Source organism: Elephas maximus, chromosome 14 (genome assembly GCF_024166365.1).
Source record: "Elephas maximus indicus isolate mEleMax1 chromosome 14, mEleMax1 primary haplotype, whole genome shotgun sequence".
Classification (NCBI taxonomy): domain Eukaryota; kingdom Metazoa; phylum Chordata; class Mammalia; order Proboscidea; family Elephantidae; genus Elephas; species Elephas maximus.
Window position 1 is genome coordinate 2548635 of NC_064832.1, and position 72089 is coordinate 2620723.

The following is a 72089-nucleotide window of genomic DNA, read 5'->3' on the forward strand; positions in this document are numbered from 1 at the left end:
TTTTTAAAGAAATATTTGGGGGAGTAGGCATGATTTCCAATTGCCTGTTAAAATGCATGTTAGCTGTTCTTTTATTTGTAGGTAAGGCAGTCTCCTGGAGAGAGATGCATTTCCCATGCAAGTCATCCTGGTTCCCATGCCATGTCAATGGGAGGCATAACTAATACATTATAGTCCTCCTTTCCTCAGAGCTTGGATGTGCTTCAGAATCCTCCTCAACATTTCACTCTAGGTAGCCACAACTAACAAGTCAAAGCTGGCACCCACTTTAAAAACTATTTGTCATCCCTACCACATGTGAATGGTTCCCTTCCCCCATACTGAAAGCCTGACTGTTTTAAAGAGTTTAACCTCAGTTCTGACTGATGCCTCAAGAAATTTCTAATTTTGTATTTTTAAAAACAACAGAAGCACTTAAACTAATTTTGATTATGGACTCACCAAAAATTCGATGACTATACTAATAACTAATATCATCAACTGGTTTGAGACAAAAATCTTTCTCATAATTTCAGATTCTATATGATCACTGTGTTAGCTTCCACCTTTTCCTCTGAAATATGCAAAACCAAAGCTTTGTAACTGAGTTCGTCCTCTTGGGTCCTTCATGGAATCCAAGTGTTCAACAAATAGAATTTGTTGTATTTTTGTTCTGCTACATTGCAACTGTTGGGGCCAATTTGCTAGTTGTGGTGACCATTGTCAGCAGCCCCACACTCCTGAGATCACCCATGTACTTCTTTCTGGCCTTCCTGTCCTTCCTGGATGCCTGCTATTCCTCTGCATTTGCACCAGAGATGATTGTGGACTCCCTCTATGAGAAGAAAACCATCTTCTTCAAGGGCTGTATGACCTAGCTCTTTGCTGAGCACTTCTTTGCTGGAGTGGAGGTGATTATCCTCACCGCCATGGCCTATGACTGCTATGTGGCCATTTGCAAGCCATTGCACTACCCCTCTGTCATGAACTGGAGGTTCTGTGGTATCCTGATGGGGGTAGCCTGGACAGGGGGCTTTCTGCATTCTGTGATACAAAGTCTCTTTACTTTCCAGCTGCCCTTCTGTGGCTCCAATGTTATCGATCACTTTCTATGTGATTTGTACCCATTATTGAAGCTTGCCTGCACTGACACTCACATCCTTGGCCTTTTTGTGGTTGCCAGTAGTGGACTTATCTGCACCATAATCTTCTTCTTGTTGTTCATCTCCTATTGTGTCATCTTGTTCTCGCTAAGAACCCATAACTCTGAAGGGCGGTGGAAAGCTCTCTCCACCTGTGGATCTCACATTGCTGTTGTGGTTTTATTCTTTGTCCCATGCATAATTGTGTATGCCCGACCTCCATCTGCTTTCTCCTTTGACAAGATGGTGGCCATAGTTTACACCTTCGTAACTCCCTTGCTCAATTCTTTGATTTATACTTTCAGGAATAAGGAAGTGAAAAATGCCATGAGGAAATTATGGACCAGATTGCTGGGTTTCTGGTGAAAAATAAAACTTAAAAATTTAAATTTGAAGTGGGAAGAAATAAAATGCACTTAACTAAGTACTTTATAGGGGCTGGAACTTGTAAGGCAGAACGTAATGTACTGCCATAGAAAAATACTAACGAGTAGATCAGGAACTGCTATTACCACCCTCAGATCACTCATATCTTGGAGTTGGCAGCTCAGTATCCTTATAGGTAATCTAAGGAGAATTGAATTTTATGTTTGTCTAGAATATAGCAATGAAAAGAAATCACTACAAAAGAGGATTCAGATTATCTATGAAACTTTTTGCCATTGACACCATACTTTGAAACACCTTTATGGAAAGAAGAAAAAAAATCTTAAATATCATTAATAGGAACTTCCTGAAACTATTTTAACTTAAAAAAAAGTTTACTTTTAAGGTCCTGATCCCAGTCAAGCAGCCCTGGTGGCATAGCAGGTAAGCCCTCAGCTGCTGACATAAAGAGTGGTGGTTTGAAAGCACCACCTGCTCTACAGAAGAAAGATGTGGCAGTCTCCTTTCCTTATAAAGATCAAAAATCTGGAGGCCTTTTGAGTCCAAATTCAGGAGATGGCAATTGTCTTTTTGTTTGTTTGTTTTTTGTTGCTGCTGTTGTTTTTTTTAAGAAATATTGCTTCCTAGCTAAAAGACATTTCCCAGCATCCAATGTAGTTAGGTGTGACCATGAGAACAAATTATGGCCCAAAAAATGTAAATGAAAGTGGTATATTAAATGGTAATTCTGTGAATGTGGAATTGTGGTGGGAATTCAGGCAGCCGTCTTGGACATTGAGGATGCGTGTTAAGGTTAGTGGAAAAGCAAGACTGAAGGATCCTAAAACCCTAATGTTGTGGAGTTGAAATAGCAGCCCCATAATACCTGGCTCAGACTTCCTATATGTAAGAGGTAAATAAATTTCCAACTTGTTTAAGTCACTGCTAAAAAAATAAAGTAATATCAGAATCTACGTCATCTATTACATTTATGAGCTGTTCTGTTCATTAATGTTGTAATATTCCCTGTTAATTTGTTCTCACAAATTTCTTACAGTTCTATAGGATCCCCAAAGTAGTTCACATTAAATAGCCTTTACCCATTAAACATGTTTTTTAACAGCTCAATGTCTGCCTTTTTTTTTTTTTTTTTGTCACCTTGCCATCTGAAACAAACCTTGTTCATACTGTTTTGTTATGGAGACTTGTTGTTACTAATACTATCTGGTAAATTATATGATTACCTCTGTATTAGAATTTGAAAAATTCTCACCTGTTCATGACTCTGAGGTTTAGCAAAGTAGGAATTGAAGGATACTTCAATTTGAGGAAAGGTATCTGCGCAAAAAATTACTATAAGCATCAAACTTAATGGGAAGCATTGATGTACTTTCTCCCTATTTCAGTGAAATAATTTAAACCATCAAAAGAGAATTTCCAGACTCCCACAACTATATCTATCAATCTGCCAGCATCCATTCAGTTATATTCCGCCTTCTAACTGCTACTGTAAATGAAGCGTCTGTGACCCTTACCAAAGACATCCAGTCTCTCTTTACTTTTACATGGTACCTCATCTCCTCACTGCTTACACAAGGACGCTTGTCTAAGAATCTCTTCTGACTCTTATTTCATCCATGTTTCCCTCTCTACTGGATGAGTTACATCATCAAGGAAGCAATCTGTTACCTCTCTCATCGAAAAAAATATTTTTTTGACTCTACTTCCTTTATATCTAATACCCCATTTCATTCTCCCTCCTTTGCAGCAAAACTAAGGGATCTCTATAATGCCCATCTCCCATCTCTCTTTAAACTCCTTTCAGTCACATGTCAATAATTAAAATTATTTGAAAATCCTCTCTTCAAGGTCACCACAGACCTCTGCACTGGTAAATTTAACAGCAGTTTTTCATTTCTCATCTTATTAAATCCATTAACATCATTTAAGCCAGTTGATCTGTTCCCTCTCTTTCCATAATCTCTTTACATGACCAAGGTTCCCAAATTAATATTGCCAGCCCAGACCTCTTCCTTGAGGTTGAGATCTATGCGTCCAACTGCTTCCATGGTATTTCCATCTAAATGACAAGTTGGTTTCCTAAACTGAGTAAATCCAAAGCTGTGTTTCTGGTTGTTCTCACCCAATCCCCAAGCAGTCTCCACTCACAGCATCCTCTATTTCTACCTATGGCTCATTTGGTTCATTTGTTTTTCTCCTTGCCCACATCCACTCTATCAGGAAATCCTCTCAGCTTTAACCTATATCTCAAATTCAAAAACCTCTTATCATTTTAAGAGCTGTCACTTAATCCAAGCCACCATCCTCTTTCACCTCGATTATTGCAAGTCCCTCTTACTTAGTCTCCCTGCTTTAGCTTGTATGCAATACTCCAATTCTATCCTTAGCAAGAAAGTTAGAGTTATTCTTTAAACACATAAGTCAGATCATATTATGACTCTACTCAACTGCACTGGTGCTCAGGATAAAAGCTAAAACCCTACAATTGCTAAAGATCAGGCAGCAGTAATCTTGCTACCCTCCCACCTCTCTGAACTCCTCTCTCATGGCTGACCCCTCACTGATTCTTCAGTCCACGTGACCCTTTTCTGTTCTGCTTGCTGGTCAGGCATACTCTTACCATAGGGCCTTCACATCCATAGGCTATTCCTTCTGTCTGGAATACTTTTCCTTCCCCTGAATTTTCTAAATGACTTACAATCTCATTTTGTATTCACAAATTTGAAGAAGTGATATTTTACATAAAACTACCCTTGGACCTGGACAAGCAGAACCGTGCCCCTGCTTGCATGCTTTGAAGTGCCTGCTGCAAAATGTCCACCATTCTCCAGTGCCTGTGACTGGGAAGTCTGTAGTGCCTTCTGGGTACAACATCCCAACTTGGACATGACTCTATGGACCCCTGACCATTTCTACTTTTCATCTTGCTCTTCCATACTCTATCCCATCCATGGAGTCAACCAGAATCCTCCAGGAGCTCTTATTCAGCCCCAATCAAGTTATGACTGGTCCTGCGGCTGGGACCCCAGTTCAAGGTACATGGTCTGGCATCCAAATGGCTTCAGCAGGCTGGATCTTTATTTATTTATTTCTACAGGATTGCACTACTTTGGGTTACCAGAGTGGTGCTGACATGCTCAGTTCGGGGGACACAAGTTCAGTGCTCTGGGATAAAAATAGTGCCCTGCTGATCTTTGCCTTTGGGCCCTTTGTGTGGGGCCTCCTCAAGCTCTCATCTGTCTATGCTCTGACTGAAGGTGTTGAGAGTGAAGGAAGACATCCTTTACCCTGAGTGTCCATCTTGACAGTACCTAACAAGATCATCCAGTCTTTCCACAGATTCCAGGCCCTATATCAGGCAGCTGCCTGTGGCTTTCTGTCCTTGAATCACAAGGAATGTGGTCCATGTCAGCCAGTTCTTCTGGTCAGGGCAAACCTCTAAAATTTTAATAAAAAGAAAGCAACCCTTGTTCTTTGTTCCCATAGGTGCTTGATGTGAAGGTGCCTCTGGGCCTTAACTTTTCTGATGAATCACTTCAATTTTACATCTTTGTGAGGTATGAATTGCCATAGAAGTAGGTAGAGTAAAATGTTTAAATAGTGAATGGAGTAACAAAGTGTTTGGTTTGGCTCCTTTCTGAAGCGGCCTGTTGGGGCATCTCCAGGTTTTCCTTCAAACTTCAATCACAGTGCTACATCTCATCAGAGTAAGCTGATCTCTCATTCATTCTTTTCATATAACATGGGAAGAGAAGAAAATATTAAACAAACAAACAAAACCCATTACTGTCGAGTTGATTCTGACTCATGAGGACCCCATGTATGTCAGAGTAGAACTATGCCTCATAGGGCTTTCAAGTACTAATTTTTTGGAAGTAGATGGCCAGGACCATGTTCTGAGGTGCCTCGAGGTAGACTTTTACATCCATCTTTTTGGTTAACAGGTGTGTGCATTAACGATTTGTACCACCCAGGGAGGGAAATCAGGTTTTTAGCTTTAAAGTCATGGAATATCAAGATCAGGTATGCAGAGAAAAAAATAACATCTGGATTAATCTATATAGTTTTGCATATTTCTATATGAAATATGTTCCTTAATAAGCACTCATTGCTACCCCAGCCTAAGAACAGCACATGCTGTCCTCATGTGTAGATGCTGTGCCTTATTCCAGAACTCAACTCTTGCATTTAGTAAGAACATAGGCGTTTCCATTCCAGCATACACACTGTTATATTCCTGAACAGAAAGGGAAGTGAAAACATCCTCACACAGAATATCAGGAGTAGATATAAAAGAAGGAGATTAAAAAAAAAAATTCTCAATTGATTTGGGACGTCGCAATTCTGCCAATGCTTAAGTACTTCAAACCATGTAAAAGCGTCTTGGATAATTATGCTGACTGAAACTTTTCAACCCCCTGGGAGGCAACTGAGAGGCAGTTCTACAGGTTCATGTCCTCTCAGGGAAACCTCTTTAAATTCTAGTTGGCAATAAAGGAGGAAACCTTTGCTTCTCTGTGTTTTGTTCCATGACACTAAATTAGAAACAGCCCTTGAGAAGCAGTGGGGAACATTCTCTGCCTTGTGTGCCTGTGAGACTTACTCTCTCTCTTAGATGTAGAAATAAGACTTGGAAATGGCATTCACATTTTATCCAGCCACTGAATGGACTTTTCTCCATAAAGAATAGGAGATTGGCAACACTAGAATTTTCAAAAAAAAAAACATGATACATGGTGAGATTTATAGTTCACATTTTTGCATTTTCAGAATTATTTAATTATTAATATAAATTAAAAAAAGCATCAATTAATTTACAGACAACTTGGTTTTCTTTGTATAAAGAAGCTGCCTGAAGTAGAAGTGGAGTCATGTGTGTTTGACAGGTACTAAGGGATTACAAAGGTTATTTAAAAGTGCTATGCATTAAAAAAAAAAAAATTGGCATACCTATACTGTGACCAAATAAAATAATTTCCAGTTTTGAAGTAATAAAAGAAAAAGTCAAAGAGTTTATCATTGAAAACACTTGTCAGCCCTGTTCATGGTAAAGGGGGAATTAAGTATAAGTAAAAATGTTGACAATTCTTCTCTGTGTCAGTGGTCTGGGGTCTTGATCTCCTGTTGAATGTATTTATGTGTGTTGTGTTATCTGATTCTATCAATAGGCATTCTTATTAGCTCACTTTTCAGAAGTGGAAACCAAGGATTTGAAGTAACTTGTTCCATGAGACATAACTAAATAGAAGAGCTTGGATATGAACCTAAGCCTGTATGAGTCTGGAGTTGATGTTCTTACTTATTTCACTTCATTGTCTCCTTTACTTTTGTCCTAGGCTAAAATGACCACTGTTGAATCCTATGTCTGTTGTAAAGTGATAACTTTCACTAAAGCCTTCTGCAACAGAGTTTTTTATTGTGACATGTCAGAAAACAAAAAAGGATATTGTCTGCAAGCACTCAGGCTACAAACAAACCAAAATCCAAAGAAGGATAATCAATAAGTGCTTTTTATACAATTTTGACAGGTGCGGATTCATCATGAGTAATAGTGATTCTAGGGGTTCTTCACAGCCATTGGTATAATTGCCTACAAGAAAATTACTTAGAGACTATCTTTGGTTTAAGGAAATACAAAGAACTAAGATCGTGATTGGGTGACCTTTTCTTGTTCATCTTTTCTAACAGTTTGATCTATTGGCTCAGGGGCCCAGGGTCTGTCATATGATAACTGTTTCAGTGATGTGGGCTATGTGTGATATAGGGTAGATCTCTAACTTGCTTCCTGGGGTAAATCGTCACTTAGTTTTGGTAGGCACTTCCACAGTCCATTGAACAAGTTAGAGCACTCAGTCCTCCCCCTTTGATACAGTTTCTTAGTGTCTGAAGCCATGTGAATCCTGATAAACAAATTGGCCTGTTGTGGTTATGGCCTTCTGTGGTTAGGTTAATCCTTTATTCTACTGATAATCTTTATGTTTTAATATATGTTTGTTGACAGACCCAATGACCCGTTTGGGTTTGTTTTATGTTTTTTTGTTTGTTTCTGGGTAACAGCTTGCAGCTGGATACGGAGTTAACAGTGCTGGCACAATTTAGGATTGCCTAGGTCCCCGGGAACATAAGGAAAATGGTTGTTTAAAAGCAAACAAACAGATTGCATTAAACTGTAAAATTGTATATTCATTAGTTTTATTTGTCAATTCTAAGTGGCATTCAACAAAATCAGCCCCACAAGTATTTTATTCATCTCTTTTGCAAACATATAATTATGTAAATGATTTGAGTGATAAATTTCTATTATAGGTACAAACAAGGACATGCTCATTCTTCAATGCTGTGTCTACCCATGGAAAATGAAGTAAGAAGTTGAAATAATTATCTGGTTGAATCGTGGAAATGCTTTCTATGGGGAAAGCAGCTGGTTTATTGAGTGAGATAATAATAATCACTGTTTGCAACAGTTCTTTGGGATAACCAACGCTTTCACATTTTCAAAATTGGCCCTCATCATAGTCTTGTCAGATGCTTTGGTAAGCAATGTATTTACTGTTTTACAATGACATTATATAATTTTGAAATGAATATGCCTTGAGGAGTTGCACTTGATCATGTTAGGTCACGTTGTTTAAAGAATTGGTTAAGAATTAATAAAGTCTTCAGACTGGCTTATGTTGAATATGTTGTTTCTATTCTTCACTTCCATGGTTGTTGCCCTTTGTATATGTATTTGATATTTATTTATATTGTAGGGCCATTACCTTCTGATTATAAATCATGTGGAGTTTCTTTTCCCTGAGGTGTCTAATTTAAACATGAATAAATGAATCAGAAGGTTTTAACCTTGAGAGCTGTGCGGAGACTGTACAAAGGCCATCCTTGCTCTGAAGTTCTCCCAGAAAAGAAATGTTCTCACTGCTCGTTATTGATCCAGTGGAATGGACTTTGTCTTTGGAGCCAGAAAATCCCAGATATACCTTTTGTTAATTTTTTAACTTAACCTCCCACATTAGGGTTATTAGGGGTAATAAAATCTAATATGGACTGTATCCTAGAAACTAGGCACTGAGCAATTGCTTTCCTTGCGTTATTTCACTTAGTCAACAACACAACATTTTAAAGTAGGTATTATTATTATTATTTTAGTCAGTTTCAGTTTTCATTTTAAAATGAATTTAAAAAAACGACACTTAATATATACTCTCTTTAAGCATACAGTTAGGCACTTTTTCCCTTGGTCTTTATTTTTTATACGGAATGAAGTACTCCATCTTAAAGGCTCAGTTCAGCTCAAACTTTTAAAGAAACATTTGGGAGAGTGGGCATGGCTTCCAAATGTCTCTTAAAATACATGTTATCTGTTCTTTTATTTGTAGATAAGGCTTTTTTTTTTTTTTAAGGCAGTCTCCTGGGGAAGGATGCATTTCCCATGCAAGTCATCATGGTTCCCATGCCATGTTAATGGAAGGCATAACTAATACATTATAGTCCTCCTTTCCTCAGATCTTGGATGTGCTTCAGAATCCTCCTCAACATTTCCCTCTAGGTAGCCACTCCTAACAAGTCAAAGCTGGCACCCACTTTAAAAACTATTTGTCATCCCTACCACATATGAATGTTTCCATTCCCACATATTGAAACTCTGACTGTTTTAAAGGGTTTAACCTCAGCTCTGGCTCATAGCTCAAGAAATTTCTTTTTTTGTATTTTTAACAAGAACAAAGGACTTAAAATAATTTTGCTTATGGATTCATCGATACTTTGATGACTATGCCAATATCATAAACTCGTTTGAGACAAACATCTTTCTCATAATTTCAGATTCTACATGGTCACTGTGGTAGCTTCCACCTTTTCCTCCAAAATATGCAAAACGAAAGCTTTGAAACTGAATTCGTCCTCTTGGGTCTTTCATGGAACCCAAGTGTTCAAAAAATAGAATTTGTTGTATTTTTTGTTTTGCTGCATGGCAACTGTTGGGGGCAATTTGCTAGTTGTGGTGACCATTGTCAGCAGCCCAAAACTCCTGGGATCCCCCATGTACTTCTTTCTGGCCTTCCTGTCCTTCCTGGATGCCTGCTATTCCTCTGCATTTGCACCAGAGATGATTGCGGACTCCCTCTATGAGAAGAAAACCATCTCCTTCAAGGGCTGTATGACCCAGCTCTTTGCTGATCACTTCTTTGCTGGAGTGGAGGTGATTATCCTCACCGCCATGGCCTATGACTGCTATGTGGCCATTTGCAAGCCATCGCACTACTCCTCTATCATGAACTGGAGGCTCTGTGGTATCCTGATGGGGGTAGCCTGGACAGGGGGCTTTCTGCATTCTGTGATACAAATTCTCTTTACTTTCCAGCTGCCCTTCTGTGGCCCCAATGTTATCGATCACTTCCTATGTGATTTGTACCCATTATTGAAGCTTGCCTGCACTGACACTCACATCTTTGGCCTTTCTGTGGTTGCCAATGGTGGGTTTATCTGCACCATAATCTTCTCCTTGTTGCTCATCTCCTATGGTGTCATCTTGCTCTCTCTAAGAACTCATAGCTCTGAAGGACGGCTGAAAGCTCTCTCCACCTGTGGATCTCACATTGCTGTCGTGGTTTTATTCTTTGTCCCATGCATAATTGTGTATGCCCGACCTCCATCTGCTTTCTCCTTCGACAAGATGGTGGCCATAGTTTGCACACATTCATAACTCCCTTGCTCAATCCTTTGATTTATACTTTCAGGAATTAAAAAAAAAAAAAACTTTTTCAAGAATAAGGAAGTGAAAAATGCCATGAGGAAATTGTGGACCAGACTGGTGGTGCTTTCTGATGAAAAATAAAACATTAAGCTTAAAAAAATTAAATTTCAAGAGGAAGGAAATCAAAATGGGCTTGACCAAATACTTTATAGGGGCTGGAACCTGTATTGCTGAATGTAATGTAATGCAACAGAAAAATACTAATGGGTAGGTCAGGAAATGCTATTTCCACCCTCAGGTCACTCATATCTTGGAGTTGGCAGCTCAGTATCGTCTTAGGGAATCTGAGGAGAGTTGAATTTTATGTTTGTTTAGAATAAAATAATGAAAAGAATTCACTAAAAGACAGGAATCAGATTATTAAGCTTCTTGCCATTCAAACCATACTTTGAAAAACCTTCATGGAAAGAAGGAAAAAAATATCTTAGATATCAGGAATAGGAACTTCCTGAAGCTATTTTAACTGGAAAAAAAAATTACTTTTAGAGTACTGATCCTAGTTGAGCAGCCCTGGTGGCACTGTAAGTAAGCCCTCGGCTGCTGATGTAAGGAGTGTTTGTTCGAAAGCATCTCCTGCTCTGCAGCAGAAAGATGTGACAGTCTGCTTTCCTTATAAAGATCACAAATCTGGAAACTTTCCCAGTCAGAATTCAAGGGATGGCAATGTTTGTATGTTTGTTTTTTTAAGGCATATTTCTTCCTAGCTAAAAGACATGTCCCAGCATCCAATGTAGTTAGGTGTGGCCACGTGACGAATTATGGCCAATAAAATATAAATGAAGGTGGTGTATTAAATGATAATTCTGTGATTGTGGAATCGTTGTGGGAATCCAGGCAGCACTTTTGGACCATGAGGATGTGTGTTAAGATTAGTGGAAAAGGAAGACTGAAGGATTCCATATCCCTATCATAGAGTTGTAATACCAGCCCCATACAAATTTCATTTATGTAAGAGAGAACTAAATTTCCAACTTGTTTAAGTCACTGCTAAAAATAAAGTAATATCAGAATCTATATCATTTATTACATTTATGAACTGTTCTGTTCATTAATGCTGATATTCTTTGTTAATTAGTTCTCACAAATTTCGTATCATTTTGTGGGATCCCCAAATTAGTTCACGTTAAATAGACTTTACTCATTAAGCATGTTATTTAACAGCTCAGTGTCTGACTTTTTTTTTTTTTTTTGGCATCCTGACATCTGAAACAAATCTTGGTCTTACTCTTTTGTTTTCAGGGGACTTCTTGTTACTAATACCAGCTGATAAATTATATGATCACCTCTGTATTAGAATTGCAAAAATTCACAACTCTTCATGATACTAAGGTTTAGCAAAGAAAAGAATAGAAGGATACTTTAATTTGAAGAAAGGTATCTGCCCAAAAACTACCACAAGTGTCAAACTTAATGGGAAACATTGATGTACTTCCTTCGTATTTAATTGAGATAATTTAAACCATCAAAAGAGAACTTCCAGACTCCTACAACTATATCTATCATTCTACCAGCCTCCATTCACTTATATGCTGCCTTCTTAACTGCTATTTTAAACAAAGTGTCTGTGACCCTTACCAAAGGCAACCATTCTCTTTATTTTTGCATGGGATGTCATCTTCTCACTGTTTACACAAGGACACTTACTTGTCTAAGAATCTCTTCTGTCTTTTATTTCATCTATGTTTCACTCTCTCTTGGAATAGTTACATTAGCAAAGAAGCAATTCATTACCTCTCTCATCCTTAAAGAAACCTTTTTTTTTACTCCACTTCCTTTTTATGTAATACTTCATTTCATTCTCCCTCTTTTGCAGCAGAACTCAAGGGATCACGATGATGCCTGTCTCCCATTTCTCTTCTTCCATTCTCTTTAAATTCCTGTCAGTCATACTTTAATACCTAATACTATCTGTAAATCCTATTCTCAAGGACAACTCAGATCTCTGTAACATAAAATTTAACAGCAATTGCCAGTTTCTCATCTTATTAAATCTATTAGCACCATTTAACCTAGTTGATATAGTCCTCTGCCTTCACATACTCTTTACATGACCAAGGTTCCCAAATTAATATGTAAGTCCCAGAATCTTCCTTGAGCTTGAAATCTGGACATCTACCTGCTTTCATGGTATCTCCAACTAAATGACAAATAGATATCTCAAACTGAACAAACCCAAAGCTGTATTCCTGGTTCTGCTCCCATCCCCAGATTGATTCCACCTATGTCATCCTTCATCTTGACTGTTGGCACATTTGATCTATTTGTATTTTCTCATTCCCCACATCCACTCTATCCAGAAATCCTGTTGGCTTTAACTTTAACATGTATCCCAAATTCAAGAGCTTCTTATCATTTTGGGAGCTGTCACCTAATTCCAAGCCATCACTGTAATCACCTGGATTATTGCAATTACCTCCTACATAGTCTCCCTGCTTTTATCTTTGAACCCTCTGCCCCAATACTCTACCCTCAGCACAGAGAAATGATTTAAAACCATAAATAAGATCATATCATGACTGCAATTGCACTCCATGTCATTCAGGGTAAGTTAAAACATTACGGTTGCTGAAGATCAGGCTGCAGTAATCTTGCTGCTCTCGTACCTCTCTGAACTCCTCTCTCATAGACAACCCCTGACTGATCTTCCAGTCCATGTGGCCCCTTTCTGTTCCTCTTAGTGACGAGTCATGTTCTTTCCATAGGGACTGTGCATTCATAAGCTAGTCCCTCTGTCTGGAACAATTATCTTTCCCCTGACTCTATAAATTGCATCAATTGTCACTTTATGTTCATAGATTTAGAGAACTGGTATTTTAGAGAGCAGTATGGTATCAAAATGACAGCAATGTGTTACCCTTAGACCTGGGCCAGCAGAACACTATCCTTGCTTCCACACTTTGGAGTGTCTTCTGAAAATTTTCTAAGCTCTCCAATGCCCAGTATTGGGAAGCTGGAGGTGCTTTCCAGATGAGGCTCCCCAACCTGGACTTGACTGCATGGACCCCTTCCTATTTCTCCTTTTCAAGTTGCTCTTCCATACTCTAGCCCATCCATGGGGTCAACCAGCAGCCTCCATAAGCTCTTATTCAGCCCCAATGATGTTATGCCAAGTCCTGTGGCTGGGACCCCAGCTCCAATTGGGTCATCTGGCAAGCAAATGATTATTGCAGGTTGGACATTTATTTTTTTCACAGGATTGCACCACACTGAGTTACCAGAGTGGTGCTGACATGCTAAGTTTGGGCGACATAGCACATGTTCAGGGCTCTGGGATAAAAATGGTCCCCTGCTACTCCTTGGCCTTGTGCTGTGTGTGTGGGCCCTTATCAGCTCTCATCTGTCCATGCTCTGACTGAGGGTGTTGAGAGTGGGGAAGACATTCTTTACCTTGAGTGCCCCTCTTGCTGCTGCCTAGCCAGATCACCCAGACCTTCCATAGGCTCCATGCCGTGACTCAGGCAGTTCCCTGGGGATTTCTGTCTGTATCACTGCATGTGTGGTCCATATTGGCCAGTTCTTCTGGTTGAGGCAGACATCTAAAATTTTAATAAAAAGAAAACAACACACATTCTTTAATCCCATAGGCAACTGATGTGAAGGTGCTTCTAGGCCTTGACTTTTCTGATGAATCACTTCAATTTTGCATCTTTTGTGGGGTACTAATAGCCATATAAATAGGTAAAGTAAAATGTTTAAAGATTACATGGAGCAACAAACTGTTTTGACCCCTTTCTGAAGTGGCCTTATGGGTCAAAACCAGGCTTCCCCTCAAACTTCTATGGATCTGTCATTCATTCTTTTCCAATTAAAGGAAAAGAGAAAAAATTCTTAGAAAACAAAAACAAAAACAGTTGCTATCAAGTCTAATCTGCCTCACGGGGAACCCGTATGTGTCAGAGAAGAACTGTACATCATAGGGTTTTCAAGAACTGATTTTGTGGAAGTAGATGGCCAGACCTTTCTTCTGAGGTGCCTAGATGTGGATTGAACTTCAAAGTTTTGGGTTAGTAGCTAAGTGTGTTAACCATTTGTTCCACTCAGAGTCAGAAACCAGGCTCTTGGTTTCAAAGTCATGGAAAATAGGGATCAGTTATTGAGAAAAAAGATAATATTTGTATTAATCTATAACCCTGGTAGCAAGGTGGTTAAGTGCTATGGCTGCTAACCAAAGAGTTGGCAGTTCGAATCTGCCAGGTGCTTGTTGGAAACTCTATGGGGCAGTTCTACCCTGTCCTCTAGGGTCGCTATGAGTTAGAATCGACTCGATGGCACTGGGTTTGGTTTAGTTGGTTTTTATACATTTTTGCATATTTATACACGAAATGTATTAATCTTTAATAAGCATTCATTGGTCCCCAAACCTGAGAACTAGATATGCTATCCTCATGGATTGATGCTGTACCTTATCCCAGAACTCAGCTCTTGCTTTTAATAAGAACATAGGCATTTCCATCCCAGCATACACAGTGTTCTCTTCCTGAACATAAAGGGAAATGTAAGCACCTTCAAATAGAAACTCAAGAACAGCTAAAAAAAAAAAAAGCAGGAGAAAAAAAAAACCCTGATTACTCAGGGACATAAAAGTTTTGCAAACTCTTAAGCAAGTCAGACCACATAAAACCATGTCTTGCAGACTCATACTGTTGGGAAATTTTCAAACCCCAGGGGGCAACCGAGAGACAGTACTATAGGTTCATGTCCTCTCTGGGAAACTTCTTTAAATTCTAGCTGGAACTAAAGTAGAAAACTTTTGAATCTTTATTTTTTGTTCCCTGAGACCACGTTGAAGGCAGCACTTGAGAAGCTGTGGGGAATATTCTCCACCTTGTGTGCCTGTGAAGCTCTTTCTCTCTCTTTCAGGTGTAGAAAAAAGGCTTGGGAACAACCTGCACCTTTTATCCAGCCACTGAATGGACTTTTCTCGATGAGGAATATGAGATTGCCATCACCAGAGTTTTCAAGGAACTGATACATGGTGAGATTTATAATTCACAATTTTGCATTTTCTGAGGGAGTTTCAAAGTGTAATGTAACACTTAAAGTATGAGTGTAGCATTCAGGCTACCAAGTATAATACATGGGTTTATCAATGACGTGCACACTTGGGCTAGTTACATCATCCCTCTGGTTCTCAGGCACCTCATTTATAAAGGGGATAATGGTATTAGCAAAGTTTGTGGAAACATAAGAAGTAATGCACAACTAATGCTGCACAAATAACAGCTAAAGTAATAGAAACCTTTTTCTGGGTTGACAGTACCAATTACTTAAAACCTAATGAAACTAGATCTGTCTTCAGCTTGTCATCTTCAAGTTAAATCCAAATAACTTAAAAGTGCAAGAAGTTCATATTTTTTCCTAGCTCTCGATATGGCATTTTATTTATGCTTTCTGAATATATTCTCATTTATCATTTCTCCCCTAATACTCTTCCCATCCTGGAGTTTTAGGCTGAAAAGTGGGATTTGTCTGAGATTTTAAAGCATACTGTTATAGGATCCCGGTATCTTGAGTGCTGCTTTTTCATTTACGCAGCTTTAATGTTTCCAGAAATATTTCGGGGCAGGGCATTGACAGTAAGGAAATATGATTTATTCAAATCACAGAGCAGAGCCTTGACTTTGAAATTTTTCCTAAGTGTGTTTGATGTCATAGGTAGCACTAGGTTTCTGTCTCAGAATTGTTCAAAAATGTCTAAATGACTGAAGCTCTGAACTGCTGTGGTGATAGTTGGGGCACCTTGTGTCTCTCTCCTAAAATAAACTAAACTACTAAGAGAGAACAAATAAGGCTCAGGCATCCATCAGGAAGTATACAGGCGGAGAGAGGGGTTAGTATTTTTTTTTAAGTCCAGGAATAGAGTATAAGATGAGATGTTTAGAGAAACCAGTGGAGCAACACTGAAAGAGAGAAAAGCATCTGCAAAGTGAAGAGATTTCCCAGGTTATTAGGGAAGGGAATATGCTTAGGTAGACAGACAAAGTATAATTATTGCTGAAATAAGTGATAATAATAATCTGGATCAAAAACACAGTGGACTAAGAAACAACAGGGAGGATGATTAAGAATGGAATTTAAATCTATTCTTTTAATTTATAGTAACCATGTTTATTTACCTATGCATATACATATGCAGGTATGACTTATATACACATATATGTACATTTAAAGGATTCTAAAATATACGTTTATATCTCTATTGCATGAAAGACAATAACAAAAACACTGCTTATACTGACAACCTTAGTACTAAATCTGCACATAGTTTTGAATGTTATATATACTTCAAAGTTGAAACAGAAGTTTCTATTGTTTTTCAATGATTAGTATTAGAATTAATTTTGCTGTTTCATATTCAAACTAATAGGAGAGAAATAGTGGTCATGGGGGCAATTTGGGGCTGCGAGGAAAACGTCCAATATCACAGTCCCAAGAGATGCCCCAGAGCACACAGTTCACAGCTGGCCTTGGGGGGCCCTAAGCAATCTCTCATGCTGTGTATGGCTATCAAGAAAGAAGAGACCATGGAATCCTCTCAGAGAAGTGTGGACAGAATAAACTGCTTCCTTAGAAGGAGACATGAATTTAAAATTGATATCAGAGTGAGTGTAGGAGCTGGGTAAGGCTTACCTCATGGTATGGCTATTTATGGAAAATTTATAACAATTGTAACATTTTAACATAATAGTCTAACCTCTATTGTGTTAGCATGATAATTCTACTTACACAAACAAATTATATTAGATTATGAAGTAATCCCCAGATCCCACCTCCTTTTTATGAACTGTTTAGTTGATGGAAAATATGGTGTTGTGGGTTTAACCTTGATTATAACTATTTGAAATATCCTTATAAGTATATAAACCTACATAATGAAAAGGAAAAAATCTCTACCATTTTCATGTGTTCCCGTCTAGATTTTAAAATGATATTAATATGTCTATACAAATAGGGGTGAATGTTAAAATTTTCTTCTGCTTTTCTCATTTAACATACTGTAAAAATACTTCACCTTCCATGTCTGTCTATTACTCATTAGCATTTTATTCACAGTGTCATGCCTTATTAATTCGAAGTAGTCTGATTTACATAAACATCTTACTGTTATTGAACATTTTGGGCATTTCTTTAAAATTTTATTTTTATAAGTGACACTGCATCACCTTTTGTTATAAAACTTCCTCCACCTCATCTCACTTTTAGAATAATTGTTTAGAGTTCGGATAACTAGTATACATGATAACACAAAGGTGTTTATAAGTCAGAAATATTTACTAAATTGTTTTCCAAAAGGATTACACGAATGGAAACAGTTTCATTGCAATTTAGCAAGGAGTATAATTTTTTTAAAAAAGTGATTTTAACAATGCATAATTTATTCTTGAGGCAGAGTCAATTTTCTAGCTCACTCTGTGTGTGTAGTCACTGCTTGAAAATAATTCCGACATCACTCTTTCACGTGTTTAAAGCTTCATACTTTGCCAGTCACTGTCCTAGTAACCTTCTTATTGGACTCTCTTAAGTGAGGCAGCTTGAACAAGAGTTACTCTCCCTACTTTATAGGTGAGAACACTGAGGCTGAGTGTTTCGTTCAAGGGCGCATGGCTATTCCATGATGAAGCTGGGATGGCTACGTTTTTGACAGCAGAAACAAAGTCATTACCTTTTTCTTTTTTAAAAAAGGTTTTAATCCTGAGTAATTTTAAATTTAGAGAGAAGTTGCTCAGATTCTGTAGGGAGTTATTGTGTACTCCTCACCTAGCTCCACCTAATGTTAACATCTCATGTAACCCTGAGTTCATTTGGAAAATCTATGAAACAGACATTGGGATATTACTGTTAATTTAATTGCAGACTTTATTCATAATTCACTACTTCTTTCACTACTGTCCTTTTTTCCTGTTCTAGGACCCAATACAGGACAATTAACTTTTAAATGACTTAAAATCATGGATTTTGTGATCATAAGCCATGAGGACATTGTATTCTCCATTATAAACATTTTAATACTAATTTTGGAAATTCTTTTGATCTAAAAGCAGAGGGGGCTGATTTGTTTATATCTAAAGCGCTTTTTAGTTCTAAAACTGCATTACTCTTAGAACTCCCCATATAGGGGAAATGAAAAGATTAAGACTTATTTAATTATTAATATAGATTCAATTTAAAGTTCTTTGTCTAAAGGAACTACCTGAATAGAAGTGGATTCATGTGAGTTTGAGAGATACTAAAGGACTACAAAGTTTATTTAAAAATTCTATGCATTAAAAATTAGCATATCTACACTGTGACCAAATGAAATCATTTACATTGTTAAATAAAAGGTTGAGTCAAAGAGCTTATCATTAAAAGCACTTACTAGCCCTGTTCATGATAATGTGGGAATTATAAATAAAAATCTTGGTAATTCTTCTCTGTGTCAGTGGTCTGGGGGCTTGATCTCCTATTGATCATTTTTATGTGTATTCTGTTATCTGATTCTATCAATAGACATTCTTATAATCACCAGAAGCGTGTAAACCAAGGGTTTTAAGTAATTTGTTCCATGAGACATAACTGAATAGAAGAGCTTGGATTTGAACCCAAGCCTGTATGAGTCTAGAGTTGACGTTCTTACTTGTATCACTTCATTGCCTCTCTTGCTTTGGTCCTTGGCTAAACTGACCACTGTTGGCTCATATATTGATATTTTTTCATTTTTAATAAATGGTTGTTGACAGATCTAAGGACCTTTTTGGGTTTGTTTAATATTCTTGTTTTCTGGGTGACAGCTTGTAGCTGCATATGGAGTTAATAGTGCTGCCACAATTTTGAGTTGCCTAGGCTACCGGGAACATAAGGAAATGGCTGTTTTAAAGCAAGAGAACAGAAGACATTAACCTATACTATTGAATATTTGTTAATTTTATTCTTTAATCTAAGTGACATTCATCAAAATCAGTTCATTGATTATTCTCACAATAAGCCCCACTATTCTTTTATTCATCTTTGTTGTTGTTAGGTGTCACCAAGTCAGTTCCTACTCATAGTGAACATTTTGGACACTTCTAAAATTTTATTTTTAGAAATGTCACTGCATCACTTTTTGTTGTAAAACTTCCCCCACCTGATTTCACTTTTAGAATAAAAGTGTACATTCATCTATGTGCATCAAACATAATTATGTAAACTGTTTGACTGATAAACTTCTACTCTGTGTACAGGTGAGGAGGACACAGTCATCCTTCAAAGCTGTGTCTACCTATGGAAAATGAAGTCAGGAGTTGATGTAATTGTCTGGTTGACTCATAGTTGCTGTCAATTTATATATGTATATTATGTGTATGGTTAAGAGCTCAGTTGATAACCCAAAGGTCAGCATTTTGAATTCACCAGCCACTCTTTGGAAATCCAATGGGGGCAGCTCTACTCTGTCCTAGAGTGTTGCTTTAAGTCAGAATTGATTCCTCAGCAGCTTTTTTTTTTTGGTTTTATGATGAGTATTTTTTTTTTTTTTATGTATAGATCTCCAGCTCTTTGCACATGTCATTATAATACTTTATTTTGTCTTCTCGAGAGGCCCTTTGAAATTTTCTGTTCAGTTCTCTTACTTCATCAATTCTTCCTTTTGCTTTAGCTGCTTGACGCTCAAGAGCAAGTTTCAGGTTCTCCTCTGACATCCGCCTTGGTGTTTTCTTTCTTTCCTGTCTTTTCAGTAACCTCTTGCTTTCTTCATGGATGATGTCCTTGATGTCATTCCACAACTTGTCTGGTCTTCGGTCACTAGTGTTCAATGCATCAAATCTATTCTTCAGATGGTCTCTACATTCAGGTGGGATATACTCAAGGTCATATTTTGGCTCTCGTGGACTTGTTCTGATTTTCTGCGGTTTCAGCTTGAACTTGCATATGAGCAGTTGAGGTTCTGTTCCACAGTTGGCCCCTGGCCTTGTTCTGACTGATGATATTGAGCTTTTCCATCGTCTCTTTCCACAGATGTAGTCAATTTGATTTCTGGGTGTTCCATCTGGTGAGGTGCATGTGTATAGTCCCTGTTTATGTTGGTGAAAGAAGGCAATTGCAATGAAGAAGTCGTTGGTCTTGCAAAATTCTATCATTGGATCTCTGGCATTGTTTCTATCCCCAAGGCCATATTTTCCAACTACTGATCCTTCTTCTTTGTTTCCAACTTTTGCATTCCAATCACCAGCAATTATCATGTGCAATTAATATGTGCAAAGAGCTGGAGATGGAAAACCAAAAGAGAAGAACATGCTCAGCGTTTCTCAAGCTGAAAGAACTGAAGAAAATATTCAAGCCTCGAGTTGCAATAGTGAAGGATTCCATGGGGAAAATATTAAATGATGCAGGAAGCATCAAAAGAAGATGGGAGGAATACCCAGAGTCATTATACCAAAAAGAATTAGTCGATACTCAACCATTTCAAGAGGTGTCGTATGATCAAGAACTGATGGTACTGAAGGAAGAAGTCCAAGCTGCTCTGAAGGCATTGGCAAAAAACGAGGCTCTAGGAATTGATGGAATATCAACTGAGATGTTTCAACAAAGAGATGCAACACTGGAGGTGCTCACTCATCTATGCCAAGAAATATGGAAGACAGCTTCCTGGCCAACTGATTGGAAGAGATCCATATTTATGACTATTCCCAAGAAAGGTGATCCAACCAAATGAGGAAATTACAGAACAATATCGTTAATATCACATGCAAGCAAAATTCTGCTGAAGATCACTCAAAAACGGCTGCAGCAGTATATCGACAGGGAACTGACAGAAATTCAGGCCAGTTTCAGAAGAGGACGTGGAACCTGGGGTATCATTGCTGATGTCAGGTGGATCCTGGCTGAAAGCAGAGAATACCAGAAGGATGTTTACCTGTGTTTTATTGACTATGCAAAGACATTCCACTGTGTGGATCTTAACAAACTATGGATAACACTGAGAAGAATGGGAGTTCCAGAACACTTAATTGTGCTTATGAGGAACCTTTACAAGGATCAAGAGGCAGTTGTTCAGACAGAACAAAGGGATAGTGATTGGTTTAAAGTCAGGAAAGGTGTGTGTCAGGATTGTATTCTTTCACCATACCTATTTAATCTGTATGCTGAACAAATAGTGCAAGAAGCTGGACTATATGAAGAAGAACAGGGCATCAGGATTAGAGGAAGACTCATTAACAACCTGCGTTAGGCAGATGACACAACCTTGCTTGCTGGAAGTGAAGAGGACTTGAAGCACTTACTAATGAAGATCAAAGACCACAGCCTGAAGTATGGATTACACCTCAACATAAAGAAAACAAAAATCATCATAACTGGACCAATGAGCAACATCATGATAAACAGAGAAAAGATTGAAGTTGTCAAGGATTTCATTTTACTTGGATCCACAATCAACAGCCATGGAAGGAGCAGTCAAGAAATCAAAAGACGCATTGCATTGAGCAAATCTGCTGCAAAAGACCTCTTCAAAGTGTTGAAGAGCAAGGATGTCACCCTGAAGACTAAGGTGCATCTGACCCAAGCCATGGTATTTTCGATTGCATCATATGCACATGAAAGTTGGACAATGAATAAGGAAGACTGAAGAAGAGTTGACGCCTTTGAATTGTAGTGTTGGCTAAGAATATTGAATATACTATGGACTGCCAAAAAAACAAACAAATCTGTCTTGGAAGATATACAACCAGAATACTCCTCAGAAGCAAGGATGGTGAGGCTGCGTTTTACCTACTTTGGACATGTTGTCAGGACGGATGAGTCCCTGGAGAAGGACATCAGGCTTGGCAGAGTACAGGGTCAGCAGAAAAGAGGAAGATCCTCAACAAGTTGGATTGACACAGTGGCTGCAACAATGAGCTCAAGCATAACAACGATTGTAAGAATGGCACAGAACCGGGCAGTGTTTTGTTCTGTTGTGCATAGGGTTGCTATGAGTCCGAACCACTCGACGGCACCTAACAACAACAACAACAATGTATATGATAAGGCCATTACCCTCTGATTATAAATCATTTGCAGTTTATTTGCCTTTAGGTGACTCATTTATGCATGAACAAAGGAATCAGAAGATTTTAACCTTCAGAGGTGAATGGAGACTGTAAAAAGGCCATTCTTGCTCTGAAGTTCTCCCTAAAAATTCTCATCCCTCTCCATATTAAGGAAACCATGGTGGCGTAGTGGTTAAGTGCTACGGCTCCTAACGAAAGGGTCGGCAGTTCGAATCCACCAGGCGCTCCTTGGAAACTCTACGGGGCAGTTCTACTCTGTCCTATAGAGTCGCTGTGAGTCGGAATTGACTCGAAGGCACTGGGTTTGGTTTTGGTTTTTTGGTTTTCCATATTAATTCAGTGGAACCAACTTGGGCTTTGGAGCCAGAAAATCCAAATCTACCTCTGTTATTCTTTTGAATATAACCTTTCAAACGATGAGTTTGTTACCAGTAACACATAGATAATAAGACTTAACATGGACTGTATCCTAGACACTAGGCACTCAGAAATTGCTTTCCTTCCGTTGCCTTACTTAGTCATCAGCACAACATTTTGAAGTAGGTATTATTTTTTTTTATCAGTTTCTGTTTTCATTTTAAAATGATGAATTAAAAGATCAACCCAGCACTTAACTTATTACTTGCTAAGCATACAGCTAGGCACTTTTCCACAGGCGTTTATTTTTTATAAGGAATTAATTAATTCATCATAAATGTCCAGTTCAGCTCAGACTTATAAAGAAATATTTGAGAGAATAGGTATGATTTCCAAGTGCCTCTTAAACTGCAAGTTATCTCTTCTTCTATTTGTAGGTAAGGCAATCTTCAGGTGAGAGATGCATTTCCCTTGCAAGTCATGCTTGTTGCCTTGCCATGCCAATAACAGGGAAGAGTAAGACATTACTGTCCTCCTTTCTTCAGAGCTTCGATGTGTTTCAGACTCCTTCTCAACAAGTCACTTTTGGTAGCCAATATGGACTAATCAGAGTCAGCACCTAGATTAAAAAAAAATTTTTTTTCATCCCTACCACATATGAGTGTTTCCCTTCCCTCATACTGAAGCTCTATTTTAAAGTATTTAAGCTCAATCCTGCCTGATGTCTCACTACCACCTTCAAGAAATTTCTAATTTCATATTCTCAACAAAAATAGAAGCACTTAAAATAACTTTGCTTATGGATGCACCAACCTGTTGAGGACTAGTTAATACCATATACTATTCTGAGACAAATATCTCTTTCTCATAATTTCAGATTCTTCAAGGTCACTGTGGTAGCTTCCGCCTTTTCCTCTGACATCATGCAAAATCAAAGCTTTGTAACTGAGTTTGTCCTCTTGGGGCTTTCACAGAATCCAAATGTTCAAAAAATAGGATTTGTTATATTTTTGTTCTCCTACTTTGCAACTGTTGGGGGCAATTTGCTGATTGTGGTGACCATTATCAGCAGCCCAGCACTCCTGGGCTCCCCCATGTACGTCTTTCTGGCCTTCCTGGATGTGTGCTATTCCTCTGCATTAGCACCAAAGATGATTGTAGACTCACTCCACGGGAGGAAAACCATCTCCTTCGAGGGCTGCATGACCCAGCTCTTTGCTGAATATTTATTTGCTGGTGCTGAAATAATTATTCTCTCTGCCATGGCCTATGACAGCTATGTTACCATTTGCAAGCCATTGCTCTACCTCTCTCTCATGAACGGGAGGCTCTGTGGTATCCTGATGGGGGTAGCCTGGACAGGAGGCTTCTTGCATTCTGTGATACAAATTCTCTTTACTTTCCAGCTGCCCTTCTGTGGCCCCAATGTCATCAATCACTTCCTACGTGATTTGTACCCATTACTGGAGCTTGCCTGCACTGATACTCACATACTTGGCCTTTTGGTGGTTGCCAGTAGTGGGTTTATTTGCATCATAAATTTCTCATTGTTGCTTATCTCTTATTGTGTCATCTTGTTCTCGCGAAGAACACATAGCTCTGAAGGCCGGAGGAAAGCTCTTGCCACCTATGGATCTCACATTTCTGTTGTGGTTTTATTCTTTGTCCCATGCATATCTCTATATGCCCGACCTCCATCTGCTTTTTCCTTCGATAAGATGGTGGCCATATTTTACACCATTGTAACTCCCCTGCTCAATCCTGTGATTTACACTTTCAGGAATAAGGAAGTGAAAAACGCCATAAGGAAGTTGTGGACCAAATTGCTGGTGGTTTTTAATTAAAAATAAAACACTAAACATAACAAATTAAACCTTCCAGAAGAAAGAAATCAAAATGGGCTCAGACAAGAACTTTGTAGGGAATGGACCTCGTAAGACAGAAGGAAATGTAATACAACACAAAAACACTGACGTGGAGGTCTGGAAATGCTCTTTGCATCCTCAGATTACTCATCATCTCAGAGTTGGCAGTTCAGTATCCTTTTATGTAAACTAAGGAGAGTTGAATTTTTTTTTGCAGTTTTTTTTTAATAATTTTTATTGTACTTTAAGTGAAAGTTTAAAAATCAAGTCAGTCTCTCATACAAAAACCCATATACACCTTGCTACACACTCCCAATTACTCTCCCTCTAGTGAGACAGCCCATGCTCTCCCTCCACTCTCTCTTTTCGTGTCCATTTCCCCAGCTTCTAATCCCCTCCACCCTCTCATCTCCCCTCCATGCAGGAGATGCCAACATAATCTCAAGGGTCCACCTGATCCAAGAAGCTCACTCCTCATCAGCATCCCTCTCCAACCCATTGTCCAGTCCAATCCATGTCTGAAGAGTTGGCTTCAGGAATGGTTCCTGTTCTGGGCCAACAGGTCTGGGGGCCATGACCACCAGGGTCCTTCTAGTCTCAGTCAGACCATTAAGTCTGGTCTTATGACAGTTTGAGGTCTGCATCCCACTGCTCTCCTGCTCTCTCAGAGTTTTTCTGTTGTGTTCCCTGTCAGGGCAGTCATCAGTTGTAGCTGGGCACCATCTAGTTCTTCTGGTCTCAGGATGATGTATTCACCGGTTCACGTGGCCGTTTCTGTCTCTTGGGCTCGTAATCACCTTGTGTCCTTGGTGTTCTTCATTCTCCTTTGATCCAGGTGGGTTGAGACCAATTGATGCATCTTAGATGGCTGCTTGCTAACGTTTAAGACCCCAGACACCACTCTTCAAAATGGGATGAAGAATGTTTTCTTAATAGATTTTATTATGCCAATTGACTTAGATGTTCCCTGAAACCATGGTCCCCAGAACCCTGCCCCTGTTACACTGGCCTTCGAAGCATTCAGTTTATTCAGGAAACTTCTTTGCTTTTGGTTTAATTCAATTGTACTGACCTCCCCTGTATTGAGTGCTGTCATTCCCTTCACCTAAAGTAGTTCTTATCTACTATCTAATTAGTGAATACCCGTCTCCCACCCTCCCTCCCTCCCCCCTCTGGTAACCACAAAAGAATGTGTTCTCAGTTTCAACTATTTGACACGTTCTTATAATAGTGGTCTTATACAATATTTGTCCTTTTGCAACTGACTCATTTCACTCAGCATAATGCCTTCCAGGTCCCTGCATGTTGTGAAATGTTTCACAGATTCCTCACTGTTCTTTATCGATGCGTAGTATTCCACTGTGTGAATATACCATAATTTATTTATCCATTCATCTGTTGATGGGCACCTTGGTTGCTTCCATCTTTTTGCTATTGTAAACAGTGCTGCAATAAACATGAATGTGCATATATCTGTTCGTGTAAAGGCTCTTATTTCTCTAGGATATATTCCAAGGAGTGGGATTGCTGGATCGTATGGTAGTTCTATTAATAGCTTTTTAAGGAAGTGCCAAATCAATTTCCAAAGTGGTTGTACCATTTTACATTCCCACCAGCAGTATAGAAGTGTTCCAATCTTTCCACAGCCTCTCCAACATTTATTATTTTGTGTTTTTTGGATTAATGCCAGCCTTGTTGGAGTGAGATGAAATCTCATTTTAGTTTTGATCTGCATTTCTCTAATGGCTAATGATCGTGAATATTTCCTCATATATTTTTTAGCTACCTGAATGTCTTCTTTAGTGAAGTGTCTATTCATATCTTTTATCCATTTTGTAATTGGGTTACTTGTCTTTTTGTAGCTGAGTTTTCCAGTATCATGTAGATTTTAGAGATCAGATGCTGATCAGGAATGTCATAGCTAAAAACTTTTTTGCAGTCTGTACATAGTCTTTTTACTCTTTTGGCGAAGTCTTTGGATGAGCATAAGTGTTTGATTTTTAGGAGCTCCCAGTTATCTAGTTTTTCTTCTACTTTCTTTATAATGTTTTGTATACTGTTTATGCCTTAGTGGTTGGTGCATAAATTTGAATAATAGTTGTATAAACTGGTCTTCCTTGTAGGTTTATAGGTATTATCCTATCACTGACAACATTGTACTTCAGGATAGATCTTGAAATGTTCTTTTTGGTGATGAATGCAAAGCCATTCCTCTTCAAGGTGTCCTTCCCGGCATAGTAGACCATACGATTGTTTGCTTCAAAATGTCCAATACCTGTCCATTTCAACTCACTCATGTTGATGTTTATGTTTTTCATTTCATTTTTGACAATTCCCAGCTTTTGTAGATTCATACTTCATACATTCCACACTCCAATTATTAATGGATATTTGCAGCTGTTTTTTTCTCATTTTGAGTCAGGCCGCATCAGCAAATGAAGGTCCTAAAGGCTTGACTCCATCCACATCATTATGGTCGACTCTACTTTGAGGGAGCAGTTGTTCCCCAGTCGTATTTTGAGTGCCTTCCAACCTGGGGGGCTCATCTACAGGCACTATATCAGAAAATGTTTCACTGCTATTCATAAGGTTTTCACTGGCTAAATCTTTTCAGAAGTAGACTGCTTTGTCCTTGTTCCTAGTCTGTGTTAGTCTGGAAGCTCAGCTGAAACCTGTCAGCCATGAGTGACCCTGCTGGTATTCGAATACTGGTGGAATAGCTTCCAGCAAGAGAGCAACAGGCAAGCCCCCACAGTATGACAAATGACAGACACATGGAGTACATGCACATGAATAGATTGAAAATAGAATGGCTTGATTCAAATGCACCTTAGTCATCAAAGTGACGTTTCGCTTTTTAAACTTTAAAAGGGTATTTTGCCACAGATTTTTCCAGTGCAATACATCATTTCATTTCTTGAGTGCTGCTTCCATGGGTGTTGATTGTTGGTGTGTTAGTATTACTAAACTCCATACTGTGTTTAAATCTCACAAGTTTTCCTATCAATGTCCTGTCTCTGTTTCATGATCTAATTCAGTGTATCACATGGCATTTAGCTATAGTCTCTCCAGTGTCATCTGGTCTGTGACAGTTTCTAACTTTTTTCTCATTTTTCTTGACTTTGAAAATCTTAAAGAGCACTGGCTAGATATCTTATAGAATGTCCCCAAATCTAAGTTTGCCTGATGGCTTTCTGTGATTAAGTTGGGATTTTGAGTTTTGAGGAAGACTTTCACACAGGAGAAGTGCCTTTATCATCACATCATATCAGGGAGTGCATGATATGCCCATGGCATCACTCATAATGGTAACCTTCATCATTTGGTTAAGGTAGTTTTACACATTTCTCCACTATAAACTTAAATGTAGAATTTCAAATGCAATACAGTTAATAGCAGCTATTTATTTTTTATATGTTCTTTTTTCAAACTCTGTAGTTCATGTTTTCTTCAAGAAAGATGAATTCTTTTAATAATTTAATTTCTAAAAGAAGACTAATGGAATAGATTCAGTAATTATCCTTAATGATTTTAAAGAAAATACATCCACCGCAATGACACAAGAGAGAATTTCAACTAATTGCTTGGTTCGTGGCTCACTGAGTAATGTTTTAGTTATGATTCTCTGGGGTCTATATCTCCACGGTCATGGCAACCCAAACCCTCCGTGCCATCGAGTCGATTCCGACTCATAGCGACTCACGGTCATGGCAGCGGATATAAATCCCAGAGACTGGGAAGTTTTGGACTGTGGATTTGGGTTCAGTTTTTTTTTTTTTTTCTTTTTAATCTCTGATATTTCTTATATCTGGGAAATAAAATGCCATTTTCCTGGCACACTCATTTAAATGTACTGTCACTTGTATTACAAACCTCAGGTCTGTTAGTTTTTTAAAGAATGTTTAATTACTGAGAAGAAAAATGCCTGGAATTCATTAATCTTAAAAGGAAATCCTCATTAAATTAATTAATCAAAAGCTCCTGGTTTCAGGTCAGTTCAGTTCTCTTCTGGTATTTTTCTGTTAAGGTAGAAAACATGGAACACCAGCTCATACGGATTAAAAAATGTAATAGATCCCTTTTTATGGTTGGACCTGTTTGAATTTTCACTAACAGGGCATGAAATGGTCCTGAGAATTATACTGTGTGTTGCAGAAACTGGCAGTGGTGACACTACTGAGAATTCATAGAGAAAAGTGGCAGAAGACTTTGGAGAGGTTTGCTGATTTTGAACTCCCCTCGTCCTAGCTTCCATTTGAATAAAATCTTAATTCTAATCCATAGGTTTTCAACACGTTTATTTGAAATTGCTAGGGCACAATGTCAAAGTTTTCTCTGTGTATCTTTTTGTTATGGACCTAATAAGTGTCTTAAGTAGTAGCAGGGATAGTAGGCATCTCCCTAACTTGCCAGGGTTTTGCCTAGTTAAAACAGGGTATATGTTCAAATGTTGAGGGAGAGCTTAATTATTAAAATAGCGTAAACAATAATGGATGTTTAAAATGTATCTACCCAGTCCCTTTTGTTATTGGGAAGAATATGCTCACGACAAATACTCTGTGTCGGGGCTACTTGTAGTGCATGTAAAGTAGGCACTCCTGGGGCTGAGTCCAGGCAAAGCTATAAAGTTGAGACAGATCACTGATGTGTTTTAGCTCCAGCCTCATGTCTATATCCTGGGGACAGTCATTTTGTGTGTTACTATTCTCATTGCCAAGTTTATCTCATCATAAAAGAGGGCTTGCTTCGTATTGGTTAAGAAAATATATAATTTGCAGTGTAGAATTTTTTTTAATGGAATTATTGTTGGTGAATATAAGATAGATATGCTTTCTTGAAACTATATATGTATATATGTGTGTGTATACACACATATGTATATGTATAAGAAAGAAATTACTTTAATTTTTACTACTTATAAAATTTTAATTAATTAAATTTAATTAATAATAAAAGTTAAGCACAACAATCAATAGAAACCCCATAAAATATTCAGGAGTCAGTGTACCACTGATGGAGGTTTTGATGACAGAGACTACACGAGCATCTCAGGGATGAGGTTATGTGTAGAAATCTGAACTATTAAGTGAAAAGTTGGGCTAGATACATTTTAAGGTATATTTCAACTCAAAAATTCTGTAAGTATTTAATTCCATGCTATGCCTAGACAAGGTGGAAAATTTAAAAGTAAATAATTCTAAAATTTTTAAAGGTTTTTTTTGCTTTTATTGTACCACCCTGGATTCTGGTCTCTTTAATTTCTTTTATGCCCTATATGTATATGTTAGTTTCATATTAATAATACTAACAAAGACTAGCATTTAAATAGTTATATGTATATGTAATGTATATAAAAAAACATATAATAAAGAGTAATATATTAAAGACCCACTGCCGTCGAGTCAATTCCAACTCATAGTGACCCTATAGGACAGAGTAGAACTGCCCCATAGAGCTTCCAAGGAGCACATGGTGGATTCGAACTGCCTACCTCTTGGTTAGCAGCTGTAGCACTTAACCACTACACCACCAGTACTTCCAAAGTTTTATAGAGAGAGAGAGAGCCCTGTCGTTGTAGTGGAAACTTTGGTGGTCTAATGGTTGACCTTAGAAACTCTCCTTGGAAACTCTATGGGCAGTTCTACTCTGTCCTATAGGTTCAGTATGAGTTGGACTCTATTTGATGGCAAAGGGTTTGGTTTTGGATTTCGTTGGTGTAGTGGTTGAGAGATCGGCTGCAAAACCCTAAGGGGCAGTTCTACTCTGTCCTATATTGTCTCTATGAATCTGAATCAACTTAATGGCAACAGGTTTTCTTCATTTATATATTTTTCACACGAGTGTTTTTCACACTTTAGCATGCAACAAAATCACCTGGAGGCCTGATTTCACCCCAAATTATGAGCCTCATCTCAGAGTTTTTATTTAAGAGGTTGGCAGTAGGGCTGAAGAATTTGCACTCCTAATAAGTTCCCAAATGATTCTGATGTTGCTGATTTGGGGGCCATACTTTGAGACTCACTGTTTCATATCACTCCCCACAGAACCACATGAAACCTCTTTCCTCTCTCTGCTTCTTCCTAGTCAACTTGTGTTTTTTCTCCAACAGAAATCATGTTATCCGAAGGAAATCAAAGTATCATACCCACTTTTATAATGTTGGGTTTTTCAGAATACCCAGGACTCCAGGTTCCACTCTTCCTGACTTTCTTGTCCACCTACACAGTCACCACGGTGGGAAATCTAGACATGATAATAATTATCAGGATCAATCCAAAACTCCACACGATTATGTACTTTTTCCTCAGTCACTTACTTGTCTTTTGTGGATTTCTGTTATTCCACTGTAGTTACACCCAAACTGCTGGAGAACTTGATTGTGGAAGGCAGAACTATCTCTTTCTCTGGTTGCATCATGCAGTTTTGTCTTGCTTGCATATTTGGAGTGACAGAAACATTCATGTTAACAGCGATAGCTTATGACCGTTTTGTGGGAGTTTGTAACCCCTTGCTGTATACCACTACTATGTCATAGAAGCTTTGTGTTCTGCTGGTGGCTGGGTCCTACACATGGGGTGTAGTGTGCTCTCTGACACTCACATACTTTCTTCTCACAATAACTTATCGTGAGTCTAGCATTATAAATAATTTTATCTGTGACCACTCTGTAATTGTTTCCGTCTCCTGCTTGGACTCCTACATCAGTGAGATGCTGTGTTTTATTGTCACCATAATCAATGAGGTGAGCAGCCTGATGATCATCTTTACTTCCTATGTATTCGTTTTTATCACTGTCATGAAGATGCCTTCTACAAGTGGACACCATAAAACCTTCTCTACCTGTGCCTCCCACCTGACCGCCATCACCATCTTCCATGGGACCATCCTTTTCCTCTACTGCATCCCTAACCCCCAAACTTCCTGGCTCATAATTAAAGTGGATTCTGTGTTTTATACTGTAGTGATTCCCACATTGAATCCGTTAATCTACAGCCTTAGGAACAAGGATGTGACGGACACATTCAGAAAATTAGTTAAAACAAAACTCCTTTTTCAATCACCATGATATTGTTAGGTTCAGTATTTTATATTCCAAAAATAATTTGATTCATTGTGTTAAAGATTGTTCAACTCGCATAGTATAATTTATTATTCAGATTATTTTACCCAGTAGCCTGTGAGTTAATACATCTACAGTAGTAGCATATGTATGATTTTATGATGACTGATGTTTCCATACATCAATGTTTAATGAAATAGCTCCAAAGCATATGTAAACCAAAAATTAAAAAAATAAAATAAAATTCTCGACTTGTTGCAATATATGTGAATTATTTTAAAATACTTTACCATATATGGTGTAATTTTTTATGTGTGTTCCCAAGGTAAATCAAATTCCTAGTTTATCAAATATGCACAAATCCAGCATATTCCCCTAGAATTCTAAACAGAAATTCTGTCCTCTAGAGGTGGCTTTAACAAGTGCTTCAGTTTATGGTGTCTTGTACACAAGGCAACCTTTTGATAGTTATTACACTGAATAGCAGAATTCATCTATTAAATAAAAAATATGGCCTGCTGACTAGGAAACCCAATTTAATTAAAGTATTGTTTTACCAGCCTCATATTCATTTTATCATTTTTTTCTAAAGAAAGTATTTGAATAATTAAAATAATAGGCTAATGGAGTAAGGAGATACCTACAGATCAATGGAATAGAATAGTGTCCAAATATACTCATACATTTTTTCTCATTTAAATTTCAATGGAGAAAGGATACTTTTTCAACAAAATAATTTGGGAACAATGAGATACTCCTATTGAAAAAATAACCTTAGGTCTTACCTCACACCATACACAAATATTAATTTGAGTTGAAAGTTAAAACTTAACAGAAATTAAAAAATGGCAGAAACATAGGAAAATTTTTGAACACTTGGCGTAAGGACTTTTTTTACATAGAACAAAAAGAATGAATTAAAAATTGATAAAATGAATTTTATCAACATGAAAAATGACTGCTCTTCAAAGACACCGTTAAGAAAAAGGAAAGGGCAGCCACAAACTGTGAGAAAATACTTGCAATATACACGCCTGACAATTGATGTATATGTAGAACATATACAGAAGTTATCCAACCAGCCGATGAGCACTTGAAAAGCTACTCGGCATCATTAGTCATCAGTGCAACGTGTATTAAATCTAAAATGAGACACCACTACTTACCCAATGGAATGGCTAAAGTTAAAAAGATAGAAATGTCAAATATTCCTGTGAACACGGATGAGGTGGAATATTCATGTACCTCAAATGGAAAAGTAGCAGGTAAAATGTACTTGAAAAACAGTTTAGTGGTATCTTATGAACTTACACAGGAACTTTATATAAAATTGAGCAGTTTCTTCCTTAAGTGCTTATTTACCCAAGAGAAATGAAATCAAATATTTTAACTTAGGAGAAAATGGTTCTTGTTAATGTGTGCAACTATATATATATATATAAAATTATATAGTGGAGGAAAAAAATACAGTGGTGTGTGTTTGTGGGTGGGTGCGTGTGTGTGTTCCTTTTATGAATACTTTTTGCTCTTTTCTTAAGTGATATTTCAACAAGAGGTACATTTTCTTTCATGATGAGTTATCAAGCATAAACAGGAGAAGGCAGGAAGGATAGAACAACCTGTCGTCATTTTAATCCAGGGAAAATGAAATATAGTGACTGGACGGCACACAACAACAATGCCTCCAAAACCAAAAAAACAAACCCCGCTGCCCTAGAGTCAATTCCAACTCACAGCGACCCTGCAGGACAGAGTAGAACTGCCCCGTAGCGTTTCCAAGGAGCACCTGGTGGATTCAAACTGCTGACCTCCTGGTTAGCAGCCGTAGTACTTAACCACTATCGCACCAGGGTTTCCACACACGTAAATAACATATATGTCTATAACAGGTAAATCTGCACCTGAGTCGTGCCTTTGCTGACCTTGATCTTCTCATAATTGAAATCCATCTAAGTTAAGACGTTTTGGGAACTGGACTGATGAGGTATAATTCCCCTCTGATGTAAGTGTCTTGTCGAGATCGAAGGTGGAGTTGTGGTTTGTCTAAAAAGGGATGGCTTTTCAACTGCAATCACTTCTGATACAGGACAGAACACCTCTATAACTCAATGTTTGGGTCAGGACAAGAAAAACAATTCTTGCTTTTAAACAGGCAGAATTTAGAACAGCAATTGCTTTTCATAAAAGTATTACAAGGTCCACTGGAGTAAAAAAGGTGCCTGAAAAGTGAAAAAAGCTCAGACAGTTCCTGTCTGTGGTGATGCCAGTTTCCTGTGACCCACTTTCCTTCCGACCCAACCACTCAGAGTTAGGTCGGCTCTCAGAGGTAACGAGCCCAGTCCTCCAGGCGCCATGTCTCCTCAAGACCTCAGATATCAGCTGCAAGCTAGGGGTCTGCGGCCCTCACATCTGACCTGTTAACTCCCACCGCTCCCTGAGGTTTGAGAATTTGCTAAAATGACACACAGGAATCAATTCCAATTTCATTACGGCAAAAAAGGATCAAAATGAAGAGACATATAAGGAAAGATCTGGACATGTCATTGACTGCTAACCTAAGGGATGCCAGTTTAAACCCACCTAGCAGCTCCTGGAAGAAAGGCCTGGCAAACTGCTTCCATAAACATCACAGTCAACAAAACCATGTGGAGTAGTTTTACTCCGTAAGACATGGAGTTGCCATGAGTTAGAGTCAAATGGACGGTTTTTTGAGGGGAGGTTCAAAACTCAGCTTGTCTACATGGTCACTGTGGTGGGGAACCTGGGCATGATTGTGATCATCAGGATCAACCCCAAACTCCACACCCCCATGTACTTTTTCCTCAGTCACTTGTCTTTTGTTGATTTCTGTTACTCCAGTATAGTTACACCCAAACTATAACAAAACTTGGTTGTGGGAGACAGAACCATCTCCTTCACAGGGTGCATCATGCAGTTCTTCTTGGCTTCTATATTTGCAACTGCAGAAACATTCATATTGGCAGTTATGGCCTATGACCGTTTTGTGGCAGTTTGTAACCCCCTGCTTTACACCGTTGTCATGTCCTCAAAGATCTGTGCATCATTAGTGGCCGGGCCCTATGCATGGGGTATAGTTACTTCCCTGACACTTACTTATTTTCTGCTGGCATTATCCTTCTGTGGTTCTACTATCATAAATAACTTTGTCTGTGAGCACTCTGTCATTGTTTCTGTCTCGTGCTCTGATCCCTATGTCAGCCAGGTGCTTTGTTTTGTCATTGCCATGTTCAATGAGGTGAGCAGCCTGATGATCATCCTCACTACTTATATTTTCATTTTCATTACTGTCATAAAAATGCCTTCCGACGGGGGGTGCCAAAAAGCCTTCTCCACCTGTGCCTCCCACTTGACCACCATCACCATTTTCCATGGGACTGTCCTGTTCCTCTATTGTGTACCCCATTCCAAAACCTCATGGCTCATCGTCAAAGTAGGATCTGTGCTTTACATAGTGGTCATCCCCATGCTGAACCTCCTGATCTACAGTCTCAGGAACAAAGATGTGAAGGAGACTGCCAGAAAGTTAACAAGCCACACAATACAATCTTGAAGATTGATTTATTTCTGGAAAGAATTTGCTTTATGATGTTGAATATTGTTCAGTGTCTCTAGAAGAGATGCTAATTCAAATTATCTAGTCAATATACCCATCTGAATTTTACATCTATTACAATACACCAGTTATCTGATAATTTGATCTCCAGTTACTTGAATCTTTAGCAAAATAGTTTTGAATCGTATGTGAAGTAAATCAAGTGTAGTGGATTGAATAGTGTCTCCCCCCAAAATACTCATACCCACTTAGAACTTCAAGAATATGACCTTTTTGGAAATAGGGTCTTTGAAGACATAGTTAAGCTAAAGATTAAAAATACAATCATACCTCCTTAAAATGAAAACTGATTGCCATGGAATCAATTCCCATTCATACCAACACTATAGGACAGAGTAGAACTGCACCATAGGAATTCCAAGGCTGCAATCCTTATGGAAGCAGACTGCTACATCTTTGTCCTGTAGAGCAGCTGGTGCATTCAAACTGCCAACCTTTGGGCCGTGTTCTTAACTGCAGCGCCACCAGGAATCCTTCATACTCTCTTAGGCTGGGCCATAAATCCAGTGAGAATCTCATTATGAGAAGTAGCCAAGGACACAGAGTCACATAGGGAAGAAGGCCATGTGGAGATGGGGGCAGAACTTAGAGTTATGCTGCTACAAGCCTTGGAACACAAGGAACCATCGGAAGCTGGAAGAGTCAAGGAAGAATTTTCTCCTGATGCCTTCAAAGAGAACATGTCCCTGCCAGTACCATGAATTCAAACATTTGGCTTCCAGAACTGCAAACAAATAAATTTCTGTTGTTTTAAGCTACGAAGCTTGTGGTGATTTCTTTTGGCAGTCCTAAGAAACTAATACAATAAGTAAACATCAAACTGTAAAACTCAAATTCCTTGATTCACATATTGACATTGTGAATGATTAAAACACAAAAAACAAAAAAATATTCTTCAATCCGACTTAAGCAATATGGGTGTCATAGTTACAGAGAAATTCTGAAAAATTATAACTGACTAGGGTTATGCATATAGGAGAATTAGCAATAAGAGCCTGGAGGCACTATCGCTAAACTTCAACCAAGTTCTTTATTCCTTTTTCCCCAAGGCCGTATATATATGTTTGTTATTGTACAGGAAGTGATGGTAAATATGATATCACTGAGTGTGAAGACAAAATGTTGATTTTTATGTGACGGTCCTGATGGGTAACCAAGGGAACAAAAATTAAAAATCATAATTATGAGCCTCACAGTCTAATGTGTCAAACTCTCTCCTTCCTAACACCAATAGCTTCTTAGTAACATCATTTTAGAAAGAATACCGGCTGCTAAAGACATAGAACCTTAAACGTTGATATCAACCTTCTGATATCATACATATCAGAGCAAAGGAACACACTGAAAGAGACAGAAAAGCAGAAAATGGACATGTAGAGGCAAATGTAAAATAATCAGCATGATAAGATATTAAAACATATGTTGACTTAATGGATGAATGAGTTAAACCTATTAAATATACCAAAAAAGACCCCATTGCCAGTCAAGTCAATTCCAACTCATAGCGACCCTATAGGACAGGGTATAACTGCTCCATAGGGTTTCCAAGGAGCACCTGGTGGAATCGAACTGCTGACCTTTTGGTTAGCAGCCAAACTATTAACCATTATGCCACCAAGATTGTTATAAAAAAAGAAAAGCACCAGATCTAACCATCTTACCAATGTGATTTTAGCACTTAGCAGTGGTTTTTACACCTCAATGTTTATACATGTCACCCAAGCTCCTTCTTAAATGTGGATATGATTGTGTCCCATTCCTAGGAATTCTGATCTGGGCCTAGGAAAGTTCATAACCTAGAATTCTAGTGGCAAGGATCTCTGATGTGAGAAATCCTGCCTTAAAAAAATTAGCTTAGTTTTGTTAATTCCATAGGACATTTAGTAATGTGCAAATAAAGCCTGGTAGGCAACTTCATGCTGCAACTTTTCTATGTGATTACAAGGAAATTTCAGTCATTAACAATGGTACAAAGAACCTGGCACTTGCCTTAATTAATTGGCTTGAGACACAGATGCTAGTGATTCCCCAGAGTTGGAGTCCCAAGGGCTGTAGAGGTAGACGTAATAGCTGCAGTGCTCCCGAAACACTCGGGTTACAGAGAAACACGACAGTGGTGGCCTGTTTCTCTGCAGCAGGTGAGTTGCCTCACGTTTTTTAATGAACCGGTGAAAATATTATTTTCCTGATGTGTTAACTGTCTTCTCTGATTTTTCTTTCAATATTAAGTCACTGTAACTGCTAAGTCTGAGCCCCATCATATTAAAGAGAGAAGTTAATATGGAAATATTTATCTTTATTATCCACTGACAGCAATTTCACAAAGAATAGAATAAACTTTCTGCTTAAAAATGGATATTTATCCTTATCCTCTTTACATGCACCTTAAATTGGTATATAAACTTTTCTAAGAATTGAGTCAACAAGTTATAATTTATATGCAAACATAACTTTCTACTTAGTCCTGTTATAACTCTAATTTGATAAATCTTGGAACCGCTAAAATATATGCATACATGCATGTATACATGATACATGTGTGCATGTGTGCATGTACGCATGTATGTGTGCATATACATATACATACACATATACATATATATTTATCAGCTGCTGTTGAGTCAATTACAACTCATAGCAACCCTATAGGACACAGTAGAACTGCCCCATATGATTTCTAAGGCTGTAAATCTTTATATGGAAGCTGACAAGTATATCTTCATCCCATGGAGAAGCTGGAGTTTTGAATCGCTGACCATTAAGTTAGCACCCGAGCACTTTAACCACGACTCTACTCAAACCAAAACTGAACCCATTCCCATCCAGTTGATTTGGACTCATAGCGACCCTATAGGACAAAGTAGAACTGTCCCAAAGAATTTACAAGAAGCAACTGGTGGATTCAAACAGCCCATCTTTTTGGTTAGCAGCCAAACTCTAAACCACCGTGCCACCTCTACTCTACCAGGGCTCCTCATATATCTGTGTGTGTGTGTGTGTGTATATATATAATGCCTAGGTTGTAACAGAAGATAAGCCTTACATCAACCTAAGCCATAAACCCTAATAAAGTGGGCCCTCATGTCAAAAGGAAGTCATTATCCCCCTTAGCCTCAATCACTGGGCAATCAAGATATTCAAAAGGAGTAGTAGCCTTCATGGAATAAAAAGTGCTAATGAAATTGCACTGCTTTTTTCCTAGGTTCTTTAGTATTTCATTTTCTCCTTAAAATACAAACATATTCCTTTAAATATTTTAATTGATTTGAGAATACAGGCAAAATATAGCAGCAGTATATTTTATTCTTTGAGACAAACATTTTACATTTTTTTCACAGAATCTAGCTAGCTTATGTACTGTATGTATGTCCTATATGTATGTATGTATTTGCTTAGTGTCAGTTATGTGCCTTTGATGGTACTTGTGCATGCAAGGAAAAAGCTAATGTACATGTGAATATAACTCCTACACACTCAGTATCACAAGTGTTTCTATGGAAACCCGTATTCTAATATTTCAAAGGGCAATGGAAATTCATAAATGTTTTAGACATCAGCTTGGTTTGGCATACACATAGCAGCTATTTGCATAAGGTATGTTCCTTATGGAGAGAACCAGTTCCAATAACTCTTTATTCTCACTTTCTTTTCTCTACCATAACAAAACATATTTGTCATTCACCCCCATAAACCTTCCCCTTTGACAGGAACAACACTCTCCTCCCACCCCTTTCTCTTCAAAGGAAGAACAGTGATGGCTGAAAGAAACCTGAGTGTGGAGACAACCTTTGCCCTCTTGGGATTCACAGATTACCCAGAGCTTCAGATCTCTCTTTTCCTTGTGTTTCTGATCACGTACATTGTCACCGTGGTAGGGAATCTTGGGATGATAGTGATCATCAAGATTAACCCCAAATTTCACACCCCCATGTACTTTTTTCCTTAGTCACCTTTCTTTTGTTGATTTTTGTTACTCCTCTATCGTTACTCCAAAGCTACTTGAAAACTTGGTCATGGCAGATAAAACATCTTCTACTTTAGCTGTATGCTCCAGTTCTCCCTGTCCTGCACTGCAGTGGTGACTGAGTCCTTCCTGCTGGCAGTGATGGCCTATGACCACTTAGTGGCCATCTACAATCCTCTGCTCTATACAGTGGCCATGTCACAAAGACTCTGTGCCCTGCTGGTAGCTGGCTCATATCTGTGGGGGATGTTTGGCTCCTTGGTACTCCTTTGCTATGCTCTCCTTCTAGACTTCTCTGGACACAATGTAATCAACCACTTTTTCTGTGAGTATACTGCTCTCATAGCTGTCTCTAGCTCTGATATACGCATTCCTCACCTTCTGTTTTTTGGGTTTGCCACCTTCAATGAGGTGAGTACACTACTAATCACTCTCACTTCATACGTTTTTATTTTTGTGAGTGTGCTAAAAATCCAATCTGCCAGTGGACGTCGCAAAGCCTTCTTTCTCTACCTGTGCCTCCCACCTGACTGCCATCACCATCTTCCACGGGACCATCCTTTCCCTCTACTGTGTGCCTAACTCCAAAAGCTCTTGGCAGACAGTCAAAGTGGCCTCTGTATTCTACACAGTGGTTAACCCCATGCTGAACCCCCTCATCTATAGCCTGAGGAACAAAGATGTGAAAGATGCCTTCTGGAAGTTAATAGCTGCAAAAGTCCTAGTTCACTGACCCAAACTCAAAACACGGTTGGAGTCCCAATGAGCAACTGGACCAGACCCTACAATGCTTCTAAAATCTGTAGGATGTATTTGTACAAGATGTTTATGAATGTTTATCATGTTAATATATTGTGAATTGAGAAGTTCAAATCCCTTGAATATGCCAAAGAAGTTTAATTCTGGAGTGAATTCCACAGGATTTTGATCCATGGAGTATCTATCTGCTTCTTCAAATTTTCTGAAAACTAACCAAATACTGCAAATCACAATAAAGACAAATAACTATAATAATAATATGATACTATTACTAATAATAACATATTTCTTTGATGCTTTTTATGCGACAGACACTGAGTTAAGTTTTGACAAACTTTATCACATTTAAGACCCAAATAATTACATAACATAGCATACTATCAATATCCTGTTTCATATATGAGGAAACAAAAACTCTCAGAGGTTAAATTGCTCGATACTATATACCCCAACGGTTAAGCACTCAGCCCTAACCCAAAGGTCAGTGGTTCAAACCCACCAGTGGCTCTGTGGGAGAAGAGATATGGTAATCTACTCCTGTGAAGATTAGAGCCTAGTGTTTCAGGAAAAGACAACTTTCGGGGCAGTCAGTGAGACAGAGGCATAATATGCTGGCTATGCTATCTAGTTTTAATCTGGATTTCTAGACTAACAGCTGTGTTTTTGAGGAAAAACATGTTTTTCCTTGATGGTCAAAACAAGGATGTAAAACCATATGCCCCGAGGGGTTTTAACCAAGTGACTCTCTGCATCCCTCAGAACACATGTACTCAGGAAGAGTGCTGTCTGGGTGCTGTTACCAAGATACTTTTGCAAGACAGACAAAGAAAATACATGTAAGCATCCTGTGACCACGATCTCAGCATCCTGTGAAACCATTTGTAGTCACTAACTATATTATTAATAATCAATAACCAACCAGAGTGTGGTTATTACAATATTTATTGACTTTCCTGTAATTGCCCTCCCTATGGTTTGATGGCACTAGTTTTTTTTTTTTTTTTTATGGTTTAGTTCCTCTTTTACCCCGTAAGAATACATGTATAAAGAACCTGCTCCAGGACTACCTGGTTCCATTTTCAATAAGCTATGGAATTCCCTAACTGCAATTGTTTTAAACCCTTAAACCTCTCTGTTTTAACTTGAAGCAGCATTCAAGTTCTTTTCTACAATGCTAGGAAGACTTATGGAGCAGTTATAATCTATCCTATAGGGTCTCTAATAATCAAAATTGACTTGACACAACAACGTCAACAGTAAGAGACAGTGAAATCTCAAAGAAGAATTTATTCTGAAAGACCATTTACTTAATGCAACATAACCTAAAGATGTTCTGGAGAGTACATACAAACATTTTTACTTCTATGTGTTGTATTTTATGATTTCATAAATCCCTTTCATGATCTGTGGAATACATGGTTGAGCACCTACTTTTTAAGCCTATGGAGTTCTTTGGTAAAGTGGTCTACCAGCTTTAGTGCATTTAGCCTCAAGATGAGTGCCTTTTGAAATATGTGAAACTCAGGAAACCAGAGTTAGAGCCTCATTACTATGTAGACTGAGCATTGTATTAGGTGATGCATCCTGAATGTATGAATTTTCTAAACTTGTTACCATCTTTCCTTTATTTCTGTGAAATAAGCCTCCTTACTATATTTCCTGGTTACTGTGTTCTCGTGAGAATGTACTTATCCCAATAATAAGCTATTCTTAGTTTTCATTAATGACCGAAGACCAGACAAGTTGTGGACTGATGTCAAAAACATTATATAGGAAGAAAACAAAAGGTCATTAAAAAGACAGGAAAGAAAGAAAAGACCAAAATGGATGTTGAAAGAGACTCTGAAACTTACTCTTGAACATCAAGTAGTTAAGTAAGCTGAGGAAGTGATGAAATAAAAGGGCTAAACAGAAGATTTCAAAGGATGGTTCAAGAAGGCAAATTAAAGTAGTACAATAAAACGTGCAAATACCTAGAGACGGAAAACCAAAAGGGAAGAACAAGCTCAGCATTTCTCGAGCTGAAAGAATTGAGGAAAAAATTCAAGCCTCGTGTTGTAATATTGAAGGATTCTGCAGGGAAAATATTAAATGACATAGGAAGCATCAAAAGAGATGGAAGGAATATACACAGTCACTGTACCAAAAAGAATTGGTCAACATTCAACTACTTCAGGAGACAGAATATGATGAAGAATTCAACGTACTGAAGGAAGAGGTTCAAGCTGCAGTGAAGGCATTGGTGAACAACAAGGCTCCAGGAAATTGACAAAATACCCATTGAAATATTTCAACAAACAGATACAGTACCAGAAGGACTCACTCGTCTAAGTCAAGAAATTTGGGAGACACTTACCTGACCAACCAACTGGGAAAGATTCATATTTATGCCTATTCCAAAAAAAGGGGATCCAAGTGAATGCAGAAATTATGGAACAATATCATTAATATCACATACAAGTAAAATTTTGCTGATGATCATTCAAAAGTGGTTGTAGCAGTGCATCGACAGGGAACTGCCGGAAATCAAGCCACATTCAGAAGAGTATACAGAATGAATTACATCATTGCTGATGTCAGAAGGGTCCTGATTGAAAGCAGAGAATGCTAGAAAGATGTTTTCTTACGTTGTATTGACTATGCAAAGGCATGCAACTGTGTAGATCATAACGAATTATGGATAAAACTGTGAAGAATGGGAATTCCAGAACACTTAATTATGCTCATGAGTAACCTGTGCATAGATCAAGAGGTAGTCATTCAAACAGAACAAGGGAATACCTCATGGTTCAAAGTCAAGAAAGGTGCATGTCAGCGTTGTATCCTTTCACCTGCAACTGGTCAAGTGAATGTAACTGGTATTTAGAACTACCTTCTTCCACTCCACTTTCAATATTCCCTTTACCCTCAGCAAGCACCTCAGCTGGTAGTGGTTCTTTGCCTAGTGGGGTGATACAAATCTTCATTCCAAAAGGGTCTGGACCATTCATAGTCATGTCAGAATTGGGTTGCCATAGTTTTCCATTGGCTTTAATCACGGGGCATGGTAGTACTAAGAGATGCCCTTACAGATCTGCATTCTAGACATACTCTTCTTTACCTCCACTATGTAATAACAATGCGATTTCCTCTCCTTAATCAGGATCAGTCACACCAGACAATACGGTGGCTCCCTTTTTTGCCTATTGATCCACAGGCATAAGGATAACTAATATGGCCAGCTGGCATTCTTAACTTCCAGTTCAATGGGATCAGTGATGTGTCTTCAGGTGGGAGCATTCCTGTCCTGGGGACAGGAAGCAAAAATTTTGTGAGTGGGTCACTAGAGGTAATAGTGAGTGGTGCCACTCCTACTTCCACCCCTGATTCCTGGAACCATGAATCCTGGCTACAGAAGAAACAACACCACGTATTGGATGCTGGTTAGAGCATATACAACCTCCTGGGGAATATGGCCTCAACCCTGCAAGGTACTGCCACCTAGCTGGTGTCATAATTGTGTCTTTAGAAGGCCATTCCATTATTCTATCAAACCAGTTGCCTCAGTTTGATGGGGAACATGGTAAGACCAGTGAATTCCATGAGAACAGGCCCATTGTTGCACTTCATGTGCTGTGGAATGAGTCCCTTGATCTGAGGTGATACCATGTGAAATACCAAGACAGTAGATAAGATATTCTGTAAGTCCATGGGTGGTATTTTTGGCAGAAACACTGCGTGCAGGGAAAGAAATCCATATCCAGAGCGTCTATTCCAGTAAGAACAAAACACTGCCTTTGCCATGATGGAAGTGGTCCAAAGTAACCAACAACCTACCACCACGTGGCTGGCTTATCACCTCGAGGGATGATGCCATATCAGGGACTCAGTGTTGTTTTGTCCTGCTGGCAGATTGGGCACTCAGCAGTGGCTGTAGCCAAGTCAGACTTGGTGAGTAGAATTCTATGTTGCTGAGTCCACATATAACTTCCATCCCTGCCATCAAGGCCACTTTTGTCTTGAGCCCATTGGGCAATGATGGGAGTGGCTGGGGAAAAATGATGACTGTTTTTCACAGAACATGTCATCCTATCCACTTCACATTAAAATCCTTCTCTGCTGAGGTCACCCTTTGATGAACCTTCACATGAGACACAAATATCTTCACTACTTTGGCCCATTCAGATAGGTCTATCTGCATGTCTCTTCCCCATAACTCCTTGTCTCCAATTTTCCAATCATGTTCCTTCCAATTCCCTGACCATCCAGGCAAACCAGTGGCCTCAGCCCATGAATCAGAACACAGTCAAATGCCTGACCATTTCTCTTTCCAAAATGCAATGGTGGAACAGGAACATGGTAGACATTTCCGTTTCAAATTGGAGGGAAAAAAGGGTAACAGGCACCAAGCAAGCCAGCAGAATACTTTACATTAGTTCTCAAGGCTTAAAAATAATCCTCTGTTCTCTGAGCCCATTTAGACACTTGTCCTGCACCCCAGACTCTGGGTGTTAGCAACACTCTCTGGATTCTGGGAGGAGGTTCCTTGGCCTTGGGCTTCAGCTCCGCTTTTCAGGCCCATTGGAACTCTGCTTCCTCGACTTTGGGTGGCCTCATTTGTCTAGTCCTTCTGAATTGTGACACTACCCCCTCAGCCCTGGCTGTGCTCATTCTTCTGCCCCTTGGGCATGGCATCCCTGCCCCCTCAGATTTGGGCAGCACACCCACCTCCATCCTGCTGGGACAAGTGAACAGTGGCCCCACACTCTGGAACCAAGTTGGTGAAGATCTTACCCTTTAAAACCTAAGAGACTGTAACTTCACCCTTTTAGATGCCAGAGGCTAAGGCAATATTCTCCAGGAGGCTGTATATGCTCTAAGCCAGTGTTCAATATATGATGGTGTTTCTCCCATAGCCAGGATTCTTGGGAATCAAGGGGTGCATATGAGAATGGCACCACTCACTATTATACCTCAAGCTTTTAAAAGCCCAGACACTACTCATTTTACTAGAATTCAGATCACTATTTTCGTGAACTGTTAACGCCAGTACATTGAGTTGTCCCAGGAAACTATAGTCTTAAGCCTGAAAACCCAGCAAATCAACGTTGAAAGGTGTTTGGTTATGTGTGTGGAGTATTCATATTTTTGTCTTCAATGAATATATGTGCCTGCACCCACATTTTTGTATTTACACATACCGATAGATACCTTTCAACTCAACAGCAGTGGGTTATAGATACTTCTATCTGTTTTCATGTATATACACACATATACCTACTCATACATCAATTTTCCTATATCTAGCATATGTGCTCAAACATTCTTTTTTACTTTGGTTGTAATGTGCTGACTATATTCACATTCAAGGCCACTTTTCTCATCACTGAAAATAACTAGTCTCTGCTACATAAACCTTATTTTCCCTAACCCCTTCCCTGGTAACCATCAATGAATATTGGTCTCACTATATCTGTGCTTGTCATCTTATAAAGGAAGGACCATACAATATTTGTCCTTGTATGCTTGATTTATTTCGCTTAGCATTATAACTTCCTGATCCATCCATGCTATAATACGATTCATGGACGCATTTTTTTTTTTTTTTATGGTTGCCCAGTATTCCATTGTATGTATGTGCCACAATTTGTTTGTCAATGGATCCTTTGTTGGGCAATTCAGTTGTTTCCATTTATTTGCTATTTTGAATAAAGCAGCAATGAACGGAGCTGGGCATATATCCACTTGTGCCATTATTTTTAAGGTTTTATGGTACACACCCCCTACATGTCTGTCAGTTTGTTGGACTGTCAGAGCTTGCATATTGCTGTGATGCTGGAAGCTATGCCACCAGTATTCAGATACCAGCAGGGTCATCCATGTCAGACGGGTTTCAGCAGAGCTTCCAAATTAAGACAAACTAGGAAGCAGGACCCGGCAGTCTACTTCAGAACAGAATTAGCCAGTAAAAACCTTATGCATCCCAGCAAAACACATCTGGTATAGTGCCGGAAGATGAGACCGCAAGGTTGAAAGACACTCAAAAGACAACTGGAGAAGAGCTGCCTCCTCAAAGTAGAGTCGACCTTAATGCCCTGGAGTCAAGCTTTTGGGACCTTCATTTACTGATGTGGCATGACTCAAAATGAGAGGAAACAACTGCAAACAGCCATTACTGTCTGGAATATGGAGTAAGTGAAGTGTGAATCTAGGAAAATTGGAAATTGTCAAAAATGAAATGGGATCCATAAACAGCAATATCCTAGGCATCAGTAACTGAAATGGATTGGTATTGGTCATGTCGAATCAGACAATCATATGGTGTACTATGCTGGGAATGACAACTTGAAGAGGAATGACATTGCATTCATGGTCAAAAAGAACATTTCCTGATCTATCCTGAAGTACAGTGCTGTCAGTGATAGGATCATATCCATACATCTACAAGGAAGACCAGTTAATATTACTATTATTCAAATTTATGCAAGAACCAGAGGCCAAAGATGAAGAAATTGAGGATTTTTACCAGCTTCTACAGTCTGAAATTGATTGAATATTCAATCAGTATGCACTGATAATTACTGGTGATTGGATTGCAAAAGTTGGAAAAAAAAAAAGGACAAATAGTTGGAAAATATGGCCTTGGTGATAGAAATTATGATGGAGATCCTGGGATAGAATTTTGGAAGATCAACGACCTTTCCATTGTAAATGCCTTTTTTCACCAACATAAATGGCTACTATACATGTGAACCTCACAGATGGAATACATCAGAATCACATTGACTACATCTGTGGAAAGAGATGATGGAAAAGCTCAATATCATCAGTCAAAACAAGGCCAGAGGTCAACTATGGAACAGACCATCAACTGCTCACTTGCAAGTCCTAGTTGAAACTGAAGAAAATTAGAGCAAATCCATGAGAGCCAAAGTACAACCTTGGGTATATCCCACCTGAATTTACAGACTATCTCATGAATAGATGTGACACGTTGAATACTAACAAACGAATACCAGACCAGTTGTGGAATGACACCAAGGACACGTACCTGAAGAAAGCAAGAGGTCATTAAGAAGACAGGTAAGAAAGAAAAGACCTAAATGGATATCAGAAGAGACTCTGAAACTTGCTCTTGAATGTCTAGCAGCTAAAGCAAAAGGAAGAAATGATGAAGTAAAAGAACTGAACAGAATATTTCAAAGGGCAACTCAAGAATAAAAAGTATTATACTGATATGTGCAAAGAGCTGGAGATAGAAAACCAAAAGGGAAGAAATTTTTTGGCATTTCTCAAGCTGAAAGAACTGATGAAAAAATTCATGCGTCAAGTTGCAATACTGAAGGATTCTATGGGGAAAATGTAAAACGATGCAGAAAGACTCCAAAGAAGATCGAAGGGATACACGAAGCCATTATACCAAAAAGAATTGGTTGATGTTCAACTGATTCAAGAGGTAGCATATGATCAGGAACTGATGATACTGAAGGAAGAAGTCCAAGTTGCACTGAAGGCTTTGGCGAAAAACAAGGATCCAATGATTGAGGGAATATCAATTGAGATGTTTGAACAAACGGATGCAGCACTGGAAGCACTCACTCCTCTAACTTCCAAGAAATTTGGAAGACAGCTACCTGACCAACTGACTGGAAGAGATAAATATTTATGCCTATTCCCAAGAAAGGTGATCCAACAGAATGTGGAAATTATCAAACAATATCATTAATATCACACAAAAGCAAAATTTTGCTGAAGATTATTCAAAACCAGTATATCGACAGGGAAATGCTAGAAATTCCGGCTGGATTCAGTAGAGCACATGGAACCAGGGATATCATTGCTGACGTCAGATGGATCCTGGCTGAAAGCAGAGAATACCAGAAGGATGTTTACCTGTGTTTTCTTGACTCTGCAAAGGCATTGGACTGTGTAGATCATAGCAAATTATGGATAACATTGTGAAGAATGGGAATTCCAGAACACTTAATTGTGCTCATGAGGAACCTGTACATAGATCGAGAGGCAGTTGTTTGGACATAACAAGGGGATACTGAGTGGTTTAAAGTCAGGAAAGGTGTGCGTCAGGGTTGCATCCTTTCACCATACCTATATAATCTGTGCATTTAGCAAATATTCTGAGAAGCTGGACTATATGAAGAAGAACGGGGCATCAGGATTGGAGGAAGACTCATTAACAACCTATGTTATGCAGATGACACAACCTGGCTTACTGAAAGCGAAGAGGACTTGAAGCACTTAGGGATCAAAGACCACAGCCTTCAGTATGGATTACACCTCAACATAAAGAAAACAAAAATCCTCACAACTGGACCAATAAGCAACATCGTGATAAACTGAGAAAAGACTGAAGTTGTAAAGAATTTTATTTTACTTGGATCCATAATCAATATCCATAGAAACAGCAGTTAAGAAATCAAAAGACGCATTGTTTTGGGTAAATCTGCTGCAAAGGACCTCTTTAAAGTGTTGAAAAGCAAAGACGTCACCTTAAAGACCAAGGTGCACCTGACCCAAGCCATGGTATTTTCAATCGCATCATATGCATGTGAAAGCCGAACAATGAATTAGGAAGACCAAAGACGAATTGATGCTTTTGAATTGTGGCATTGGCGAAGAATATTGAATATACTGTGAAGTCCCAAAAGAATGAACAAATCTGCCTTGGAAGTGGTAGAACCAGAATGCTCCTTAGAAACAAGGATGGCGAGACTGCAACTTACATGCTTTGGACATGTTGTCAGGAGGGATCAGTCCCTGGAGAAGGACATCATGCTTGGTAAATTAGACAGTCAGTGGAAAAGAGGAAGACCCTCAAGGAGATGAATTGACACGGTGGCTGCAACAATGGGCTAAAGCATAACAATGATTGTGAGCATGGCACAGGCACAGGCAGTATTTCATTCTGTGGTATATAGAGTGGCTACGAGTTGGAATCGACTCGACTGCACCTAACAACAACAGGATACATACGATGATTAAGAGCTTGGCTGCTAATCAAAAGGTCAGCAGTTCAAATCTTGTTTTATTGCACTGGCTAGGACTTCCAGTAGAATGTTGAATAAGAGTGATGATAATGGGCATCGTTGTCTCATTCTCTTTCTGAACGGGAAGACTCAGCCTTTTTCCTTTCAGTATAATGTTGGCTGTTGTTGCTGCATATATGCCCTTAATTATGTTGAGAAATTTCTCTTTTCCTATTTTTCTGAAGCTTTTTTTAATCAGAAAAAGGATGCTGAATTTTATCAAATGCCTTTTTCCATAAATTGATATGATCATGTATTTATTTTCCTTTTTTTTTATGTTGTGGGTTAAACTGATTTTCTAATGGTGAACCACCCTTGTAATACTAGTACAAATCTCAATTTATCATGGTCTATGATTTTTTTTATATGTTGCTTAAGTTTGCTGACTAGAATTTTGTTGAAAAGTTTTGTATCTATTTTCATAAGGATATTCATCCGTAACTTTCAATTTTCATGATTTCTTTACGTAGTTTGTGTATCGGGTAATGCTGGCTTCATAGAGTTTGGTAGTTTGGTAGTGTTCCTCTTTATTTTTTTTAATAATTTTTATTGTGCTTTAAGTGAAAGTTTACAAATCAAGTCAGTCTCTCACATATAAACTTACATACACCTTACTACGTACTCCCACTTACTCTCCCCCTAATGAGTCAGCCCGCTCCCTCCTTCCAGTCCCTCCTTTTGTGACCGTTTTAACAGTTTCTAACCCCCTCTACCCTCCCATCTCCCCTCTGGACAGAAGATGCCAACGTAGTCTCAAGTGTCCACCTGATGCAAGTAGCTCACTCCTCATCAGCATCTCTCTCCAACCCACTATCCAGTCCAATCCATGTCTGATTAGTTGGCTTAGGGAATGGTTCCTGTCCTGGGCCAACAGAAGGTTTGGGGACCATGACTGCAGGGATTCTTCTAGTCTTACCCACCCAGCCCAGTTCTAGTCTTAGTCAGACCATTAAGTCTGGTCTTTTTATGAGAATTTGGGGTCTGCATCCCACTGTTCTCCTGCTCCCTCAGGGGTTCTCTGTTGTGCTCCCTGTCAGGGCAGTCATCAGTTGTGGCCAGGCACCATCTAGCTCCTCTGGTCTCAGGATGATGTAGTCTCTAGTTCATGTACCCCTTTCTGTCTCTTGGGCTCTTAATTACCTTGTGACATTCTCCTTTGATCCTGGTGAGCTGAGACTCCTCGGTGTATCTTAGATGGCTGCTTGCAACCGTTTAAGACCTGAGACGTCACACTTCAAAGTGGGATGCAGAATGTTTTCTTAATAGAATTTATTTTGCTAATTGACTTAGATGTCCCCTGAAGCCATAGTCCCCAAACACCTGCCCTTGCTCCACAAACCTTTGAAGCATTCAGTTTATTCAGGAAACTGCTTTTGGTCCAGTCCAGTTGTGCTGACCTCCCCTGTATTGAGTGTTGTCCTTCCCTTCACCTAAAGTAGTTATCTACTATCTAAGTAGTAAATAACCCTCTCCCACACTCCCTTCCTCAGCCCTCTCATAGCCACAAAAAAATGTGTTCTGAGTTTAAACTATTTCTCAAAATCTTATAATATTGGTCTTATACGATATTTGTCCATTTGCATTGGACTAATTTCACTTAGAATAATGCCTTCCAGGTTCCTCCATGTTATGAAGTGTTTCATAGATTCATCACTGTTCTTTATCGATGCATACTATTCCATTGTGTGAATATACCATAATTTATTTATCCATTCATCCATTGATGGACACCTTGGTTCCTTCCAGCTTTTTGCTATTGTAAACAGTGCTGCAATAAACATGGGTGTGCATATACCTGTTCGTGTAAAGGCTCTTATTTCTCTACAATATATTCTGAGGAGTGGGATTGCTGGGTCATATGGTAGTTCTATTTCTAGCTTTTTAAGGAAATACCAGATCCATTTCCAAAGTGGTTGTACCATTTGACATTCCCACCAGCAGTGTATAAGTGTTCCAATCTCGCTGCAGCCTCTCCAACATTTATTAGTTTGTGTTTTTTGGATTAATGACAGCCTTGTTGGAGTGAGATGGAATCTCATCGTAGTTTTAATTTCCATTTCTCTAATGGCTAATGATTGAGAGCATTTCCTAATGTATCTGTTAGCAGCCTGAATACCTTCTTTAGTGAAGTGCCTATTCATATCCTTTCCCCAATTTTTAATTGGGTTGTTTGTCTTTTTGTGGTTGAGTTTTAGCAGAATCATGTAGATTTTAGAGATCAGGTGCTGGTCGGAGATGTCATAGCTGAAAATTTTTTCCCAGTCTGTAGGTGGTCTTTTTACTCTTTTGGTGAAGTCTTTAGATGAGCCTAGGTGTTTGATTTTTAGGAGCTCCCAGTTACCTGGTTTCTCTTCGTCATTTTTAGTAATGTTTTGTATTCTGTTTATGCCTTGTGTTAGGGATCCTGACATTGTCCCTATTTTTTCTTCCATGATCTTTATCGTTTTAGACTTTATGTCTAGGTCTTTGGTCCATTTGGAGTTAGTTTTTTTTTTTTTTAATTAACTTTTATTGAGCTTCAAGTGAACATTTACAAATCAAGTCAGACTGTCACATATAAGTTTATATACACTTTACTCCGTACTCCCACTTGCTCTCCCCCAAAGAGTCAGCCCTTCCAGTCTCTCCTTTCGTGACAATTTTGCCAGCTTCCAACTCTCTCCATCCTCCCATCCCCCCTCCAGAGAGGAGATGTCAACACAGTCTCAAATGTCCACCTGATATAATTAGCTCACTCTTCATCAGCATCACTCTCCTACCCACTGTCCAGTTCCTTTCATGTCTGATGAGTTGTCTTCAGGAATGGTTCCTGTCCTGGGCCAACAGAAGGTTTGGGGACCATGACCGCTGGGATTCCTCTAGTCTCAGTCAGACCATTAAGTATGGTCTCCTTGTGAGAATTTGGGGTCTGCATCCCACTGAACTCCTGCTCCCTCAGGGGTTCTCTGTTGTGCTCCCTGTCAGGGCAGTCATCGGTTGTGGCCGGGCACCAACTAGTTCTTCTGGTATCAGGATGACGTAGGTCTCTGGTTCATGTGGCCCTTTCTGTCTCTTGGGCTCTTAGTTATCGTGTGACCTTTGTGTTCTTCACCCTCCTTTGAAACAGGTGGGTTGAGACCAATTGATGCATCTTAAATGGCCGCTTGTTAGCATTTAAGACCCCAGATGCCACATTTCAAAGTGGGATGCAGAATGTTTTCATAACAGAATTATTTTGCCAATTGACTTAGAAGTCCCCTTAAGCCATAGTTCCCAAACCCTCGCCCTTGCTCCCCTGACCTTTGAAGCATTCAGTTCATCCCGGAAACTTCTTTGCTTTTGGTCCAGTCCAGTTGAGCTGACCTTCCATGTATTGAGTGTTGTCCTTCCCTTCACCTAAAGCAGTTCTTATCTACTAATTAATCAGTAAAAAGCCCTCTCCTAACCTCCCCCCCCGTAACCACAAAAGTATGTGTTCTTCTCTGTTTATATTATTTCTCAAGATCCTATAATAGTGGTCTTATACAATATTTGTCCTTTTGCCTCTGACTAATTTCGCTCAGCATAATGCCTTCCAGGTTCCTCCATGTTATGAAATGTTTCACAGGTTCGTCACTGTTCTTTATCGATGCGTAGTATTCCATTGTGTGAATATACCACAATTTATTTACCCATTCATCCGTTGATGGACACCTTGGTTGCTTCCAGCTTTTTGCTATTGTAAACAGAGCTGCAATAAACATGGGTGTGCATATATCTGTTTGTATGAAGGCTCTTATTTCTCTAGGGTATATTCCGAGGAGTGGGATTTCTGGGTTGTATGGTACTTCTATTTCTAACTTATTAAGAAAACACCAGATAGATTTCCAAAGTGGTTGTACCATTTTACATTCCCACCAGCAGTGTAAAAGGGTTCCAATCTCTCCACAGCCTCTCCAACATTTATTATTTTGTGTTTTTTGGATTAATGCCAGCCTTGTTGGAGTGAGATGGGATCTCATCGTAGTTTTAATTTGCATTTCTCTAATGGTTAATGATCGAGAGCATTTTCTCATGTATCTGTTAGCTGCCTGAATATCCTCTTTAGTGAAGTACGTGTTCATATCCTTTGCCCCACTTCTTGATTGGGTTGTTTGTCTTTTTGTGGTTGAGTTTTGACAGAATCATATAGATTTTAGAGATCAGGCGCTGGTCGGAGATGTCATAGCTGAAAATTCTTTCCCAGTCTGTAGGTGGTCTTTTTACTCTTTTGGTGAAGTCTTCAGATGAGCATAGGTGTTTGATTTTTAGGAGCTCCCAGTTATCTGGTTTCTCTTCATCATTTTTGATAATGTTTTGTATTCTTTTTATGCCTTGTATTAGGGCTCCTAAGGTTGTCCCTATTTTTTCTTCCATGATCTTTATCGTTTTAGTCTTTATGTTTAGGTCTCTGATCCACATGGAGTTAGTTTTTGTGCATGGTGTGAGGTATGGGTCCTGTTTCATTTTTTTGCAAATGGATATCCAGTTATGCCAGCACCATTTGTTAAAAAGACTATCTTTTCCCCAATTAACTGACACTGGGCCTTTGTCAAATATCAGCTGCTCATATGTGGATGGATTTGTATCTGGGTTCTCAATTCTGTTCCACTGGTCTGTGTGTCTGTTGTTGTACCAGTACCAGGCTGTTTTGACTACTGTAGCTGTATAATAGGTTCTGAAATCAGGTAGAGTGAGGCCTCCCACTTTCTTCTTCTTTTTCAGTAATGCTTTGCTTATCCGAGGCTTCTTTCCCTTCCATATGAAGTTGGTGATTTGTTTCTCTATTACATTAAAAAATGACATTGGAATTTGGATCGGAAGTGCATTGTATGTATAGATGGCTTTTGGTAGAACAGACATTTTTACTATGTTAAGTCTTCCTATCCATGAGCAAGGTATGTTTTAAGTATGTCCTTTTGAATTTCTTGTAGTAGAGCTTTGTAGTTTTCTTTGTATAGGTCTTTTACATCCTTGGTAAGATTTATTCCTAAGTGTTTTTATCTTCTTGGGGGCTACCGTGAATGGTATTGATTTGGTGATTTCCTCTTCGATGTTCTTTTTCTTGATGTAAAGGAATCCAAGTGATTTTTGTATGTTTATCTTATAACCTGAGACTCTGCCAAACTCTTCTATTAGTTTCAGTAGTTTTCTGGAGGATTCCTTAGGGTTTTCTGTGTATAAGATCCTGTCATCTGCAAATAGAGATAATTTTACTTCCTCCTTGCCAATCCGGATGCCCTTTATTTCTTTGTCTAGCCTAATTACCCTGGCTAGGACCTCTAGCACAATGTTGAATAAGAGCGGTGTTAAAGGGCATCCTTGTCTCGTTCCCATTCTCAGGGGAAATGCTTTCAGGCTCTCTCCATTTAGGGTGATGTTGGCTGTTGGCTTTGTATAGATGCCCTTTATTATGTTGAGGAATTTTCCTTCAATTCCTATTTTGGTGAGAGTTTTTATCATAAATCGGTGTTGGACTTTGTCAAATGCCTTTTCTGCATCAATTGATAAGATCATGTGGTTTTTGTCTTTTGTTTTATTTATATGGTGGATTACATTAATGGTTTTTCTAATATTAAACCAGACTTGCATAAAAAAAAAGACTTGCATACCTGGGATAAATCCCACTTGGTCGTGGTGAATTATTTTTTTGATATCTTGTTGAATTCTACTGGCTAGAATTTTGTTGAGAATCTTTGCATCTATGTTCATGAGGGATATAGGTCTGTAATTTTCTTTTTTTGTAATGTCTTTACCTGGTTTTGGTATCAGGGAGATGGTGGCTTCACAGAATGAGTTAGGTAGTATTCCGTCATTTTTATGCTTTGAAATACCTTTAATAGTAGCGGTGTTAACTCTTCTCTGAAAGATTGGTAGAACTCTGCAGTATAGCCATCCGGGCCAGAGCTTTTTTTTGTTGGGAGTTTTTTCATTACCGTTTCAATCTCTTTTTTTTGTTATGGGTCTATTTAGTTGTTCTACTTCTGATTGTGTTAGTTTAGGTAGGTAGTGTTTTTCCAAGAATTCACCCATTTCTTCCAGGTTTGCAAATTTGTTAGAGTACAATTTTTTGTAATAATCTGATATGATTCTTTTAATTTCAGTTGGGTCTGTTGTGATGTGGCCCTTCTCGTTTCTTATTCGGGTTATTTGTTTCCTTTCCTGTATTTCTTTAGTCAGTCTGGCCAATGGTTTATCAATTTTGTTAATTTTTTCGAAGAACCAGCTTTTGGCGTTGTTAATTCTTTCAATTGTTTTTCTGTTCTCTAATTCATTTAGTTCAGCTCTAATTTTTATTATTTGTTTTCTTCTGGTGCCTGATGGATTCTTTTGTTGTTCACTTTCTATTTGTTCAAGTTGTAGGGACAGTTCTCTGATTTTGGCTCTTTCTTCTTTTTGTATGTTTGCATTTATCAATATAAATTGGCCTCTGAGCACTGCTTTTGCTGTATCCCAGAGGTTTTGATAGGAAGTATTTTCATTCTCATTGCATTCTATGAATTTCCTTATTCGCTCCTTAATGTCTTCTATGACCCAGTCTTTTTTCAGGAGGGTATTGTTCAGTTTCCAAGTATTTGATTTCTTTTTCCTAATTTTTCTGTTATTGATTTCCTCTTTTATGGCCTTGTGGTCTGAGAAGATGCTTTGTAATATTTTGATGTTTTGGATTCTGCAAAGGTTTGTTTTATGACCTAATATGTGGTCTATTCTAGAGAATGTTCCATGTGTGGTAGGAAAAAAAGTATACTTTGCAGCAGTTGGGTGGAGAGTTCTGTATAAGTCAATGAGGTCAATTTGGTTGATTGTTGTAATTAGGTCTTCCGTGTCTCTATTGAGCTTCTTACTGGATGTCCTATCCTTCTCCAAAAGTGGTGTGTTGAAGTCTCCTACTATAATTGTGGAGGTGTCTATCTCACTTTTCAGTTCTGTTAAAATTTGATTTATGTATCTTGCAGCCCTGTCATTGGGTGCATAAATATTTAATACGGTTATATCTTCCTGGTCAATTGTCCATTTTATCATTATGTAGTGTCCTTCTTTATCCTTTGTGGTGGATTTAAGTTTAAAGTCTGTTTTTTCAGAAATTAATACTGTTACTCCTTTTTTGCTTATTGTTTGCTTGATATATTTTTTCCATCCTTTGAGTTTTAGTTTGTTTGTGTCTTTAAGTCTAAGTTGTGTCTCTTGTAGGCAGCATATAGACGGATCCTGTTTCTTTATCCAGTCTGAGACTCTCTGTCTCTTTATTGGTGCATTTAGTCCATTTACATTCAGCGTAATTATAGATAAGTAAGTGTTTAGTGTTGACATTTTGATGCCTTTTTACGTGTGTTGTTGACAATTTCATTTTTCCACTTATTTTTTTGTGCTGAGACGTTTTGGTTTGTAAATTGTGTGTTTCTCATTTTCATAGTAGTTGAATTTATGTTTGCTGAGTTGTTACGTTTTTCTTGGTTTTTATTTTGAGTTATGGAGTTGTTATACCTCTTTGTGTTTACCTTAATATTTACCCCTATTTTTCTAAGTAAAAACCTAACTTGTATTGTCCTCTATCGCCTTGTATCCCTCTCCATATGGCGGTTCTATGCCACCTGTATTTAGTCCCTCTTTTTGATTATTGTGATCTTTTACATATTGACTTCAATGATTCCGTGTTTTGAGCATTTTTTTTTTTATTTAATCTTAATTTGTTTTTGTGATTTCCCTATTTGAGTTGATATCAGGATGTTCTCTTCTGTGACCTTGTGTTGTGCTGGTATCTGATATTATTGGTTTTCTGACCAATTTCCTTTAGTATTTCTTGTAGCTTTGGTTTGGTTTTTGCAAATTCTCTAAGCTTCTGTTTATCTGTAAATATCTTAATTTCGCCTTCATATTTCAGAGAGAGTTTTGTTGGATATATGATCCTTGGCTGGCAGTTTTTCTCCTTCAGTGCTCTGTATATGTCATCCCATTGCCTTCTTGCCTGCATGGTTTTTGCTGAGTAGTCTGAACTTATTGATTCTCCCTTGTAGGAGACCTTTCTTTTATCCCTGACTGCTTTTAAAATTTTCTCTTTATCTTTGGTTTTGGCAAGTTTGATGATAATAAGTCTTGGTGTTTTTCTTTTTGGATCAATCTTAAATGGGGTTCAATGAGCATCTTGGATAGTTATCCTTTCATCTTTCATGATGTCAGGGAAGTTTTCTGTCAGCAGATCTTCAACTTTTCTCTCTGTGTTTTCTGTCCTCCCTCCCTGTTCTGGGACTCCAATCACATGCAAGTTATCCTTTTTGATAGAGTCCCACATGATTCTTAGGGTTTCTTCATTTTTTTTTAATTCTTTTATCTGATTTTTTTTCAGCTATGTTGGTGTTAATTCCCTGGTCCTCCAGATTTCCCACTCTGCATTCTAATTGCTCGAGTCTGCTCCTCTGACTTCCTTTTGTGTTGTCTAATTCTGTAATTTTATTGTTAATCTTTTGGGTTTCTGCATGCTGTCTCTCTATGGATTCTTGCAACTTATTAATTTTTCCACTACATTCTTGAATAATCTTTTTGAGTTCTTCAACTGTTTTATCAGTGTGTTCCTTGGCTTTTTCTTCAGTTTGTCTTATTTCATTTCTGAGGTCCTCCCTGATGTCTTGAAGCATTCTGTAAATTAGTTTTTTATATTCTATATCTGATAATTCCAGGATTGTATCTTCATTTGGGAAAGATTTTGATTCTTTAGTTTGGGGGGGTTGTAGAAGCAGTCATGGTCTGTTTCTTTATGTGGTTTGATATCAACTGCTGTCTCCGTGCCATCACTAAGATATTGTAGTGATTTATTCTATATTTGCTCACTGAGTCTTATCTTGTTTTATTTTCTTTCAGTATGCCTGGATGGGCTACTAGATTGTGCTGTCTTGATTGTTGCAGCCCTTGACTTACTTATGACCTATTACCAGCTAGTTTGGGCTGTTGCCAGATATATATGCCTGAGTCTATTCACTATTCTTGAGTAGAATCTGATTTTGGGTCATCAAGTGTGTGCTGCACCCTAACACCTATCCACCTTGAGAAGTAGTGGTGATAATTGTGTGCACCAGATTCTATTAGCAGCTGGGGTTTACACTCCAGGGGGGCAGGATGCTGACAGGCTTCCCCCAAGTGTCAGTGAGGTAGGTGTGTCTCTATTCCTAAAGCACCTTGGTTGGAGGGCTCTGCAGCTTTATCTTAGGCCCCCAGTGCAAGTACCTCTACAGATTGGTAGGTGTCACCCTCCTTAGACCCCTAAGGCAGGAGGCTAGGTGGTCAGGTGGGAGCTTCAGCCCTCAGTTCCCTGTTTTGGGTCAGTGAGGGCTCTGTTGAATATGCAGAGATATCAGGCCTGGGAAACTTGTTTTTCCAGTAAATCCGCTAAAAAAAAATGCAGTCAGATCCCTATCAGAAATGCCTTTGCATTGTAATAGCCACCTTGTTCCCTGTAGGATGAAAGCCGGAGATATGGATTACATGTGTTTGGCTGGAGCTGGTTCTGCGTTTTTAGTCCAATTAGGGAAGGATTTTTGGTCCCTGGGGTTTTTGTGGTTGCTTCTCTCAGGCCAGAAGAATGGGTTAGGAAAAGACCAAAAAAAAAGGGAAAAGAAAAGCCGTGGAGCAGTTCTCCCTCTAGCTCAGGAAATTCCAATGTTAATGAAGCCGCCTGGGAAGGGGAAGGGAGGTTTCAGAAAAACAGGAGAGGGTATCACCCCGGAATATAGACAAAGTTGCTTATCTTGCTTGGGATGACTATTTTATCTGTGATTCCTGAGGGGTGTGTCACCTATGTATGCTGGCTGGGTAGAGATTGCCCCTGAGGGTCTGGCCCACAGAAGCCGCGGTCAGTTCCTCCACTGCCAATCCAAAGCCCAGTGTCAAGGTTCCCCAGCTGGGACGCTGCACTCCCGGCTTCAAAACCAATCGCTGCCTCCCGGGGACTTCTCCTCCCACCAGCCGCGTTGCAGCGCCGCCTGCGCGGACTGGCTGGGCCCCCTCCCAGTGTCAGTTCAGGGGTGTAGGGCTGCGCCCAATGTTTGCACCTTCACAGGATATCCTGGTCAGCTCCCCTGCGCCCAGTCCAAAGCCCCGCGCCAAGGTTCCTCAGCTGGGACGCTGCACTCCCAGCTCCAATACCAGCCGCTGCCTCCCGGCGACTTCTCCTTCTGCCAGCCGCGTCACCGTGCCACCCACGTTGACCGGCTCGGCCCCCTCCCGAGGTCAGTTCCGGGGGGTAGTGCTGCGGCCCGTGTTTGCGCCATCACAGGATGTTGTGTTCAGCTCACCTGTGCCCAATCCTAAGCCCGGCGCCAAGGTTACCTGACTGGGACGCTGGCTCTAGGCTCCGAAAACAGTCGCTGCTTCCCTGTAGTTGTTCGTTCTCGGTTTCTGTCACTCAGGTCAACTCTTTAAATCTGTGTTTGTTGTTCAGGTTTGTAGATTGTCATGTATGTGATCGATTCACTTGTTTTTCTGAGTCTTTGTTGCAAGAGGGATCTGATGTAGCGTCTACCTAGTCAGCCATCTTGGCCCCCTTCCTGGAGTTAGTTTTTGTGCATGGTGTGAGGTATGGGTCCTGTTTCAATTTTTTTGCAGATGGATATCCAGTTATGCCAGCACCATTTATTAAAAAGACTATCTTTTCCCCAGTTAACTGACACTGGGCCTTTGTCAGATATCAGCTGCTCATATGTGGATGGATTTATATTTGGGTTCTCAATTCTGTTCCACTGGTCTATGTGTCTGTTGTTGTACCAGTACCAGGCTGTTTTAACTACTGTGGCTGTATAATATGTTCTCAAATTAGGTAGAATGAGGCCTCCCGCTTCATTCTTTTTCATCAATGCTTTTCTTATCTGGGGCTTCTTTCCCTTCCATATGAAGTTGGTGATTTGTTTCTCCATCATATTAAAAAAAGTGTCGTTGGAATTTGGAACAGAAGTGCATTGTATATATAGATAGCTTTTAGTAGAATAGACATTTTTACTGTTAATCTTCCTATCCCTGAGCAAGGTATGTTTTCCCACTTATGCAGGTCCTTTTTAGTTTCTTGAAGTAGTACCTTGTAGTTTTCTTTGTGTAGGTCTTTTAAGTCTTTGGTAAGCTTTATTCCTAAGTATTTTATTTTCTTGTGGGCTACTGTGAATGGTATTGATTTGGTGATTTCCTCTTCGATGTTCTTTTTGTTGGTGTAGAGGAATCCAGCTGATTTTTGTATGTTTATCTTGTAACCTGAAACTCTGCTAAACTCTTCTCTTAGCTTCAGTATTTTTCTTGAGGATTCCTTAGGGTTTTCTGTGTATAAAATCACGTCATCTTCTAATAGAGATAATTTTACTTCTTCCTTGCCAGTCTGGATGCCCTTTATTTCTTTGTCTAGCCTAATTGCTCTCGCTAGGACCTCCAACACAATGTTGAATAAGAGTGGTGATAAAGGGCATCCTTGTCTGGTTCCCATTCTCAGGGGAAATGCTTTCAGGCTCTGTCCATTTAGGGTGATGTTGGCTGTTGGTTTTGTGTAAATGCCCTTTATTATGTTGAGGAATTTTCCTTCAATTCCTATTTTGCTGAGAGTTTTTCTCATGAATGGGTGTTGGACTTTGTCAAATGCCTTTTTTGCATGTATTGATAAGATCATGTGGTTTTTGTCTTTTGTTTTATTTATATGGTGGATTACATTAATTATTTTTCTAATGTTGAACCAACCTTCAATACTTGGTATAAATCCCACTTGGTCACAACGGGTTATTTTTGTGATATGTTGTTGAATTCTATTGGCTAGAATTTTGTTGAGGATTTTTGCATCTATGGTCATAAGGGATATAGGTCTGTAATTTTCTTTTTTTGTGTGTGGTGTCTTTACCTGGTTTTGGTATCAGGGATATGCTGGCTTCATAGAATAAGTTAGGGAGTATTCCATCCCTTCCTATGCTTTGAAATACCTTTAGTAGTAGTGGTGTTAACTCTTCTCTGAAAGTTTGGTAGAACTCTGCAGCGAAGCCATCTGGGCCAGGGTTTTTTTTTGTTGTTGTTGGGTGTTTTTTTGCTTACCTTTTCCATCTCTTTTTTTGTTGTTGTTATGGGTCTATTTAATTGTTCTACTTCTGATCGTGTTAGTTTAGGTAGGTGGTGTGTTTCTAGGAATTCACCCATTTCTTCTAGGTTCTCAAATTTGTTAGAGTATAATTTTTCATAGTAATCTGATATGATTGTTTTAATTTCATTTGGGTCTGTTGTCATATGGCCCATCTCATTTCTTATTCGGGTTATTGGTTTCCTTTCCTGTATTTCTTTTGTTGGTCTGGCCAATAGTTTATCAATTTTTTAAATTTTTTTCAAAGAACCAGCTTTTGGCTTTGTTAATTCTTTCAATTGTTTTTCTGTTCTTTATTTCATTTAATTCTGCTCTAGTTTTTATTATTTTTTTTTCTTCTGGTGCCTGATGGATTCTTTTGTTGCTCCCTTTCTATTTGTTCCAGTTGTAGGGACAGTTCTCTCATTCTAGCTCTTTCTTCTTTACATATGTGTGCATTTATTGATATAAATTGACCTCTGATCTCTCCTTTCACTGTGTCCCAGAGGTTTTGATAGGAAGTGTTTTCATTCTCGTTGCATTCTATGAATTTCTTTATTCCCTTCTTAATGTCTTCTGTAACCCAGTCTTTTTTGAGCAGAGTATTGTTCAGTTTCCAAGTATTTGATTTCTTTTCCCTGATTTTTCTGTGATTGATTTCTACTTTTATGGCCTTATGGCTTGAGAAGATGCTTTGTAATATTTTGATGTTATGGATTCTGCAAAGGTTTGTTTTATGAGCTAATATGTGATCTATTCTAGAGAATGTTCCATGTGCACTAGAAAAAAAGTATACTCTGCAGCTGTTGGGTGGAGTGTTCTGTATAAGTCTATGAGGTCAGGTTGGTTGATTGTAGCAATTAGATCTTCTGTGTCTCTATTGAGCTTCTTACTGGAAGTCCTATCCTTCTCCGAAAGTGGTGTGTCGAATTCTCCTACTATAATTGTGGAGGTGTCTATCTCACTTTTCAATTCTGTTAAAGTTTCTATTATGTATCTTGTGGCCCTGTCATTGGGTGCATAAATATTTAATAAGGTTATATCTTCCTGGTCAATTGTCCCTTTAATCATTATGTAGCGTCCTTCTTTATCCTTTGTGGTGGATTTAACTTTAAAGTCTATTTCGTCTGAAATTAGTACTGCCACTCCTAATTTTTTTTGATTGTTGTTTGCTCGATATATTTTTTTCCATTCTTTGAGTTTTAGTTTGTGTCTCTAAGTCTAAGGTGTATCTCTTTTAGGCAGCATATAGACGGATCGTGTTTTTTTTATCCAATCTGCAACTCTCTGTCTCTTTATTGGTGCATTTAGTCCATTTATATTCACTAGGTGGTTTGGGTGGAGCTTCAGCCCTCAGTTCCCTGCTGTGGATCAGTGAGGGCTCTGTTTAATAGGTAGAGAGGTATCAGACCTCCAGAACTTGTCTTTCCACCGCTCAGCTAAAACAATTACAGTCAGATCTCTATCAGAATTGCCTTTGCAGTATAATAGCCACCTTGTTCTCTGTAGGGATGAAAGCCAAAGACTGTGGATCTTTTATGCTTGGCTGGATCTCATTCTGTATTTTTATTCCAGTTTAGGGAAGTCGGGGAAGGATTTTTCCCTCTGGGTTGTTAATGCTTCTTCTCTCAGGCCAGGAGAATGGGTTGGGGAAAAAAAAAAAAAAAAACCTGCAGAGCACTTCACTTGCTGGCCCAGGAAATTCCAATTTTAATGAAGCCACCTGGGGCAGGGAGGGGAGGGATCAGATAGATAGGAGAGAGTAGCACAATATAGACAAATTTACTTGTCTTGCTTGGCGATGACTGTTTTATCTGAGATTTCAGAGGGGCATGTAGCCTGTGTGTGTTGGCTGGGTTGAGATTGCCCCTGAGGGTCAAGCCTGCATCCTGTGCTTCTGCCTTCTCAGGAAGCCATGATCAGCTCCTCTGCTCCTAGTCCAAAGCCCAGCACCAAGGTTTTCTGGCTGGGACGCTGCACTCCAGGCTCCAAAACCAGTTGCTGTTTCCCCATGATTTCTCCTTCCCCTGTCAGCTGCGTCTTTGTGCAGCCTGCATGCACTGGCTGGGTTTCCGCCAAGGTTACTTCATGGGGCTAAGGCTGCGTCCCAAGCTTGCACCGTCTCAGGAAGCCATGATCAGCTCCTCTGTGTTTAGTCCAAAGCCTGGTGCCAAGGTTTTCTGACTGGGATGCTGGCTACAGGCTCCAAAAACAGTCACTGCTTCCCCGTGGTTGCTCATTCTCTTGTCAGCCACATCAGCATGCAGCCTGCTTGCTCTGGCTGAGTCTCTACCGAGGTTACTCCAGGGGGTTAGGGGTTAGGGCTGTGTCCCATGCTTGGCCCGTCTCAGGAAGCCGCAATCAGCCCGACACTCTGGCACAAGGGAACTGCGAGGGCTCAAGGCTGTGGCACGAGATGCCGGTTCCAGAAGCGGTGGCTTCTCCAAGGCGTGGCTTTTTGCTCCCCTGTCACACAGGTCAGCTCCTTAGTTCTGTGTTTGATGGTCAGGGTTCATAGATTGTCATGTATGTGCTGGATTCGCTTGTTTTTCCAAGTCTTTGTTGCAAGAGGGATATGAGGTAGTTCTACCTACTCAGCCATCTTGGCCCTGCCCCCTTTATGTTTTTAATGAGATTAAGTAGGATTGGTGTCAACTCTTATCTGAATTTCTGGTAGAATTCTCCAGTGTAGCCATCTAGTCATGGGCCTTTTTCTGTTGGCAGATTTTTGATGATATCGTCTGTCTCTTTTTTTGTCATGAGTGTGTTTAAATTTTCTACCTCTCTTTTTGTTAGTTTGGGTAGGTAGCATTTTCATAGGAATTTGTCCATTTCATCTATGTTTTCAAATTTGTTGTGGTAAAATTTTTCACAGTAATCACCTTCATAGTAATGACCTTCTTTATATCTGTTGGATCTGTTATAATGTCACTAATTTCATTTCTTCATTAGGTTATTTGCCTCTTCTGTTTTTTTTTTTTTTTGGTCAATCTAGCCAGTGGTTTGTCTATTTTACTGTGATGAGACTTTTTGTTTTCTTCCTTATTTATTCTCAATGTTTCCTTTTGGTTGCCACACGTATTACATTCTACAACTTACAATTACAATAATATTTAACATATGAATAACATTTAAAATATAACCTTAAACTAGTAAATCTATTCCTGGTATGCACTTCCCTCCCGCATTTACGTTGGTGTGTCTCCATTAACATCAATATACAAATTTTTTTTATTAGTTTACTTTGTACTTACTTCTTACAAACTTGATGTGCTGTTTGAAGGATTTAATCATTGAATTTATTCCCTAAAAATATCATATACTTGGTCCTAATGATTGCATTTTTTGTTGCATTTTTTTGGAGAACTCTCTTTCTTATTTTTTTAATTTTCCCCCTAGATATAGAAACAAGTATTTATTTAATGCTCTTGACTTTCTATTTGGAGTATTCTCTTGAATAATACATACAGAGCTGCTCTTGTTGTTTTTGTTAGGTGCTGTCCAGTTGGTTTTGACTCATAGCAACTCCATGTATAACAGAATGAAATACTGCTCAGCCCTGAACCATTCTTACCATTGTTGCTATGTTTGACCCCATTATTGAAGCCACTGTGTCAATACATCTTGTCGAGGATCTTCCTCTTCTTACTCACCCTCTGCTTTATCAAGCATGATGTTCTTCTCCAGGGACTGGTCCTTCCTGACAACATGTCCAAAGTAAATGGGATGAAGCCTCCCCATCTTTGCTTCTAATGAGCATCCTGGCTGTAGGTTTTCCAAGACAGATTTGTTCATTCTTTTGTCAGTCCATGGTATATTCAATATCCTTCACCAACACCATAATTCAAATGCATCAACTCTTCTTCAGTCTTCTCTGTTCATTGTGCAGAATTTGCATACCTATGAGGCGATTGAAAATACCATGCTTGAGTAGGGCACTCCTTAGTCTTCCAAGTGACATGTTTGCTTTTTAACAGTTTAAGTAGGTCTTTTGCAGCAGATTTACCCAAAGCAATGTGTCTTTTGATTTCTTGATTGCTGCTTCCATGGATATTGATTGTGGAATTGAAAAATGAAACTGAAATTGAAATGAAATTCTTGACGATTTCAATCTTTTCTTCGTTTATCATGATATTGCTTATTGGTCCAGTTGTGAGGATCTTTTTTTTATTATTATTATTGTGTCTTAGATGATTTACAGAGCAGTTTCTCATTAAACAATTAATACACATATTGTTTTGCAACACTGGTCGCTGACAACATGTCAACACTCTCCGCTTCCTGAACACAGGTTCCCCACTGCCAGCTATCCTGTCTCCTATGTTCTTGTTCTTCTCCCTGGGCTGGTGTGCCCGTTTAGTCTCATTTTGTTTTATGGGCCTGTCTAATCTTTGGCTGAAGGCTGAACCTCAGGAGTGTCTTCAGTACTGAGTTAAAAGGCTGTCTGGGGGCCATATTCTTGGGGTTTTTCCAGTCTCTTTCAGACCAATAAGTCTAGTCTTTTTTTGTGAGTTAGAATTTTGTTCTACGTTTTTCTCCAGCTCTATTTAGGACCTTCTATTGTGATCCCTGTCAGAGCAGTCAGTGGTGGTAGCCAGGCATCATCTAGTTGTGCTGCACTCAGTCTGGTGAAGGATCTGGTAATTGTGGTCCATTAGTCCTTTGGAGTAATCTTTCCCCTGTGTCTTTGGTTTTCTTCATTCTCCCTTGCTCCAGACAGAGTGGGACCAGTGGAGTATCTTAGATGGCCCCTCACAAGCTTTTAGGGCTTCAGATGTTACTTAGCAAAGTAGGATGTAGAATATTTTCTTTATAAACTGTCTTATGCCATGTGAGTTAGATGTCCCCCAAGACTGTGGTTCCCAGCCCTCAGCCCAGTAATTCAGTCCCTCAGGGAGTTCAGATGTGTCTGTGAAACTTCTGTGACCTTGCCTTAGTCAAGTGGTGCTGACTTCCCCAATATTGTGTACAGTCTTACCCTTTACCAAGGTTATCACTTATCTATTGTCTATTTAGTATTTTTCCCTCCCCACCCAGCCCTCCTTTGTAACCATCAAAGTTTGTTTCTTTCTATGTGCAAACTTTTCTTGGTTTTTTACAATAGTGGTCTCATACAGTATTTTTCCTTTTGTGTTGACTTATTTCTCTCAGCATAATGCCTTCTAGACTTATCCCTGTTGAAAGATGTATCATGAATCTTTTTCTTTATGTTATGGTATAATCCATATTGAAGGCTGTAGTCTTTGATCTCAGTCACTGAGTGTTTCAGGCTCTCTTCACTTTTAGCAAGCAAGGTTGTGTCATCAGCATATCATGAGCTTCCTCCAATCAGATGCTCTGTTCTTCTACATATAGCCCAGTTTCTCAGATTATTTCCTTGCCACACAGATTGAGTAAATATGGTGGAAGAATACAACCCTGACACCTTCCTTTCCTGATTTTAAACCTCCGAGTATCACTTTGTCCTGTTCAAACAATTGCCTCTTGGTCTATGTACAGGTTCTCCATGAGTACAAAGTGTTCTGGAATTCCCATTCTCCTCAATTTTACCCATAATTTGTTATTATCCACACAATAAAATGCCTTTGCATAGTCAGTAAAACAAAGGTAAATATCTTTCTGGTATTCTGCTTTCAGTCAAACTCTATCTGACAATAGCAGTGATACCCTTTGTTCCAAGTCCTCATCCAAATCCGGCTCAATTTCTGGCAGTTCCCTGTCCATGAACCCATGCAACTATTTTTGAATTATGTTCAGCAAAGCTTTACTTACGTGTGATACTAATGATATTGTTCGATAATTTCCACATTTAATTGGGTCACTTTTCTTTGGAATGTGTGCAAATATGAATATCTTCCACTTGGTTGACCAATTATCTATCTTCCAAATTTCTTGGCACAGATGAATTAGTGCTTCTATAGTTGCAACTTTTTGTTGAAACCTCTAAATTGGTATCCTGTCAATCCCTTGAGCTTTGTTTTTTGCCAGTGTATTTAGTGTAGCTTGGACATCTTCCTTCATTGGTTCTTGAGCATATGCTACCTCCCGAAATGGTTGAATTTTGGCCAATTATTTTGGTACGGTGATTCTGTGTATTTCTTCAGTTTTCTTTTGATGCTTCTTGTGTAGTTCAGTATTTTGCCCACAGACTTTTTCGTTATTGCAACTAGAGCCTTGATTTTTTTCTTCAGTTCCTTCATCTTGAGAAATGTCAAGCATGTTGTTCCCTTTTGTTTCTCCTTCATATATCTGTCAATTTGTCCTACTGCATTAGCTTGTATGTTGCTGTGATGCTGCTAGATATGTCATCAGTATTTCAAATACCAGCAGGATTACCCATGGTTGACAGGTTTCAGTGGAGTATTCCAGAGTTTGAGGGGGCATCTAGGTCAATTGGCATAACAAAGTTTATTAAGAAAATGTTCTACATCCCACTTTGGGAGTGGCATCTGGGGTCTTAAAAGCTAGCAAGTGGCCATCTAAGATGCATTAATTAGTCCCAACCCACCTGGAACAAAGAAGAATGAAGAACACTAAAGTCACAAGGAAAATATGAGTCCAAGAGACAGAAAGGGCCACATAAACCAGAGACTCCATCAGCCCGAGACTGGAAGAACAAGATGGTGCCTGGCTACCACCAATTACCTCCCTGACAGGGAACGTATCAGAGAGTCCCTGATGGAGCAGGAGAAATTGAAGTGCAGAACTCAAATTCAGATTCTAGTAAAAAGACCAGACTTAATGGTCTGACTGAGCCTGGAGGGATCCCAGAGGACTTGGCTCCTGTACTCTCTGTTAGCCTAAAACTAAAACCATTCCTGAAGTCAACTCTTCACGCACAGATTAGATTGGACTATAAGACATAAAATGCTACTGGTGAAGAGAGTACTTCTTAGCTCAGGTAGATACATGAGGCTAAGTGGGCAGCTCCTGTCACAAGGCAAGATGAGGAGACAGAGGGATAAGAGAGCTGGTTGAATGGACACAGGAAATACAGGGTGAAGAGGAGGAACGTGCACTCACATTACAGGGAGAGCAACTAGGGTCACATAACTATGTGCTTATAAGTTTTGGTATGAGAAACTGATGTGATCTGTAAACTTTCTTTAAAACACAATTAAAAAAAAAAAAAGAATTCCTGGTTGGCAATTGTTTCCTTTCAGTATTTTCTGTATGTCTGTCTCTCCATTGTCTTCAGGCTTCTAGAGTTGCTGGGGAGAAATCTGCAATAATTGTCATGAAAGCACCTTGGTATGTTATTTTATGCTTTTCTCTTTCTGCTTTCAGAATTATCTCCTTGTACTTGGTTTTCAAGAATTTTATTAAGATATGGTGTGGAGTTGCTCTTTTTTTGTCTCATTTAGTTGTGGTTTGTGTAGCTTTCTGTATGTAGAGGCTTGGTTCTCTCTTCAGATCTGGAAAATTCTCTCAAATTATAGCTCAGAAAATCATTTCCATGTATTGTTGTCATGGTGCTCTGGGATTTGAATAATTCTAATTTTAGGTTTCTTAACTGAATCTCATATTTCCTTTAGTGTTTGTTCACTTTTCTTTGCTCTTTTCTCTTGAGACTTGATAAGTTCAGTTAATTTGTCTTCTAATTCATTTATTCTATCTTCCATATGTTCAACTCTATTGTTGAGTGTTTCTCTTGCTTTTTGTGATTCATTTGTTTTATTCTTCAGTTCCAGTAGTTTTCTTTTTTGATGTTTTCGGTTTCCACATTGAGTCTTTCACTTTGTTGTTCCATTTGTTTCCCTGTCTCTGCTAATTTGTTTTTTTGTGTGCTTTTTGCTTTCTTTAAACGTATTTTTCACCATAGTCTGATAATTATTAATTCTTTGTGTTAGTCTGGCCTCCACAGTAGAATTTCCCTTTTCTTCTTGTTTTGCTTTTGACTGGTCTTTCTTCTTTTATGATTTTGTATGTTTTACTATTTTTTTTGTTGAACTTGCACCATTTGGTTATCTTTGTTATTTTATGTTAAATCTTTTATTTTTGTTTCATGGGAAAACTTTTTGGTTGTACTCACTGGTGTCCCAGGGCCAAGTGCACGTCTCCCAAACAGAAGACCAGGACCCTCACCACCAGCTGCTCCTTGGGACAAAGGTGTAGTAGCCTGCCTCTACAAAGACTTACAGCACTGGAAACGACATAGTGGAGCTCCACTCAGCCTCACAATATTGCTATGAGTCAGAAGTGAGCTTGGTATTGTCTTCTGAAATCTGCTAGACAGCACTCTTATCCTTAGGCTTTTTTTCATTGCTGACCCAGTAATTCTGAATGCTTGAACTCTGGAATTCAATAATCATGTGTGGGAGGGAGGGAGTTGTTTAGCTGCCCTCAGATGCTGATGTAAGTGGTGGAGTTTGAGTTTCTTTGGCAAAGATGGGCTCTCTGTATATTTCCCCCATGGGTGCACCTGCCCACAGTGGAACAATTTTCTTTCTGTTTTGCCCTGTCAGTCTGAAGAATTCCTCTAGCCCTACTGCCCTTGCTGTTCCTCTGGTCATAGGTAGTTCCTGCCCATGTTGGGGCTCATTGAGATTCAACAGCACTTTCTCACTTCACCATGGTCTCCCTTTGCCTCTTTCCAATTGCTTCTCCTGAGAACTCCCAAAGGCATTTTATGCACCTTTTAAAAAATTAGGCTATTGCTTCCTCATATGAGTCCCTTTTCTGTGATTCCTGTTAGGGCTGTTTCCCAGCTCTATCCCAAAATGACTCCAAAGAGTGAGCATTTCAGATGTTAGCGTGTAGCTTCTCCCAGCTTCTGTGCTCTCCCTGCACCTCCTCTTCCCCATGTCTAGACTTATCCCAAATCTTCTATACCTCAGATGCTGTCTGGAGTTCTTGATCCAGCTCCAGAAACATTGCTTTGGCTTGGAATAATTATATTGTTAGATTGTAGTTTTGTTTGCTTATGACTGTGGGTGTGTTTAATTAATGAATTTATTTTTATTGTGTCTGGATAGTATACTTGACAAAGCAATAAGTTGGCAGCACTTTGTTGCTAGTCAAAGTTATTTTGAAATTATTTTGAAAATAATTGTTTTGGAATGAATTAAATCCCAAAACGTTGGTATTGGGCTTGTAATAAACCTGTATCATGAAGGCTAGTTTATTTTATGAGACACAATGCCTTGTCTCTTTTTTTTTTCTGCCTTAAGAAAACCACTTAATTCTGTTTCATCTGAGGATGCTTGTAATGAATCTGTTTAAACTGTCACTTTCAGAATCAATAAATTTTATGACGGTGTGTTTTTTTCTCTCTCAGTTCAATGTGAGCAATGCTGTCAACTCATCTTAGAAAAGGTCTTTCTGATTTGTTAACTTGACTTTAAAGTTATTCTGTTGTATGTCACTAGTGATTTCCAAACATGTGGAGGAAGCATTCAGTCTCTGTTGGGAGACACAGGTGGATGTGTTGTGTGATAAAGGGAAATAATTCTTATCTGAAGGTTTTGTCATGGATTCTGCAGATCTTATGATTGAGCACCTTTGCACTTGAAACAAATGAAAATGTTGAGAAAGAGTGAGGAAAAGGATCATTATACCACTGTATAAACAAGAAGCAACATCATGATAAATGGAGAAAAGATTGAAGTTGTCAAGGATTTCATTTTACTTGAATCAACAATAAACACCCATGGAAACAGCAGTCAAGAAATCAAATGACAAATTGCATTGGACAATCTTCTGCAAAAACATCTTATAAACCAAATCAAAAACCCAAATCCATTGCTGTCGAGTCAATTCTGACTTATCGCGACCCGGCAGGACAGAGTAGAACTGGCCCATAGAGTTTCCAAGTAGCGCCTGGTGGATTTGAACTGCTGACCCTTTGGTTAGCAGCCATAGCACTTAACCACTCCATCACCAGGATTTCGGACATCTTATAAAGTGTCTATTATTCAAATAGTGTTGTCTTTTGACAAAGAGATGTTCAAGAGCCATATGGCGATCTTTCCTTAGCCATATGATGAAAAGATGAATTGGATCACTTTCTTACTCCACACATCAAAACAGGTTACGAATATAAGGTTTAAAATTTAGATTACGTGAATATACAGAAACTTCATAACAAAAACAAGAGAGAATAAGTTAAAATTAAAAAAAAATGAGAAATCACCAACTCTATCACAGAGTTGAATAGAAAATGAAAATTAGTCCTATAGAAAAATGGACATAAGATATGATTAAAGAGTCCACATTAAAGAAAAACAAATAGTTCTAAAAGGTATCAAGAGTTGTTCAACTGGACTCATAATAATAGAAGCACAAATGAAAACTACACTTAGACATCATTTCTCACCTATTAGAATAGCACATAGCATTCAGTCAATTTATATTTAATAATTATGTCTCCTATTGATACACATATCTTGATTGTCGAGCAGCTAAAGCAAAAGGAAGAATTGATGAAGTAAATGAACTGAACAGTAGATTTCAAAGGGCCTCTTGAGACGACAAAATAAAGTATTATAATAACATGTGCAAAGAGCTGGAGATGGAAAACCAAAAGGGAAGAACATGATCAACATTTCCGAAGCTGAAAGAACTGAAGAAAAAATTCAATCCTCGAGTTGCAATAGTGAATATTTTCCATGGGGAAAATATTAAATGATGCAGGAAATATCAAAAGAAGATGGAAGGAATACACAGAGTCATTATTCCAAAAAGAATTAGTCAATATTCAACCATTTCAAGAGGTGGCATATGATCGATCAGGAACCGATGCTACTGAAGGAAGAAGTCCAAGCTGCTCTGATGGCACTGGCAAAAAACAAGGCTCCAGGAATTGATGGAATATCAATTGAGATGTTTCAACAAACAGATGCAGCACTGGAGGTGCTCACTTGTCCATGCCAAGAAATATGGAAGACAGCTTCCTGGCCAACTGATTGGAAGAGATCCATATTTATGACTATTCCCAAGAAAGGTGATCCAACTGAAGGTGGAAATTATAGAACAATATCATTAATATCACATGCAAGCAAAATTCTGCTGAAGATCATTCCAAAATGGCTGCAGCAGTACATCAACAGGGAACTGCCAGAAATTCAGGCTGGTTTCAGAAGAGGACATG

The 72089-nt window shown here is 38.9% G+C and overlaps 1 protein-coding gene and 5 pseudogenes across 1 annotated transcript; all 6 read left to right on the forward strand.

The window, feature by feature from the left end:
* Positions 1 to 560: 560 nt before the first annotated feature.
* Positions 561 to 1487, forward strand: LOC126058398 (olfactory receptor 4C15-like; annotated as a pseudogene).
* A 7987-nt stretch (positions 1488 to 9474) lies between these two features.
* LOC126058399 (olfactory receptor 4C15-like) lies at positions 9475 to 10209 on the forward strand. Its single transcript, XM_049853481.1, has one exon. It carries the CDS (start codon positions 9475 to 9477, stop codon positions 10207 to 10209), a length of 735 nt encoding a protein of 244 aa, XP_049709438.1.
* Positions 10210 to 23417: 13208 nt separating this feature from the next.
* Positions 23418 to 24469, forward strand: LOC126058401 (olfactory receptor 4C15-like; annotated as a pseudogene).
* Positions 24470 to 30604: 6135 nt separating this feature from the next.
* On the forward strand, positions 30605 to 31556 carry LOC126058402 (olfactory receptor 5D13-like; annotated as a pseudogene).
* A 2734-nt stretch (positions 31557 to 34290) lies between these two features.
* On the forward strand, positions 34291 to 35121 carry LOC126058403 (olfactory receptor 5D13-like; annotated as a pseudogene).
* Positions 35122 to 38938: 3817 nt separating this feature from the next.
* Positions 38939 to 39881, forward strand: LOC126058404 (olfactory receptor 5D14-like; annotated as a pseudogene).
* The last annotated feature ends 32208 nt before the right edge of the window (positions 39882 to 72089 follow it).

Excerpts from the sequence above, each read along its gene's own strand:
- LOC126058399 (XM_049853481.1), top strand. The coding sequence starts at position 9,475 with ATGGCAACTGTTGGGGGCAATTTGCTAGTTGTGGTGACCATTGTCAGC.